Source organism: Meriones unguiculatus, chromosome 19 (assembly GCF_030254825.1).
Source record: "Meriones unguiculatus strain TT.TT164.6M chromosome 19, Bangor_MerUng_6.1, whole genome shotgun sequence".
In the NCBI taxonomy this organism is placed as follows: domain Eukaryota; kingdom Metazoa; phylum Chordata; class Mammalia; order Rodentia; family Muridae; genus Meriones; species Meriones unguiculatus.
This window is the reverse complement of record NC_083366.1, coordinates 63438932-63510845: the sequence shown is the minus strand read 5'-3', so window position 1 is coordinate 63510845 and position 71914 is coordinate 63438932. Positions and strand designations below refer to the sequence as shown.

The 71914-nt window shown below is 44.0% G+C and overlaps 1 protein-coding gene across 2 annotated transcripts; it reads left to right on the top strand.

Moving 5' to 3' along the window:
* Positions 1-36945: 36945 nt before the first annotated feature.
* Znf169 (zinc finger protein 169) lies at positions 36946-70279 on the top strand. 2 transcript variants are annotated; one of them, XM_021638188.2, is made up of 5 exons: positions 36946-37055; positions 41394-41478; positions 56544-56670; positions 57081-57176; positions 64649-70279. In XM_021638188.2, the coding sequence occupies exons 2-5, from the start codon at positions 41446-41448 to the stop codon at positions 66538-66540; spliced, it is 2148 nt and encodes a 715-aa protein (XP_021493863.1). In that variant the 5' UTR covers positions 36946-37055; positions 41394-41445; the 3' UTR covers positions 66541-70279. The 2 variants fall into 2 exon arrangements, with proteins under 2 accessions (XP_021493863.1, XP_021493862.1); XM_021638187.2 differs by having other exon boundaries at positions 36972-37141.
* Positions 70280-71914: the final 1635 nt, after the last annotated feature.

The following is a 71914-nucleotide window of genomic DNA, read 5'->3' as shown; positions in this document are numbered from 1 at the left end:
TATAATATCCTTAGACGCACTATTCTGAACTATGATTCAGATTCCTATCAAATGAAATCACAGTATGTTTGCAAGATAACAGGATGCATATATGGTAGTCTCCCTTTCTCTGTGGTTTTGCTTTCATTGGTTTCAGGGATCCATTGCCAACTGCAACCTAAAAATATTGAAGGAATAATTCCTAAAATAGTTCATAAGTTTTAAACTGGGCATCCCTCTGGGTCGCAGGAAGAAGGTGCAGGTTGGTGCATTCCATCCCTGGATGTGAACCATCCCTTTGCCCCTCGTATACATGCTCTGTACACTACCCGCCCTACCCCCGTTAGTCCCTTTGTAGCGGCTCAGCTATCAGAGCGGACTCTTACGGTGTTGCAGTACTTATGCTCAAATAACCTTGATTTACTCAGTGATGACCCCACATGAAGCTGCCAAGTACTTCCTTTAATCATCATTGTGAGATAATTCACCACCACCGCAAGAACGGGAAAGATGAGTACTGCAAGGTGCTTCGAGAGGATCTGACTTCTCGTTACTTGTACATATTGCTATAATTGTCTTACTTTATTGCTGTTGTTCATCTCATTGTGCTTGATTTATTAATTAAAACTTTATCATAGGTAAGTACGTGCAGAAAAAAAAAAAACATAGCACACAGAGTGGGGTACCATATCCAGCTTCAAGTGTCCACTGTGCATGGTAGGACGCATCTCCTTGCTGACAAATGGAAGTGCGCATTATTACCTAAGGGGAAGTGGTATGACAGAAGGGCAAAGAGATGAATTTACTAAAGGGCTTACTACACGCCCGCCTGCTGCCTGGTTCTGCGAATTCGCCAGCTCATTTATTATTTTTCAGATAAGAAACTGAAATGCAAGGGCTCACAGCTACTACGAGCCAAGACCCCTTCTGACTCTACATGGCCTGCCATGAGCGTACCCCTGCCCCTAGGCCTTCCCGTGTTAGGGAAGGCTTGATCTCTGGACTCTAGGGATGAACTGCAGACCACAAGTGCACTGGATCCGGCAGGACAAGGTTGGCTCTAGACAGTCCAGAGAGGAAGACCTCGTTTTCTGCGGATGTTTTTTAGACTTTTATTACATGGGGAATATCTGCTTTTTCATTCTGTTGAAGTATTCTTTCGGTGAATCTCTGCATTTGGCTGTAGCAGAAGTAGATCACAGTGACTCTAAAACGGGGGGTGTGTGTGTTCTGACTTAATGTCTCCGGGTAGCAAGTAGAAGGTGGCCGGCTTGGGGGACCCTGGTGCTCCCCTCCCTCCTGTCTGTGGGGCGTGCTGTCACGCCCCACAGGTTAGAAAGACTGCTGGCCCACCCAGGCCACAGGTCCGCAGGCTCTCTAGGTGGACAGAAAGGACCTGGGTCCACGCTTCTCCCCTCTAGAGGCGCTGCCAGCTTTTCAGTAGCGTTCCTAGAAGCTCCATCGCAGATGTCTGCGTCCGCTTCCATTGCACCCCTACTGCAAAGGAAACAGGAAATGAATGTCATATTTTTAGCTGCCCGCACTGCTGCCCCCAAAGAATCAGGGCTTGACAAATGGATCCTGGGCAGATGGCCAGCAGCGCCTGCATGCCTTGGGCCTCCCGTCCCAGAAGCAAGCGTGTGGCCTCCTGCTACCTCGCTGGACCGCTTTCCTAAGGAGCTACCCCCTTCCTGCTCCCTTCTCAGGAAACAGGAACCTTCCCTAGCCGGCCACCACCACCACCACACGTGCTGTGCTGGAGGTGCAGGCAAAATGGCTGCTTGTGGACATCCAGCGCCAAAGACTGGCCTGCAAGAGTGGAGGCTGCAGCGCTCCTCCTAGTTGGAGTGGCTCCAGCGGGGCCTCCTCCAGGCGTGGCGCCAGCCCTGCAGCCGGCGAGAAGGCTGCGCGGGAGCACCGGGACACTGTGCACTTTCTGCACTAGGACAAGGCTGATCTGAGGAGGCTCCTGGTGGGCATCCGCGCCGAGGCCACAAGTGTCAGACATCACTGACTATGTCCTGACAATGTCCCGATTGTGTGCAGGACCCAGTACCCGGGCCTGTCTCCAGGAGGGCAGCAGGCTGAGAGGGTGAGGGCGTGGGTGAAATGCACAGCGCTGCAGGAAGTTCTGTGCCTGTCGGTGCCCGGCTTCCTGCCAAAGTCGGAGGAAGCTTGCCCGACCCACCTTCTGCCTTCTCTACTGTATCCTCCACTAAGGTGCCCTCTGCATAGGGAAGTGGGCTCGACGCCATGGAGCCAATGGTGTGAAGTCCTGTCTCGGGCCCCAGAAGGTCAACAACTTTGATTATTTTGGCTGCAATCAGAAAGCAGCTACACTTCACTTCTCTGGAGGTAAAAAGATTGTTTCCGCACTGTCATTTCTCTCTCCCTAGGGTCTCCCAGCCGGTAACTGATACTTAAGAGTTCTTTAGCCCTGGCTGTCCTGGAGCTCGCTCTGTAGACCAGGCTGGCCTTGAAATCTACCTACCTCTGCCCAAGTTCTGGGACTAAAGGGGTGAGCCACCACCACCTGGCTGCTCGTTGCTTCTTAAGGAGGTTTCCTGGCCTGGTAGTGGTCTGGGGAGTTCTTGGGGCAACTAAGAGGTCTCTGATGACTTGCTGTGCAAACTTGAACTCAATGGAGTGACAGATACAAGAACTGTGGCAGCCACGCTTCCCTAGAAAGGAAGCCTTTGGCTAGCCCTAGTGGCCTGTTCTTCCTCCAATAACAACAATAATAACTGCAGCTTATTCACTGTTCTCTATGCACAGTCTTACGTGAAGGATTTTATTTAATTCTGGAAATAACTGGAAGAGCTGAGACATTTCTATCTTCTAGGAGCAAACTCTGAGGTCAGTGAATTTAAATGACTGACTTCAGATCACACAGTTATCTAGGTGGTGAACAACCTGCAAATCTACACCCACCTGGCCTAGGCCTGTGTTTTAGTCCCCCCACCCCCCCCCGCCAGAATCTCTACTTGAAAATGTCCCCTTAAAGAACACCGCCACAGTTATCCAGAGGAGTTCATGCTTTAATTTCAGTCTACTGGTTTCCAGTAAACATCTACTATATAATGGAAGGCTTTGTAAGTGCCCGTTACACACACACATTGCATTATGGCCTTGAACTCGAACAAGGATGGCTTGAAACTCATAATTCTCCTGCCTCCAGCTCCCAAGTGCTGGGATTATGGACGTGCACCATCTAGTTCAGCTTATGGGGTACTGAAATTGATTGATTCACATTACTGCTCAATATGTAAGCACTCTACCAACCATTTTTTTGGGGAACCCCATTACATACGAGTACATATGAGAGTACCTGAGGTCTAAGGAAATCAATGATATATCCAAAACTGCACAGTTAGTAGATGGTGGAAATGTGGGTTTTTAAGCTTATTCTATGCCCATTCTTATCCTAACTTCTTTACCATTGAGCATAAGTCACAGAAACGTCATGTAGTTCCTATAGAGAGAGGGAAATGCAATTGGCACTTATTGGGGAAATGGTGCTGTCATTAATCACAAAGGTGCAAGGAAAAAGACCAACCACCCAAATCATCATGGCCAAATTAATTAAGGCAAGCTTTTTTATTCGTGTACATGGACTGTCTCTCCCTAAGATCGAGGTTCAAAGGATCAGCATTGGATGTGAGACATTTTTATAGCTCAGGGTTAAGAGGTGTCCAAATGGAAAAAACTGGCAGGCAAAATAGGTGGGGTTACAAGAGCAAAATATAAGGTGGTCTTCATAAAAACCTTTTAGCACGAAGGTAGTGTTGCAAGATGGTCATCATAAGTTTTTGAAACAAAGGCATAGTTGTTTTCTGGAACAGGCTAAGTATGGAACCATTTGTAGTTAAGGTTACAGGTAGGGCATAGGCCAATCCTTGAGAAACTGATTTCATGATAAAGAGGAATGAACCTAGTTTGTCTTTACTGTAAGATGGCTTTAAGGCTAAGATGGAGGCAGGCTGGTTTATCACTGTGTCCTCAGGAATCCCAGGACGCAGGGCCTCAGCTTCTGTCACAACCCCTACTCTCAGCCTTTCATCTCTGCTTCTCCATGCCTGTGTGTTTGTGTGTCTCTCTGTGTGTGTGCAGCATGTGCACATGTGTATGTGTGTGTATGTGTGGGGGTCAGAGGTCAGTGTCAGGTGTCTTCACCTGATTTTTTGAGGCAAAGTCTCTCCCGGAACCTGATGCTCATTGATTCTGCTGGGCTGGCTGGCCAGCAATCCCAGGGATCCTTTGTCTATTCCTTCCTAGCACTAGTGCTAGGTGCACACTACCACTCTTGGCTTTTTATGTGTGCGCTGGGATTAACTGAACTAATGTCTCCATGCTTGAGTGACAAGCATTTTCCGTACTGAGCTTTCCCAGTCTCCTTGCTTCTCCACTCTTGCTTGTATCTCTTCTGCAGACAGGTCTCTTCTTATCTGTCATTGCAGCTTTGGGGATGATGAGGTCAGGGGGTCTTCTCTTAGTTCATTTTCACTATACTCTTAGGAAGAGGCTCTGATTGACCTCACTTAAGTGCTGCCTATTCACCTTGTGGTGAAAGTCAGTAATAATAGTTGAGACCAAAACCTCACAATCGAAATAGGTCAGGAGCCATCCCTGACCCCCACCTCAAGAGGAGGTTGTGTTCAAGTCCAGAGGACTCATCCAGTGACTTCAGGGACCAGGCTTGTGACAAACATGAAGCAGACTGACAAATAGCAGAGCTTATGCTGCACACACAGACAATATTGTCATGTTGGAATGCAGGCTGAGTGCAGAGATTCCTTTTTTTTTTTTTTTTGAGAAAACCATATTCATATATTTTCACATTAAATATGTTGATCCTTGCGAATGCTGTCAAACAACTTAAAGTAGATTTAAAACATTGCCTGAGAGTAACAAAGCACTTCTGTGAACTATGTGGGACCCTGGGCCATGTTTATAAACTGGTTCAGAAGGATAATGTGAGAAATTGATAACATGACTAACGTCCACCCCACCCCAAGGATGATCCTGGGAAGGGAAGTGTCCCACTCTGTGGTCTCTGCTTGTGAAATTTCTTTGTGTTGTGAGTCCTCAGGGAGCAACACTTGAGGCCTTTCAGGAGTCATGGGCACATGGAGTTGGTGAGGTTGTAGAAGACCCTGCCACATATCATTCTCATCTTAGCCATGCCATAACGGGGCCTAGGTCAACCACTAACGGAGAGCCAGTGTATTAGCCAGCGTTTACCGGAAAAGCAGAACCAGTGCCATATACAGTGCCTCCAACGCATAACCGTCTGACTTACAATACTGGTTTGTTGGGTCCAAACTTTATCACAGCCAAGGAGCATCTGTGTGTAAATGTGCGTGTGCATTACTGCCTCAGAGATTATGAGGTCTAAGAAGTCCTACAAATTTCTTGGAAAAGTTTTTCATTTATTCAGCATATATGAGTGCGTTTGGGTGGAGGTCAGAGGACAACTTGGCAGAGATTAGTTCTCTTTTACAGTGCAGATTCTGGGAACTGAATTTAGTCACAGGCCTTGGTGGCAAGTAAATTAATCTGCTGAGCTGCTGAGCCATCTAGCTGGGTGTGGCCCAGCTTTCCACATGGAAGCTGTAGACCTAGGAAAGCTGCTGCTGCTGGTGTAATCTGAGGGCCCAGGAGTCAGGAAGCAGAAAGAATCAACCACCCTGTCTCCCTGTACAATTTTGCTTTATTGAATGCCTGGATGGATTGAACAAGGCCCACTCACAGTGGAAAAGGCCATTTGTTTTCCCTCAGTTTACCAATTTAAATGATAATCTCTTCTAGAAACGTTCCTGTTGTGGGATGTTTTTCTTCCTGTCCCTTAGGTCTTGAAATAATGACTCATGATACTCCATTATTATTTTACAAATACTTGGGCCATACAGCTAGGCTCTTCTCTGACTAGCTCATAACTTAAAACAACCCATTTATACTAATTTACATTCTGCCATGTGGCTGGTTACTTGAACTCAGGCACCATGTGAAGATCCTCTTCACATCTTGCCAGCTGAGTCTCTTGCTCTATCCCAGAATTCCCTTCTGCCTGCCAGATGGTCCTACCTATTACTTGCCTCAGCCATAGGATATAGATTTTTTAATTGACAGGTGTTGCTGCATTTACACATTCTGACAGACATACCCAGAAATTATTAACAAGATATGATGGTGCATGGTGGCCCATACTGACACATTAAAGTGGCCCCGTCACACCCAGGGCAGACAGAATCTAACCTATGAAGAGTAGGGAGATCAAGAGGTAAACTGATCTTGAAGTCCTGTAGTGAATGTAGGGACAAAGGGGAAAAGAAGTCATAAAGGACGTCTTTGCAGGAAGGGCTGAAGCAGAGGCTGGAGGACATTTCTAGAAGCAGATATGCTTCTTACAAATACTGATTTGTTTGAGAAAGCTGGAATGGGAACTGTGAGGTTTCAAAGCTTCAAGGACACATGGCTGGCTACTCCAAGAACCTCAGTTGTAGGAGTTTGCTCATCTTCCATTTGAGTATGCGCCCAATTCTTTCTGGGCCCCATCGGGCAGGTTGCTTCTCTGTGGGCTATTCCCATTTTATAAGTCCCAATTCCCATAGTCTGGAATGCTCCTCAGAAAACTGAAGGACAATCTGCTATCTCCTAGGGCAGATACCACAAAATTCACTCATCCATCTCCAGTCACAAGATTATACTTAGGCATTTTGGGTGATTATATCCACCTACTAACTGGTTTCCTGTCATATATGTTTCTCACAGTATACCCTGAGGGTTGAAGGCCCCCATCCTTCCCATCCCAATAGCTCAAGTTCATTCCTCGACTCTAGCTTCTTGTTCACTTTGGCCTAAACTCACAGTCTTCCAAACTTCTTTGCCATTTACTTTGGCCAGAGAACATAATGGCTGACAGTCTGAGTTCAGTGAGCACAACACTTAAGTATACAGCGCTCTGTCCCTTGGCTGCATTGCAGACGAATGCACACGGTTTTTCTTGCTTTTTGTTTCTTAAACTGTGCACAAACCTATTAGAATTAAGTTGGAAAAACAAAAAACAAAAAGCCAACCAACCAAACAAAACCCTGGAGCACAGGTCTTGGGATTCCTGATTCCTAGTATGTAAAGTTTCAATAGAAACGGAGAAATACTTATGCGTTGATTCTAAAAATACAATTAGTAAGGCTGCTTTGGAAAATAAGTTTTGTCCCCCCAAATTCAATACATGGGATGGAAAAAATAACACAGCGAGAAAAGTTACTCCATAGGTAACACAAGTCCTTATGTGCCAGAGGGGTGAACGGAGGCCCACCGCAGCCTCCGCGGCTTGGGGGAGAGGGGAGACTCTGAGAAGGGACCCGACACCGCGCGTCCACGTGAAAACCGCCACGAACGCTCCAGCGCCTCCCGCCTTGCCGCCGGCCCGGCCAACAGCGGCCACGTGACGCGACTTGTCCATCACCGCGGAGGGCGGGGCTCGGAGGACGGTCCTCGCCATTCTCCCGGTTCTCCAGTAGGGAAAGAGGAGCCTGTCACGGTGGGCGGGTCGGATCCGCCCCCTCCGCCGCGGCCTCCCAGTGCGGGGCGACCAGGCGAGGCGAGAGGGTGAGGCGCACGTCCGTCAAGGCGCTCGGCCAATGGGCGCGCGCGCTGCCCGCGGCGCCCGCCCCCGCCTCGGATTCCCGGCGCGCGCGTAGCCTCCGCTCAGGCCGCCGAGGCGGCGCCCGCCCGCGCTTCCATCCGGGTTCTCGCGCGCTGCTCTCCGGGCGCGGCGGCGGAGGGCCGCGGTGGGAAAGGCCGGACCGTCCCCCGCGGCGGCAGCGGGAGGCCTTCTTCTCCGCGAGCCTCAGGTAGGCGCCGCGGGCGTAAGGGCCGGTGCGGGGCCGGCGCCATTTTCCCTCCCGCAGACCCGCCGCGGCAGCGGGCGGGCAGGAGGGAGGACTTGGGGGCTGGCGCGCCGCACCCCGGGAGCCGCGGGCTGCCCCGGCCGCCTCGGGCGGCGGGTGTCGCCGGGGCTGGCGGCGCGCCGGGGCTGCGGGGCGCGGGCGGGGGAGGGGTGCCGCGTGGCCGCTGGCCTGCCCCAGCCCCCTCCGCTTCCCGCCCAGCTCCTCGGCGACCGGGCGGGGGAGGGGGTCATTCTTCGCATTCCTCACCCCGCCCCTCCCCCCGCTTCAATCAAACTTGCGGCGGGCGGAAGTCCCGCCCCCGGGCCAGCGCCGGTTGGCCCGGGCTGCCTCCCGCCGTGGCGTGACTGGCTGCGGACGTAGCCGGGCCCCATGACGTCACTTCCGCCGTCAGGTTTGTGGGCCGGGGAGACCTTGGCTCTGGGGGTTGGGATGAAGGAAGGTAGGAAGTGCGGGGGGAGGGACGGGGCGGGAAGGCGCTGGCAGGGAGGGACGGAGAGCCAGCGCTGGCTGCTTGCCCCCGCTCCGCTCGGCCAACTGCGGCCTGAGGGCCTGGAGCAGCTGCCGGCGCTGGAGCTCCGCTGCGGCGGCCCGTCCTTGGCCAGGGGGAGGGGAGCGCGAGAGCCGGAGGAAACTGTATCCCCGGGGATGGGGCAGGAGATTTGCAGCTCGGGGGCACCGGAAGCGCCTCTGGCCTTTTGACTGGGAGGCTGCAAACTCTTGAACCGAGGGCCTCTCGGAAGGCTGGCTAGTAAACTTCCCGGCGCTCCTGAGTGGAGGCGGTGTGGTAACCTTGGTGTCCTTGGCCAGTGCTGCCCTTCGGTGATCCAAGTCGTTCGTGTGGGCTCCCTGTCAGGGGGTCGTGCGTATTGTAGTTCTCAACTTTGTGTGTAAAGAGTGTCGTTCTGAAAGGGCAAGGTGGGGGGAGGAAAAACTTCAGAAGCTGAGTTAAAAATCGAAGGCGATAATGACAGATTTAACTGTATTGAAAATGCTGCCACTTGTGCAGCCTGTTCTCGGTTAAAACGTCTTAGCGTTCTCATTTTCACTGCCTGACACTCTTGTGAAGAAAATTAAACGTCAAGTTAAACAGTTTTGTAAGGAAAATTAGTTTAATACAGACTTCTGCATTCTGGCTTTTCGGTATATTCGGTGTCAACTAAAGCAATAATTGGAAATTTTGAATAAAGTCTGAAAATATTTTTAAAGTTGTGTAAATGGGGTGTTTCACCCTTATGAGTAATTTTGCTGTAGAAATTGATAGTTTTGTAGTCTTGAAGCAGGCTTTGCCTTTCCCCACTATAAATTGAAGTTGGGCTGAATTTGAGACTCAATAATTTTTCAAGTTGGAAAAGTAGAGGAATGCAAAACATGCGGCTATAAAGAAAGTGGAGGGCGGTGGTGGCTCGCATCTTTAATCCCGCCCAACACTCGGGAGGCAGAGGCAGGTGGATCTAGAGTTGGGAGACCAGCCTGGTTTACAGAGTGAGTTCCAGGACAGCCAGGCTACATAGTGAAACCCTGACTCAAAAAAAGTGTAATTCGTTTCATAAAGAGTGAAGTATTGAAAATGGTCTTGCTGGAGTTGTTGCTCAGTGGTAGAAAGCTTGTCTTACATGCCTGATTGGTGGGTTGGGTTTCCAGTACTAATAAAATAGTTGCTCTTAATAGTTACTGCTGGGAACGTCCCCATAAACCTCCCCACTAAGGAAACTAATTGGTTTGGAGAATAACGCCCGGGATATCATGTTCTTTTATTTTAGTAACTGGAATTGTAGAACTCACAGTGTGGATTGGTGTTAACACAAATAAATCCAGGGCCATGGAGACAGCCAGTGGATAAATGCACTTATGCAGCCTCAGAGTGACCTGAGTTTGGATCCCGGGGACTCACCCACGTGGTGGAAGGAGAAAACTGACTCCAGCAAGTTGTCCTTTGATCTTCATGCTTGTGCAGACACAATACAAAATAATTGTTTAAAAAAATATATTTTTAAAAGACCACAAAGCTGGAGCTCAGTTGGTAGAGTGTCTGCCAACCATGCCTGGAGTCATGAGTCCATCCCCGGTACTCTGTAGTTAGGCCTGGTGGTACCTGCTTGTAATCCCAGCATTGTTATCCTCAGCTGCACAGAGGGTCCCAGGCCAGCCTGGTTTGTATAAGACCCTGTTTCAAAAGAAAGGGAACACCATACCAATGTTCCAAATCATGTCACTTATGTTTGATGATCAGAAACTTTAGAAAAATGATAAAAGCATGAAATAATGTGGTAATTCAGCATTTGTATTCCTGTAAAGTACCATTTTGTGAGTGGCAAAAAAGGTTAATGTCCACCTGAAGGGCATGTTTTCTCTTAACACTGGTCTCCAAGGAATATTAGAAACAGCTATTACTATTACTGTAGGTAATATTTTGTGACATTTGTCCACCCCATCCCCCATTAAAGAGTGCATGAGTGCACTCAAGGCTGGCATGTGTTTCAGTTGTAATAACTTTTCAATACCTTTAGAAACTTGTTTACACTATAAAGAATATTTTTTCAGAAAATATTTTCTTTTTTTTGCTTCATGTTACCTTGGGACTAGAGTAATTGGAGGGGGAACCTTACATGGTCTTTGCATGTGCGTTATGTAATCAATTAGGAGCGGGCTGACTGCATTAACTAGATAGAATGAGTCTTTTTGGTACCTAGTGAAATCTAGAGTATCTTACATTTACACCAGCAGTATATTTTAGTTGCAGTGTGGACCATTTTGGGCTCCTCAGGTGTCAGCTGTTCAGCATTGGTCATTGTTTCTTCATGAGTAATGCAGCTGTGATGAGTTGTTCGCTCCTTTTCAAAAATCAGGTTTGATAGCTAACTGGATATATTTGTCTTAAAGGTGGGCAAATGTTTTCTTCCTCTCTGCAGCCTTATTTCAGATAAAGCTTTTTCTACAAAGGGTACCCATTATTACTTTAGGAATATTTTAAGACATTTTAGATAACTTGCCTTAAATTGATAAGTATGGTGCATATGGTTTGGGAACATTTTGTTGTAACTAGTTACTCTTTTCTCTTTTGCCTGGGTATTTCGTGAAGATGAAGGTACATTGAAGTCCTGGGAAGGAAGGAATGACAGTCTACAACCCATTCTCATACCTTTTTTTTTTTCTTTTTATCTTTGTTTTGAGACAGAGCTCTATGCATCCCTACCTGGCCTGGAACTCAAGATTCTGCCTCTGCTTCCCAAACGCTTGGAATAAAGGCCGGTGCCACTATGCCAGCCCCATATCGTGTTTTCTTTTGGCTTGTGTGATTGGCCAGTGCCTAGAAAGAAACGTAGACAGAATTGTCTGTTAAGAATAGTTAATTTTAGCAAGTTGTGCAGTCTATATTAAGTGACTAGATTTAGGTTAAGGGTTATGTTCAGGGTTTTTGGGTGTAGAGAAGGAAGGTAGAAGATTTTAGAGTAGAGAAAAAAAAATCTCAGCCAAGTTGGAGTCACTGCCTTTCCCCTAAATGTTGCACTTATTTATGCTTTAGAGCAGAGTGTATTTAGGTGTGTGGGGGTAGTGTCGAACTTGCTTATCATCATGATCAGTTTATACTGAACACTTAAAAGGAACTAGCTCTGAGGATTGCCTTGGCATTGATTACCTTTTAAATAGTGTCTTTAAGTGTCTGCCATATGCCTAAGAAAGGAAATGGTCCTTTTGGGAAATGTGACCTAGTAAAATACTTTGCTATTTAAAAGTTAGCATGAACTTCAGGATTAGTGCAGTGTGCTTAATAAGTAAGTAGGCTAATAGAAATCTTGGAATTGGGTTAACTTTGATTAGAGAAATGAGAATCTAGAAAATGCCATCTTGTCAATTACTCAAATTACCATTGCTAGAAATACTGAAAATGCTTTATCAAAGAAGAGCAAAAATACCATTGGAGAGTTCGTTTAATAATGTTATAATATTGAGCAAGCAGCAACAGTTCATTCATATTCAGTTGAATATTTGATAGAGGGAAATTGTAAGTGGCTGGTATTTGAATTGTATATGATAAGCAAGTGAAACTGAAGGTGAGGCTAGAGGAAACTTCATTTTACTTCTAAGAAAGTTAGGCCCAAGTGAAATTTATACCAAAGAAAAGTAGCATTCTGAGCTCCTGTAGACACAGAATACCAAAAGCATAATGTGTTAGTACACTATCCAAGTGTTTCACAGTTGCTGGTTGTCATTATTTCTAAATGGAGTTAGATGGGTTTTCCAGGCTGTTTCTCTAACCTTTGGTTACTTCCTGTCAGCTTTTAGATTTTATTTTATTTTTTTATTTACTTGTATATAGTGTTCTGCCTTCATGTACACCTGCACTCCAGAAGAGGGCTCCACATCTCATCTTAGTTGGTTGTGAGCCACCATGGTTGTGGGAATTGAATTCAGGACCTTTGCAAGAGCAGCCAGTGCTCTTAACCTCTGGACTATCTCTCCAGCCTTAGATTTTAGTTTTTAATCAAGTGCTAAATAGAAGTTAAAGATTAGTGTTTGATTTGTGAACAGTATTATCTTTTGTATTTTGTATTTCTATGCCTGACATGTATGGACAGGTCAGAACTGTTTAGAATTACAGATACTGAGTGTGGCGGCTCACAGACCTGTCATCAATCTCAGCATTGGAAATGTGGATCAGGAGGATTATTGATGAATTTTGGGCCTGGCCTGGGATGCAAAGTAAGATTTGTTTCACACACAAAACAAAAAGAATATGGAAAAAAAAAATTACTTGTTAGGTTGGGAGAGATGGAGATAACTATTATTGGCTTGAAGAAAAAATATAAAATAAGCATGTCACACATCAAGATTGAAAAAAGAGTGCATCTTAAGGACTAAGTGTATTTCTTAATGCTAGAAATTTTTCAACGCTAGAACACTTGTTAGCATGTATGGAGTCCTGGGTTGCTTTTTTTTTCAGCATCATTTGTACATGTACACACCTTGAAAACCCTTAAAAGATTGTAACATGTTTGTTTTTTTGTGCAGTGTTGAAGATTGAACTCAGCATCTTTTTAACATGCTAGGCAAGCATTCTACCACTGAACTACATCCCCAGACATAAGCATGATTTAAATGAGGAATTTGGCTGGAGGTTGGTGTTGAACTTGGAACAGAGAGCAGTTTTCAGGCTTGGATGATTCTGGATGATTGGCCTTTTTTTTTTTAGCATTTATTTGTATGCTTGTGTGTACACATGCTCAAGATAGACCCTCTTTTGTCCTCCATTTACTTGGAGCTGGAGTTAGAGGTGGTTGTGAGTCACACAGTATGGGTGCTGTTCTGGAGGAACAGCAAATGGTCTTCAGCACTTAGCCATCTCTCCAGCCCTAGGTTTGACTTTTCTAGAGACAGTGATTATAAATGCATATCTTGGCATTGTGGAATTTCCAGCTCTGGTGTAATACGTTGGCGATCCTGTGCTGTTTCCTCCAATTTGGGGCAAGCAGTTAAGTGTAGTACCAACTCTTAGAAATGGTAGAAGTTTGCTGTGTTGTAAATATTTCCCTCTTTTCATAGTTGTAAATATTTCCCTCTTTTCATAGATAATACAACTAGGAAAACGAAGAGGCTAGAAAGGGTAAATTGTACAAGGTTTCAGTTTGAAGTGAATGATGAGAATTTTGGAACTTGTTTTCTGTATAACTTTCAAATGCTGCTCTGGTATGCAATTTTTGTGTTCACTTTTTTTGAGTAGATGTATGCTGAGGAATGAAGTTGCTAGGTCTTATGTTAAACTTTTTACTCATTTAAAAAGCAGTTCTGATCAACTTGGCATTGTTTTTGACACCAACAACCACTTCTCTAACTCTGTGAACACGAGTTGTGGTTAGCATAGGTGCCATAAGATTGCCTGTCCTATTTCAGAAGCTACTTAGAGTGTTAGGGTGCTACTCGAATGTAAACTCCGTGGCTGTAAATTCACAGGCTTCCCACAACTCAACTTTCTTAGGCTCAGGAATTTGCTAGAATGGTTCCTAGAACTCAGGAAAGATACGTTATAAACCATCACTGGTATGTTCGAAAGGGTATTTATAGTGAGGCCCAGTGATTTCCTGGAGCATATCAGTTCTTTCACTATGTGGATCCTGAGGATTGAACTTAAGAGCTTTGTCCTGGTGGTCAGAAGTCATTCTTGCCTGAGCATGTTTCTAGGCTGAAAGCTCTGCAACATGTCATTCCTTTTAAGGGTCTTCATTACTTAAAGGCATGGTTGGTTTACATCACTGGCCACTTTGTGATAACTTTCTTGTAGGTTGAGAAGTGGCTGAAAGTTCTGCCTCTGTAAGGCCTTGGCTTTTCTGGTGATAGCCCTCAACCTCTGGTCACCCATCATCTTTTTGGTATTAAATCACATTCATCACTTGGAAGATTGGGAGGGATTTAGGCACAATATTTCAGGATTGCTATCTTGAGACCAATACCTTCTTACATTTGTTATATTTGATGACACTTAAATTTTTACTAAATTATTAAATTTACAAGAAGCTTTCGCTATTTCACTATTCTTAACAGCAGTCTGTAAGATTCCAGTTTGGGTACATCATTGCTGGGATTTGTTAATACCTTAAATGTTTATTTGTGTGTGCGTGCTAACCATGGTGTGTGAAGGTCAGAGGATAGCTCATGGAAATCAGTTCTTCCTCCATGTGAATCCTGAGGACTGCACTTTGGTCTTTAGGCTTGCTGATAGGTCTTATTTCCTGAACATCTCTAGTTCTCATTTCCTTTTCATCAGTAGCTAATGTGAGATGAGATGTGGTTGTGTTTTGGATAGGTATTTTTCTAATGACTAATGAATGATATTTAAGATTTTTTTCATGTACTTATTGGGTATTTGTGTTTATGAGCCATATCTTTGCAATAATTACACTGTACTTTCATTAAGTTACTTAATGCTGTTAACTTCTGTACATGATAGTAGGAGATTCTTGGCAGGTTATTTCTGTGCTTCTAAGGTTGCTGTCCCAGCACTAGCAAAACAATTTTGAATATCTTGCCTGGCTTTTTGTTCTTGAGATGGGTTTAGTTTTGTAGCCTTGTTTGGCCTCAGATTTATGGGCCTCTTGCTCCAGCCTCCTTGGTACTCTGAAAATCTGTTGAACCTGTGTATGGCTTTATTTCTGAACTTTAAACTTTTATGACATTGAATTATATTATGATTATTATTATTGAATTATATTTTGCTTATATTTGTAATAATATGGGTATCTTTGCTACTAGATCACTACAAAATCTTCAGTGTTTAATATAGGGCCTTCTGAAATTTTTATGGTAGCTACTTAAGTATTGAAGCCTGTAAAATTGAAGACTATTATAGTTTAGACTAATTTGGGGTGTTGGGATTTTTATTGTAAGTTTGTGCTGGTCATGTTGCTTAGTTGAGAGTTAAATATCTTAGATTTTATGATTCCCATCTGTATGAAACCTGTTTATCTAAAGGAAAGGTCCTGATAGAAATATTGTCAGCTGTTTCTGTTCAGCTATTTTTGTTTTTCTGAGACCAGTAAGTGTTTGCTTGGTGGAATAAGCAGGCTTCTTTTAAACAAACATCATTTCTTTGCTCATAGGTGCATTTAGTAATGGGTTATGTATGACATAGAGCTTTTAGATTTTAAAGCCACTGGATATTGCAAGATTGGGTTCTTTTGTAATGTCTTGTTTATCATCAAGGAGTAAATAGATTTGATTTTTTTTTTTTAGCAGTTACAAGATGCTAAGACAGATAAGACAGGTTCTTTTTCTGAAAAACTTGACTTTGAAGGGTCTTAGGTTATAACTTTAGGTGTTCAAGATTATTTGCATATGTATCATTAATCTTGAGATCTTAAACACAACTCATTTATGTCTCATGAACACCTTTACCTGCTGGTTGAATATGATTTTATGTAGTATATTTAATGTGCCCATATTTTGGCTGTGATTTCACACATGTAGTCAGCTATAAACTTTTACATTTGGCTACCTCATATTAGTGCCCTGAAAACTTTTGGATTGGGGTCATTTAACCTTCAGTATGAGACAGTGGTAAGAATGTAACTTTTGGATGTTACACTGAATTAGGGGTTTGTAGCTCAAGTGTATCATATAATAAAATTATAACATAGCTAATGCATGTAACAGTGTTCAGTTAAACTTTATATTCAAGTTAAGAAATTAAAATCTAACCTTTTCTTTTCATTACACAGGGAACCAGGATTACAAAGGAGAACGGCTTCCTGTGGTGCTCTGCTGTGATTACTTTCAACAATCACCATGGATGTTCTCTTCACTGTGGGATGAGGTAGTAGGTTGTATAGTTTTAGGGTCACACCCACCACTGGGAGATAACTATACAATCTACTGTCTTTCCTAAGGTGATAGAAAAGTCTGCATTCTTGGGGTCTCATAGAAAACCAAGAACTAACTGCAGTGTTTTAAAGTGGAACTTGCCTTAAAATGTTTTTGCTTATGGTGTGCATGTCTTTTAGTGATTTTAGATGATAGAAATGGGCAAGTTTGTACTATGTTCTGTGTCAGTATAAATGAGGATTTAGTTTTAATTGATGGTGATAATTTAATGTTAACCTTTCTTGAAAGAGATTGATGTTTATTCCAGAAGAAAAAATTGCTCTGTCAGAGTGAGGTAGTAGATTGTATAGTTGTGGGGTAGTGATTTTACCCTGTTCAGGAGATAACTATACAATCTATTGCCTTCCCTGAGGAGTAGACTTGCTGCATTGTTTTTATCTAGAGGATATTATAGAACTTAGGTGAGTTCTGACCTTTTGTTTACAGTTCCATTTCCTTGCAGTACAATAAACATTGTTATAACATATTTAGCATTCATGTTTTAAGAAATAATCTCTGAACGGGAAAAGTAAGTATCTAGGACCAAGCCTTTTAGTTTCATTGTTCTATATTTCTGGTAAACATGTCCAGAGAAAGATGGCTCAGGTAAATGGACATACCAGCTGGAAGGACACTGCTGGACTAAATTGAAATCAGGTTGATTATTTTAATATACTTAATGCTGTAAGTATTAATACTACTTTATTGCTGTGTTGATTTGGACAGACAAAAGGAAAGAGGACCTCTCTAGCTTCTGTTTTGGTTTTGCTAAGACTCAGTTTCTCCCACAAAACAATCACCCAAAGCTTGGGACAAAGTTCATAACTGATAGCTTTTAAAAAATGAGAGGGATATTAGAAGAGGTGGCTTGAATGTTAGCATCATCGATGGGCTCATATTTCAACTTTTCCTAGTGGTTAAACTGTCTGACTGTTGGACCTTTTAAGGAAGACCAAAAACTCTAGGTGTTAAGTATTTGCTCTTCAGACTATTTGGAGTAAAGAATGGGGAAAGGCAGAATGGGGAAGGCAAGGGCAGTTACATCTATTATAACTACAGTACCATGTCGTAGTCAGTATGATCTTTACATCAACCAGATTTAAACTATTTAATCTGGCATAGGTGGACACTTCACAAGATTGGGTTTTGTTCTAAATTGGCCATATAAAACATTGAGGAACAGGGGGACACAGTTTGCTTAATACCAAAGAAAAGCAGAAATGCTTAAGATCCTTTTGGCTTAGTCTTTTAAAGTTGGCACTGCGTATAACCTACCTGTTGACTGTGTTGCAGGTAGCCGAGGAGTTTTGTGATTTTCTGCCCTTTATTATTATTATTCAGCACGAGTATCTACCAATTTGCAGTTTTGAAATGTGCTCTACTGAGGCCTGGAGACGTTTATTCATATTTTAATTATTAATTGCACAAGGACTAATATCCTATTACACCAAGTAGATGGAATTTGGAAAACTGGTGGTAATCTCTTAAAGCTGGTTTTGGCCAGTGATAAAAGTCTTGACCAGAATTTGCTTCTGTTAATTTAGGCATCAAAAATTGAAACAATTTCTGGGACTAATGTATATACTAATTATAAGTGAGAAGCATGTGTCCTGTAAATGGGAGCTTTAAGTGCATTTGTTTCAATTGTTTCAAATATAAGCAAGATTTTATATATAATGTAATTTTCTGGTTACCAAGAGGCCATGAGACTTGATAATTGAATTTTTGATAACTTTTAAATAAAGTATGCAGTGGATTAAGTGTTAGACTTTTTTTTTAATCTTATATAATTGGGTTAATTTTTAACTTTGTAACTTAGTTTTTGTTTGTTTGTTTGTTTTTATCAATGTGTTTTGGCTTTTGCCAAGATCATGTGGCCAAGAACTTTTAAGAACATCAGTGAAAGAATTCTGAGTGCTTGAATTTGAAACAATTCAGGCCTGATTTAACAGGTGTTTGAAGTACATCTGCCAAGTAGAAGACCAGCAAGAGTAAAATGGGTTCCTAGGAAGAGGTAGTAGGTTGCATAGTTTTAGGGCAGAGATTTTGCCCACAAGGAGTTAACTATACGACCTGCTGCCTTTCTTAGGGCCTTATTATACCAGCGTACAGTTTCCTTTCTACATTGGTTTGGTGTAAGCAAGAATTCTGCAGGAGGTTTTGTAAGTGGAAACATTGCAAGCATCCTGAAGACAGTGTTTGCATTAATGATTAGTAAACAGTGGCTACACCAGTATCAGCTACAGTCATCTAATGAGAATTTGAGATCTCCAGAGTAACCTTAGTTGCCTGTGTTTCTTATATTTGGAATCACAGGTTTTGGGAAGCAGAGTTTTCATATTCATCTTTTACTTAGTTTTTTTTTTTTTTTTTCCTGTGACATGAGAACATCAGCTATTCCTATATTATGTTGGAAAGAAAGCATTTAACAAGATTATTGGAATATTTGCCTTTAACACTGTAAATATGTAAAATTTGTGTGTTTTCTGTGGTGTGGGAGGTAATTTATTAAGTGGCTCAGTACAGCATGCAGCTTGACAATACAAGTGAAAGTGGTTGCTAGGGTAGTGGAATAACATTTTCAATAAAAGTATGACATACTTAAAAACTTGTGTTTTTCTATTTTGTGCTGAGTCTACCTCACCCAATATTATAGCATAGGCTGGTTTTGAACCTGAGATTCTTCTGTTCTACTTCTCAAATGTTAGAATTACAAGTGTGTGCCACTGCACCTGACACAATTATTTTTTAAAGATCTATTGACTTTACTAGTGACTACTACATTCACAAATACATTACTGAGGCTAGTTCAATATTCAGTGTTTCCTATTTTGTAAATACTTGTGTAGCTGTTATATGTGTTATTACAAATTTGGTTACATTTGCTTACACCTTTGAGTCTGAGCTTGCACAAGCAAACACTGCCTTATAAATACTGTTCCCTCTTCCTTTCCTCAGTCTGTTTGAAACATTTACGAAGTAAGGAATGATGCCAAGTCTGGGATCCCAGGGTAATTTTACTAACAGTAATGTGTTCTATGAAAACTTGGGGTAAGGTTGAATGGTGTCTTAATTTGCATTCTATTGCTATAATAGACCATGATCATACTTGAGGAGGAAAGGGTTTATTTCAGCTTAAAACTGATGATACTCCACTGAGTAAAATCAGCAGGAACCTGAAAGCAAGAACTGAGACAGTGTATAGAATAGGTCTCCATGGTTTGCTCAGGCTGCTCTCTATACAACCCAGGATAGCTTCCCCAGCGGTGGTACCCCCTAAAATGGGGTGGGCGTGGTCCTCCCTAGTCAGTTTAATGCCTCAGAGTTTCCTGCAGACTAATTTGTAGCTTTTTCCTCATTGAGGCTGCCTCTGCCAAGATACCTTGTGTCAAGTTGAAACAATTGGGAATTCAGGGTATACATATAAACAGGATCTGATTATAATGAGATCAATGAGATGGAATTGTGAGGGTTTTTTGTTTTAAGTTCAGGAGAAACGTTTTAATGGTGATGGTAATTGCAGCTATTTTGTGACATGGTGTAGGTTGGTCAGTAAAGGTAGTCTAGGCTTAGGCAGCAAGCAGAACCTTGATGTCTAGCATTTGCTGCTCTCATTAGCTGTCTTGGAAGTCTCTCTGGAGGACAGCCTGGTCTTGAACTTAAGGTTCACCTGCCTGCCTCTGCCAAGTATTGGAATTAAAGATGGGCTGTCTGTCTTATTCCAATGTTAAATTTTTTGTGTATGTGAGAGAAATTTACTACCCTACAATAAGTTTTGTGAAGAGGAAATTCAATGTCTGTGGTTTAGGGGAATCGTGAAAGTTTTCTCAACCCTGAGGGAATAGTGAAGACAACAGGCTCTCAGGAAAAGGCTTTGTGGTTTACCTAGAAATAAAATAGGTGCCTGCTGGTTGTGGTAAGTATGTGAGCAAGAGCACAGCATGCGTTGGGTAGAGCCTGTACCCCATTTACCTGGCAGCCAGACTAGGATAAAAAAGGATCAGATGTTTGTAGTGCTAGCCTTTGAAAATTTGGGTCACCTTAAGTTGATTCCTAATGTGTTAAAGCAAGATAATCAGGTGCACAGGCAAATTGGTAAGCAGTGAACTCAAAGGTACATGGGAGCAGAGCAAGGTGACCCCTGAGATAAGGTAGTCGAGAAACTAACTTCCCCATAGGAACATAACTTTTAAAAGAACAATTTTAGAAGAGTTAACCCAGGTCTGACTACCTTCGCTGCTATTAACATCCTAAATCCTCAGCAGGCTTCCCAGATTTTGCAGAATTACTTGAGGGGAATGAGTTAGGTTTAGACCAAAAACTTGAAACCACTACTGGGTCAAGCATCACTGCCCTGTCTACAGAGGACACCACAGATGGCCTCTACAGTCGGGATGGCTAAGGGACTTTCCTCACCTCAGGAAAAAGAATATGGCTTTACCTTGAGACACGGTGCCTATGTTCCATGAATCCTTCGTTACAGTATCCAGAGTTCCTGTACCCAGGCCAGTCCTCTGCAGGCAGCTTCCTATCCTAAGAGCTGTACACACCACACAGTAGTGATAAACTCATGTTTGAAACTTAGCTGTAGCTGGAGCCTGTTGTTTTACTGTGGCCATGAGACTGATGCTGTCGTATGATGCTATCATTGGGAGCCAAGAGACTTAAAACCCATAACCTGTTCCCAACTTAGTATGAATGGGATTGTTGAGGTGTGTGTATCTTTGGGAAATGGAAGTGAGCACAAGACCAGGACCCAAGTGAAAGCATTAGGTGCATCCCAGTGTCTTGCCCCAGATAGTATGGTGACCCAAAGCCCAGCTACTTGGATCTGTTTTACAGCTTGCATTGCTGTGCCTGGTTGTGTCATTCCTTGGTTATGAGTATGCCACAGGACCAGGCATTTGCTACTTTTGCGCTGGTGTTGGCCTTCATGCTGTTGGTGGCCATGGGTTTCCTTCCTAGACTCATTCCCTGACAGCACAAGATTAATTACTTTGGAGGAAAAATAGTTAAACTGGGGCTAATCCCTCTACCTAATGCCCAGAGAAGGGATATCAATAATACCTAACCACAGGTGAATGACTGTAACCTATAACCACTCATTGGCTTCCACTAGCCTCTCAGAGGCTTGGTGTGGTGAGGTGGTGTCAGTTGTTCAGGTGGTTCGGGCATCTGCATGTTTCTGTAACTGCTCATTGAAACAGGAGCTTCAGGTGGTCTTTAGCGGGGAATCAGCGTCAGACAGGACTGCAGACAACTGAAGGTGCCAACTGGTGCTGAAATGGCACAAGTGACTACAAATTTAGAATAATAGCCTCCCTTTTTGGGGGGGTAATTGGCACAAATGAAGATGTTAAAATGGAAATAAAAGCCACAGACTTTGAATGCCTATATACATCAGGAACTTTCTGGAATGGTTTTGATAAGGAATAAAATGGGCATCAGAAAATGGCCATTTAGCAACTGATAAATGAGCTCTCAATTTTAAAGGGAAGTAAATGAGCTTCAGGATATCCATATACATAAGTATTAGAGAAATAGATCAACTAAAATAACAGGGGAACTCTTAGTAATCTGCATCACCCAGACCCAAACTCACCAGAGAATAGTGTTAAAACATTCTAAACCAAGCAACACGTTTACAAAATATGCCATTCAAAAGCTGCTGAGCACATGTTTGTCATTAGAGCATGATCCAGAGTAGATTTCATGGTAGTCCACAAGACGGATGACCAGCAAATTTTCTTGAAAAGTTGAAATCTTGTTCTTTGTCAACTATAGTGAAATAAAACCAGAAATAACATGTTAGTATACAAGCACATGGCGATTACAGAATTTATACTGTGACCAATAGATAAGAATATTACAATTTTAAATTTCTTGAAACAAAAATGGGAACCACATACTAAAGTACTGCTGAAAGGGAATTTAGAGTGACAGTATTTACATCATGAGAACAGGAAGATCTCAACTTACTGTTACACTTAAAGGAACTAAAGGAGAACAAACCAGTCTCCAGATCAGTGAGAGGAAAGAAATATTAGAGCAGAAATAAATGAAAACCTAGTTTTAACAAAAAAGCAAATTAGCAAATTGGGGTTGAGGAAAAGACACAATAATACTCAGAATCAGGTGTAGAAATGGAGAGATGGCTCCTAAGCTTTTTTTCCAAAGGTCCTGCTTTCAATTCACAGCAACTGCTTGGTGGCTTACAACCATCTATAATGAGATCTGGTGCCCTCTTCTGGCGTGCAGGCAGAACACTGTATAAATAAAATTTTAAAAATAATGTAGAGATAATTGTGAACAGCTCTACATAGTTGATAACTTAGAAGAAGTGAACAGAGTTTCTGAGACTGAATGATGTAGAAAACTTAAGCAGACCAAAGAGCAATAAATTAGTAAAAGGTTCCCACTAAAGAAAAGCCTTCACTCCTGAAATATATTAAGCATTTAAAGGAAAACAAACTCATTTGTTTCAAAAGCATATGAAGAGGAAAAAGGCCTTCCAAGTTCATTCTCCAGTGCCAGTATTATCCATAGAGTAAAACCATACAAAGGCTGTGGGCTGGAGAGATGACTCGGTGGTTAAGAGCATTGTCTGCTCTTCCAAAGGACCTGGGTTCAATTCCTAGCACCCACATGGCAGCTCACAGCTGTCTATAATGCCAATTCCAAAGGATCCGACACCTTCACGCTAATGCACATAAAAAACATATTTAAAAAAACTAAACAAAGGCACAAGTCATTGACCAATATGCTTATAAACAGATGGAGAACTCAGTACAACTAGAAAGCCAAATCCAAAAGCACATTAAATGGTTTTCCACCACAACCAAGTAGAAATCATTCCAGGGATTCAGGATGGTTTAACAATGCAAATCAGTATGACAAAGCACATTAATGAAAGACAAAAAACATATGATTATTTTGATACATTCAGAAATGGCATTTGACTTTGAAGATAAAGAACAGGACAAGAGTCCACTTTTACCACCTTTATTGAAAATGCAGTACTTCTAGCCAGAACACTGAAGCAAGAAGAACATCTGAATGGAAAAGGAGGAAGTAAAATTGTTACTACTGGAAGATGACAAATATAGATAGAAATCCCCAAAGATTCTGTTAAAGGAAAAAACAGAAAAACTGATAGCACTGCTAGATGCTAATAGTGAATTGTCTGCAACTAAGGTTTGTAGGTCTAATACCTACAAAAATATCTAGAAATGCATTTAATTGAAGCATGGGCACTTAGAGTAAAACACATTTCAGTGATGGGAAGAGCACACAGTATGTCTTATTTTCCTACTGCTGTGATAAAGCACTGTGACCAAGGCAACTTACGGAAGAAGAGGTGAGCCAGGACCTTCATGGTAGGGAGCATGGTAGCAGGCCGGCATGGTGCTGGTGCAGTAGCTCAGAGTTGTTGAGGGCTGGCATGGTGAGACAGTTAACTGGGAGTGGCATAAGCTTTTGAAACCTCAGAACCTACCCCTGTGACACACCTCCAAAGTGGCTGCACTGTGGCTATAGCACTCCCTGCTGTTCCACCTTTGTGTTCCCTCAGCAGGCACTTCTAGGAAGGAGTGTGCATTTTTCAGAAGCCCGTTTTGCTCAGAATTCAAAGTACAACTATGAGGTACAAGGATATACATTATAAACGTACGAGGTACAAGATTGTATTATATAGGAGACTCAGGAATATATATATATATATTTAACCCTAAAGAATATATATTTATATATAATATATAATATAATATGTTCTTTAGGGTTAAATGAGCCTTCATGTCTGCCAGGGTTGAGTCCACTCACTGTTGCTTTGCTCAATCTAACAAAATATCTAAGTAAATGAATATGCATCTGTGATCCCAGTTCTTGGAGGCTGAGGAAGGAGAATTTTAAATTTGAGACTAGCTTGGTCTGGGTGATGTATATAGTGAGATCCTGTCTTACAGAAGTAAAATTCTACCACACACGGTAGAATTTGTGTGTGTGTGTGTGTGTGTGTGTGTGTGTACACATTTAGGGTTAGATACCCCTAAAGTTGAAAAGTTTGCGAGGGAAAGGGGCGGCAACATTTAACACATACTCTCCTGGAGAAGTCTTGAAATGCTTCAGTCTGACCGATCTATCAAGGACCGCTGCTGCCTATTACTGTTTTGGGGACCTTGAGCTGGCTCATCTGGAATAGACCGCAGCTGCTATCGTTAGAGCCTGTTTCAGGGCCTTGAGCTGGCCCACCTATTGTTCTCCATGTCCTCTCCCTTGGGCGCTAAGCTCTTGCCTAACAGAACAGATGACCACTGGTTTAAATTTCCCATGGCGCTGGAGGCATAACGGAAGATACTTCTCTTCCTCTCCTATAGGGCCTCAATGTGGTGGGCAGAGTAAGAAACAGAGGTACAGACATAGTTATAGCCTACTCTTGACCCCTGGGTGGTTCCTTCCCTTCTCCATTCCTGTTTCCTCATCCCCTCCCCGTCCCCAAAACAGGGCCTTCGCTATGTAGCTCAGGCTGTCCTAGAACTCATGATGTAGATCAGGCTGCCTCTGATTTCCAAGTGCTGGGATAAAAGGCGCGTGCCAGTTCACCCAGCTCTGTTCCATCAGTGTAATTGCACTGACTGGAGAAGCGAGAGAAACAGGTGAAGTCCCGCTCAGTAGCTGCTGAGAGCCGCAGCCTCTTGACCCAGCAGAAAGAAGGAGCAGCCGGGATGGCCAGACACCCCTGGCTGCTCTCAGGACCTTGCTGTGACTACTTCTTTGGGCTGGCTCTCCTGTGGTGGTGAGGTAGTTCTATGGCACCCTCAAGCCTGTCATTTTGGACAGAGACAGGAACATCGCCTTTTGGCTCCATGTAGATACTGCTGTGAGGGTTTACAGACGGTCTTGTGAAACACTGTCCACTAGAGATACAATAATGTTAGCCACGCGTGTACATTTACTTTTGTGAAAAGTACACAGAAAGCAGTGAAAATAATTTCAACTGTATATATAGAACATTAATTTCCACATATAATCACTACTAAGCACTAATTAGATGTAGTAAGGTCTTCTTTCATACTCAGGTTTCAAAATACCATGCGCTTTATGTGGAAAGCAACCTTAATTCGGAATAGCCCCACTTCAAGCGCTCACCTTGGCCATTTATGTGGCTGAAGGGTTCCTTTTTGGATAGATGTAGTTTTGGATTTGACTTCCTGAGGACAGAGCCTTGCTGCCATCTGGTGGTAGTTTAGTCAAATAGCATCCAAGCGCCACTGTCCGCCTGGTCCTTGCCCCTCTCGGAAACTTCCTTCCTGTGCTCGTGCCCTTTTAACCTAAAATTAAGACGAAAGGTGCGACTTCTCAGAAACAAAAGTATTTGCAGTTTTCCGAGACTTGCCTGTGAGAAGGCTGTAGGAATGAGGAGGCATTCTATAGATGCAGAGTAAGAGAACACGAGATCTGCATGGAGCCAGGCTCTCAGGGAACCCCATCTCCAGGGAGGCCACAAACACCCGAAAGTTTTCTGTCCTAACTGATGCATTCCTTCGTGTGACCCGAGTGTCTCTCCTAGGCCCAGCCCCTAACCGCTCAGCTTCCCGTTAGTGAGGAATCACAAGCAGAGCCGTGGTAACTCAGTGAATATTGTCTGTATGGTGGAAATCTATTTGTAGAATAGTGGTGTGTGCGCGCATGCGTGTGTGCACGGGTACATGTACTTGTGCATCCACTCATGGAGCCACGGAAGCTCAGTGTCCCGTTCTGTCCCTCCTCTGTCTTCTTTCTTTAAAACAGGATTTCTCAGTGACACTGGAACTACGCTGCCAGCCTGCAGCCTCTCAGCCTGAGCGAGGGCTCTAGGCAAGTGCGGCCATACGCAGATTTTCACCTGGATGCTGTGAATTTGAACTCAGGCCCTCGTGCTCGGTGGCAAGTGCTCTGACCCAACACTGATCTATCTCTCCAGCTTCATAGAACAGCTTCACGATTAGATTTGTAAATGGATTTGTTGGGCCCAAGGGTATGTGCATCTGTAATTTTTTGAAATAAAAAATCAGTTTTATTTAGATATAATCCACATACAATAAATCTGCTGTTTTAAGTGTACAATTTGATGAATTTTGGCATACAGTTATATAACCACCACCACAATCATGATACCATTTCCATCACTCTCAGAAATTCCCTATGGCCTTCAGCAGTTAACTTTTTTATTCCCTTTCCTTTCTCTGGCAAGTACTTACATTCTCTTTCTGTCTGTCTGTCTCTTCCTCTATTCCTTTTTCCCTCCCTTCCTTCTTTCCTTCCTTCCTTCCTTCCTTTCTTCTAATTGAGACAGGGTCTTACTCTGTAGCCCTGGATGGCACGGTCCTCCCTTGGTGTAGCAGGCTGGCCTCAAACTCCCAGAGATCCTCTGCCTCCTGAGTGCTGGGGTAAAGGCCTTCACTACCCCACTTGGCCTTGTGAGGGAGTCTCTTCATTTCATTAGCTGATGTGAGTGAGACCGTTCCCTGGACAGGGGAATCCCTGTCCAGGCTGTACCACATGGAGAAACAGAGTTAGCCCTAGTTTTGTATTCATTTTTCGCCATTTTTTTCTTTTTTCCTTCCTTCCTTCCTTCCTTCCTTCCTTCCTTCCTTCCTTCCTTCCTTCCTTCCTTCCTTCCTTCTTTCTTTCTTTCTTTTTGAGACAGGGTTTCTCTGTGTAGCCTTGGCTGTCCTCGACTTGCTTTGTAGAGCAGGTTGTGCCTCAAACTCACAGAGATCCGCCTGCCCCTGCTTCTGCTTCTGTTGGGATTACAGGTGCACACCACTGGACCCAGCATCCTTCTCCATTTCTAATTGTGCAACGTGACCAGCTACTTGAAGTTCCGGCTCATGATTTCTTACCGTGAGGGTCTGTGAGCTGAGATAAACGCTTTCCCTTTTCAGTTCCTTTTGTCAGGGTAATTTGTCACAGGAAGAGAAAAGAAATGAAGGTGGAGTCACATGCCAGTAGGGGATTATCAGAGTAGCTAGGGAGGCAAGGTTGGCCACAGATGGTGCTGAGAGGGATTTCAGAATTTTTAAACCAGGATGTAACAAATTGTGACCTTATCTTTAAAACATGGGAGTTGTTATAACATTTTGATCGGTTTGTGGTCTTAGAACTTGTAGTGATCTGAATGAAAATGGCCCCCACAGGCCTATAGCGAGTAGCACTATTAGGAGGTGTGGCCTTGTTGAGTAAGTGTGTCACTGGGTGGGGTGGGCTTTGAGTCAAGCCCAGTTCACTCTCTCCCTGGTACCCGAGGATCCGGATGTAGAAATTTCAGCTACTTCTCCAGCATCACACCTGCTTGTGTGCCCACACGCTTTCCACCACCATGACAACGTAAGCCATACCTAATTACATGTTTTCCTTTATAAGAGTTATGAGAGTTCTGTGAAGTAAAACATATTGGACAGCCATTAGACTGGACCGAACACCCGCAGTCAGCTTCTGTATGATGAAACCAAAATGTACCCAGTCATGCCAAAGTTCTGCTTCACCAGCCCAAAGCCAAGGTATTTGTTTGACCTTTGAGAAATAAGGAGAGACTTTGTCACAGAAATCTTTCTGGAATAAACACTCGGACACCAATGATAGTGGAAGGGAGCTGTCACTGGCAAGGATGCTCTGGAAAGGCTTTGGCCCTACGTCCAGCTGGCATTTTCATTTTATACTCCAACCCCACAAGGTGGGGTGATCGGGCAGGTGAGATTTTAGGGAAGCTGTGTGGTAGTCAGCTTTTGTCTTTAAAGCCATATGTTATAGTTGACAGAAGTCAGCTTTTGTGATACATTGTTAAGGGTAACAGTCATTGTGTTTTGGCTGCTTTTCCAGGCTGTTCTGTTCCAGTGACAAAGTGAAGTCCTGTTTGGGAGTGAGCAGTGGTTTAGTAAATCTAGTAAATCCAGTAACTGCCCTTTTCTAGCTCTGCTTCAACATGGCAGCTGCTCTCTACCAGGCTGGTTTTATCAGGCTTATAGAAGTCCCTTCTGCTTTACCTCTCAGAAGGAACATTACTGACATTAATCAACTTTTTGACTTCTGCTGATTCCTGGTTCCTGTTAAAGCTGCCTTATAAGAAAACTGACAGACTGTTATGCCCAGTTTAACATGTCTCTATTTTTAGATGAAATGCTACCTGGCTTGTGAATTGCAAATAAAGGCAAATTAGATTATTTGACTGTACTTATTTTGAAAATTTGCCTTTTAAAACAGTAGATGGTCTATTTGAACAAATTTGTGTTAAGTTCTTTGTTGTTGCTGTTGGTTTTGTTTCTTAACTATGCAGTTTATCTGTTTTACAAATCATGTTGCATTTTACAAATGGTTTCCTTTTTTTTTATGTCACTCTTTTAAATTTGGTGTAGAAAATACAGTGTGATAAATTAATATATCACAGTAACAGTCCTAAGAGGCCAAGGCAGGAAGATCAAAAGTCCAAACCCAGTCTGTGCTACATTGCATAAACATGTCTCAAAAACCAAGGGAACAGTGACAAATGGGGTGGCGTGATCAGTGTTGGGAAGGGCTAGAGCAGGGACATGGCTGTGTTCACTACAATGCTGGCTTTTCACTTGGGCTTGATGTTTAATTAAAAGCAAGTCAAAAGCTTGGTATGTCAGCCTTATTTCCATTCCCCTTTTTTTGTCATAAAGTTTGGGTCAGATTCCTGCTCAACTGTGCTTGTGTATATATTAGTCATTTAAGGAACATTCATCCAGAGCCGAGTGCCCTTCTTCTTTAAGGGTTAAGATACCAAGATAAGAGTAAGGCTCTTTGCAAGGATTACCAACTGCCAGCTCTTATGACACCCGGTTCCAAACCCTTTGGAGTGCTGCAGAGAGAATCCTTTTCGCATTGCCTTACCCTTGTAGAACACTGGAGGCTTGCAGGCAGATAGCCCCATGAGGGACTGTCCCCCTCTCCTCCATGCATAAGCACTCACTGATTCCAAGAAAATGCTACCTTTCTATGGTTAAGGTGTGTGTGATCAACCATTTTATGGAGACTGCCTGACTATGAGTCCTTCTTGTCCCCTTCTGTATGAAATTTTGGAGCTTGTGTTAACACTTCTGAAGATATCTTTCCAATATAGATTTATTTACTATATTCCGTTCTTTTTTTCATAATTACCCTTCCCATTTAATTCCTGGGATCCTGGCCAGATCTCATATCTTGGGATCTGACTTGAGATAAAAGCTGGGCTAAGACTGTTAGTAAGATACACATGGTGGCACATGCCTGTAACCCTAGCCCTTGAGAGGTGGAGGTTGGAGGATCACAAGTTCCAGGCCAGCCTGTTCATGATAGTAAAACCTCTCAAAAAAGGAAAAAAGACCACTAAGAGAGGCGGAAGTAGGATATCCATTTAGGAAGTAATAGTTTTGCACCTTTACCCTATTTATGATCCTACGGTATAAAGTGAATTATAAATAATATCTAAGTATAAAAATCAAATCCAAGAACACATCAAAAAATCATCCACCATGATCAAGTAGGCTTTCTCCCAGAGATGTAGGGATGTTTCAAAAATACCAAAATCAGTCAGTGTAATCCAACATATAAACAAACTGAAAGAAAACACACGCGCACACACACACACACACACACACACACACACACACACGCATGCACAAACGCACGCATGCACGCGCACACACACACGATCATCTCATTAGATGCAGAAAAGGCTTGTGACAAAATTCAACATGCCTCTGTGATAAAAGTCCTGGAGAAATTTGGGATACAAGGAGCATACCTCAACATTATAAAGGTAATCTACAACAAGCCGATAGCCAACATCAAATTAAATGGAGAAAAACTCAAAGCAATTCCACTAAAATCAGGAACAAGACAAGGTTGCCCACTCTCTCCATACCTATTCAATATAGTACCTGATGTTTTAGCTAGTGCAATAAGGCAACTGAAGGAGATCAAGAGGGATACAAACTGGAAAGGAAGACGTAAAGCATCATTATTTGCAGATAAATGACTCTAAAAATTTCACCAGGGAACTCCCACAGCTGATAAACTTGGCAAAATAGCTGGAAACAAGATTAACTAAAAAAAAAAAAAAAAAAAAAAATTAGTAGCCTTCCTATATACAAATGACAAAAAGACTGAGAAAGAAATCAGGGGAACAACACCTTTAACCACAACCCCAAATAATATAAACTATCTTGGGGTAACTCTAAGCAAGCAAATGAAGAACTTGTCTGATAAAAATCCCAAGTCCTTAAAGAAAAAAATTGAAAAAAGATATCAGAAGATGGAAAGATCTCCCATGTTCATGGATCAGTAGGATTAATACAGTAAAAATTGCCATCTTTCCAAAAGTAACCTATAGATTTAATGCAATCCCCATTAAAATTCCAACATGATTCTTTACAGACCTCGAAAGGACAATTTTCAACTTCATAAGTACAAACAAACAAAACCTAGGATAGCTGAAGCAATCTTGAACAACAAAAGAACTTCTGGAAGTATCATCATCCCTGATTTCAAGCTGTACTAGAGTTATCGGAATAAAAAACCATATGGTATTGGCATAAAAACAGACTTGTTGACCAATGGAATTGAACTGAAGACTCAGACATAAAGCCACACACCTGATTTTTGATAAAGAAGCCAGAAATACACACTGGAAAACTGCATCTTCAACAAAATGGTGCTGATCAAACTGGATGTCTGCATGTAAAATGCAAATAGAACCATATTTATCACCCTTCACAAAACTCAAGTTCAAGTGAATCAAAGAGCTCAACATAAAGCCAGACATACTGCACCTGGTAGAAGAGAAAATGGGGAATAATCTTCACAGTGGCACTTGTGTTCAGCTTCCTGAATAGAACACTGATCGTGCAGGCACTAAGATCAACAGTTAGTAAACGGGACCTCATGAAACTAGAAAGCTCTGTAAGGCAAAGGACACCGTCAATCAGACAGAGCAGCAGCCCCCAGAGTGAGGAAAGATTTTTATCACCTCCACATCCGATAGAAGACTAACACCCCAAATAGATAAAGAACTCAAGAAACTTAAATATAAAAAAAATCTCAAATAATCCAATTGAAAATGTGGTACAGAGCTAAACTGAGAATTCTCAATAGAGGAATCTCAAATGGGTGAGAAACACTTAAAGAAATGTTTAACATCCTTAGCCACCAGGGAAATAGAAATCAAAATTACTTTGAGATTCCATCTTACACCTGTCAGAATGGGCAAAATGATAACACAAGTGACAGCTCATGCTGGTGAGGATGTGGGGCAGGGGGAACAGTCCTCCATTTCCAGTGGGAGTGCAAACTTTTACAGCCACTGTGGAAGTCAGTATGGCAGTTCCTCAGAAAGTTGGGAATTGACCCACCACATGACCCAGCTGTACCACTCTTGTGCAAAGGATGTGCCGTCCTGTCACAAGGACAAATGCTCAGCCATGTTCATTGAGGCTTTGTTCATAATAGCCAGAAACTGGAAACAATCTAGATGCCCCTTAACAGAAGAAGAGAAAAAGAAACTGTGGTATTTTTACACAATGGAGTATGATTCATCTGTTAAAAAAAAAATGACATCATGAACATTTTAGGCTAATGGATGAACTAGGAAAATAAATCAACTTGAGTGAGGTAACCCAAACCCAGAAAGATAAATATGCATGCATTCACTTGTAAGTAGATATTATCTTTAAGTAAATGATAACCAAGCTACATAACTTGTAGATCCTGAGACATCAGGAAAATAGGAAGGGTCTGGGGGAGACACATGGATCTCCCTGGGAGAGGGAAAAGAATAGCTTTTATGGGTGGGGAACACGGAGAAGTTGAGCTGGGTGACTACATGGAGCCTTCATCCCTATGTTGTTCTAGTCTCTTTGGTGAGGGAAGGTGCTTACTCTACAGGCTACCAAAATAAAACAAACAAACAAAACGTGGAAACCAACCAAGCCACAAAACCTTAGAAATTCAATTTGTCCTGTCCTGCCTGCAAAATATGCCACCAAATGATGGCACAGAGCTTGTGGGAGTTGCCAACCAATTTCTGCTTTGGCTTAAGGCTCATTCTACAAGAAGGAACCTGACACTGTGTAACCAAGAGCCAGAGACTAGAATATCCCAGAGACCCAGGGTCAACTCAAACACTGTCTAAAAAAAAAGTATAAAACAATCCCTAATAATATTCTGCTATACTCATATGGCATAGTCATATATGCTGGAAATGGCGAGAGTCATGAAGCCAGCACAGCTGCTTGACACAGCTCCAGCAAAGCTGAACAGAATAATATATTGCTACTGCTATATTATTCTAAATCTAACTTCTTGGTTTTGGTCTCCGTGTGTTGCATCGTTGGGGACTTTCTGCATTATGATTCATTTTCTGTCTTTTTCTGAGAAAGTTATATCTAAGTCTTTTTAGGGAAATCCCAAGATTAACTTTATCTGTCTACTATTGAAAGTCTTCTTCACGCCCTGGAGATCATTAAGCATAGATAAGCACACAGCTAGAAGAGGTCCAAGAGTCTTCTTGGGGTATCTGCCCCTGAGCTAACTTGAACAGTATAATTAGTGCAGGGTAACAAACTGTCTGAAAAGGAGGATAGGTTATAGATTCAAGGTCTCCTTTTATTATATGCTTAGAGCTTTTGGAAAACGTACTTTAAGGATGGAGGGTCAAACAGGGTACACCCCTGGAGGAACAGAGCTCAGTAAATAAGACAGATGGACTAAAATAAACTTTCCCACGCTATAGTGTAGATGATGACACATATAGCAAAAGAACTTGGGTATTAGTATTTGTTAGTCATAAAAAGACCGGTTCAGACGGTTTCTGTTTGTCTGGAGTGCTCTCCTAGTACAAACGCAGCCAGCCTAAAAGCAGGCTGTCATATAATAAATGTGTTTGCATCGGAGAAGACACTCTTTAGATTCTTTACATTGGAGCCATGGGGATGATAATAAGGATAAGATCTGTTCTGTTTGCAGTTTCTAATTGTGACTGAACTTATAACCCTGTAATGAAAAATCAAACACATAATCTGTACTTCATAGCTGTGGGGGTTTGTCTGGTGCTATGAAATCTAATGCTAAATACTGTCCACCCCTCCCCCAAATCTGGTTGCAGTACATCCTCATGTACGCTGGTCTTAGCTGTGTAAACTTTGCTCTGCCTAATTTGAATGTTAATTGGTTAATAAAATGAATCCTGTAACTGGGCAGAGGAGAAGTAGGTGGAGTTGAGGTTCTTGGGGTTGGGGTCTGAGAGGGATCACTAGGTGAGGAGGAGAGAGAGGTAGCAGAAGATGTAGCAGGAGGAGAAGTGAGGGAGAAGGAAGTGGGGCGACTTTTAGGATCAGACTGGCCTTGATTTTAAGATCCTCCCACTTCCGCTTCCGCAGCGCTTTAACTTCTCCGGATGGACTGTTTACATATATCGTTTGGCTTTCTTTGATTTTGGAGATTTGAATGCTTTTTTCACGTTTATTTATTTATTTATCTAATAATTTGCACTAATATTGACTCAATGGATACTTATAGTTTAGATTATGACCCAGTTTATTTATTTATTTATTTTTAACAAATTGTTACAGACTTGGGTGCTGTGAGGTTTCTGAGTTGGTTCCTGGATCCTTTCGAACAATCTCATCAGTTTGTTTTTGAACTCTTCCAGCTTTTTGGTACTCTGAGATAATCTAAGCTCATACTGTGTACTCCCTGCATATCCCACAGGGAGCTCTGAATCCTCCAGTAGAGAACGGCCTAGGAACCAGATGTGGGAAGATGTGCTCACTGCTGCTATAACTGTCTTTGGATTCTTTCAGACGACAGAGCTAGGAAACGCATATGAGCATTCTAAGCTGCAGGCACCAGCTACCTATGTATCGGTACCCACCTGCATCTTTACTAGAATAAACCAGAATGCATGATGCTGGGCCTCTTCCTACTGTTACCACATCCTGACTGCGTCTTTCCTCGATTCTTATCAGCCACCTTCCTCTTCAACGGTGGAAAAGTCTAGTTTCCACTGTCTGTAGTCCTGTTGGAACAAGGCCCAAGAATGGAGCCACGTGAGAATCCTGAGTGTTTGTGAGAAAAACAAAATGGAACGGAACAAACTAACAAAGAAAAACAAACAAAACCCAAGAGTTTTAAGACCTCAGTTTCTACAAAACACCGAGTTGTTGTTGGAATGTGTTTCTATGCTCTCCGCATTGGTGGCGGATGGGAGTTTATTTCAGGTTACTCATTGTTTCTCATTAGTGCTCGCCTGTGTTACTCAATTAAATGTTTATATGTGCTGGGCACGGTGGTGCACGCCTGTAATCCCAGCACTCTGGGAGGCAGAGGCAGGCGGATCTCTGTGAGTCTAGGACAGCCAAGGCTGCACAGAGAAACCCTGTCTCAAAAAAAAAAAAAAAAAAAAAAAAAGAAAAGTTTATATGCCCCTATGGGAAAACATGTTTTTACCACATGTGGCTTGTCCTCAGCTTGATTGCAGAACAACTTTACTCAGGTGACTTTTTTCTTGATCCTCAGTATAAATTGGCTGATGCTATGATTGAAGTTGGCTATTGCATGCAACTTTGTTTAGTCCGCCTCAGTTTTTGGCTCCATTCTCCCAGGTCCCACCTTCTCTGGAGTGGTGGACAGCATACTTTTTTTTTTTCTGTCTCAGTATGCACACTCCTTTGAGAAACATTTTTTGAACTGAAAGGCATTATAGCAATTTCAGGACAGAAACTTCTTAGGCGTCTTAACAGATTGAAAAGAAAATCAGATGACCTTGGATAACAGCTTCTGGAGGTGTTCTGGACTTATGGACGGACACCCGGGCTCCTCTGATGGCTTCCAAATGCTGGCTTCATTCTGGGCTCACCCCCTTTACCTCTCTTTTTCTTTTTGCATGTGTTTGTCAGGTGTTTTCTTCCATCACTCTAAATCATATAGATTGCATGGTGCCACACACCTTTAACTCCAACACTTGGGAGGCAGGAGCAGATGGATCTTGGTGAGTCTGCAGTCAGCCTGGCCGACGTGGTGAGTTTCCTGGACAGCCAAGGGATGCAGAGAGACCCCTGTCTCAAAATACAATACAAAACAACAACAACAAAATTGAAACAGGGTGTTGAGCACCCAAACCTAAATCTTCCTGCTTGAGTGCCACGCACATTATCCAAGGAGCCGGTCACCAGCTCCCCAAGAGCTGGTTACTTACTCTCCTCTGACCAGTGTTTTGCCCGCATGAAGTCATCAGGTGCATGCCCTGTCTGCAGAGGCCGGAAGAGGGTGTCTGATTCCTGGGAACTGCAATCACAAGCAGTTGTGAGCCACCACGTCGACGCTGGAAACGGAACCTCCACAAGAACAGCAAGTGCTCCTAACTGCTGAGCTATCTCTCCAGCTCCTCCCCCTATTTGTTAATTTTATTTTTATTGATTTTATTTTTCCTTCATCTGAGCACCATAATCCTATTTTTCTTGTGGGACATCTTTTGGTTGAAAAATTTGACCCTTCAAAGTTTTGTCTTACTGAGTGTGACGTAGGTGTGTGTTCTGAGTACTCTCGAACGTTTACAAATAAAATGAGGTTGCTTGTAAACAATTCGACCTTTTTCTAGGCTTGGTTTTGAGCTTTCTTAGCTGAAACAGGAAAGGCTCTGAGGCCCACATTTGTTTTACTGTGGAGGTGAAACCATTTCCAGATATTATGTAAAACTCTGAAGGCTTCATTGTTTCACAGCGTAAGCCTTGTCGCTCACCCGCTGTGTTCCCGCTAACATTTCCCCCGTGGTCTTCTCCTGGACGGGCAGCTTTGTGTCCCCTGCTGTCCGTATTCAATGGATGGGTGAAGAAGGGGAGCCAGTGCCCATCTCTGGGTTTCTTTGTCGTTTGAACTCAGGCTGCTTTGGTTCCCCCAGGACTCCCTTCTGTGTTCTGGGAACAGAAAATGTTCGCCACCAGGGAAGTTCCCTGCTCACTCCACTTTTTATCCGTATCACTGGTTTGCCTTCACTGTTTCGATGTAGTGTTTCCACATCTGCACTTTGTCCCTTTAAAGCCTGACTTACATGGAAGACTGAATCTGGTCCCTGTGAATTCTGATATTTGTTACTTCACTTTAAGAAGCAAATACTCACGTCAAATTCCCAGAAATACAATTCAAAATTCAAGATCAATTAATTTCAGTTCCACTCAAATTCCTGTTTGCAAAGGATTTGTCTTTCTGTTACAACCAACAAATGATTTTTGTATGAGTAAAGTAATTTTAAACATTACAGCTTTAAATGTCTTCAAACTTAGCTTGCCCTCGTCTTCTTGTAATCATTACAAAAATCAGAATTGTTTTCAAGAATTTTTGGCATTTAAAAAAAAGTGCATCCATACATGCTACAGTTTAAAACACACCATGTCATTTAAAACAGATGTGTAAAGAAGAAAACTGAGTTGCCAGGATGAAGGCATCTAGATAACACATCTTTCTAAAATAATTGATCAGTGAGCCTCCTTAAAAAAATACCTGATGATTATTTCGGTTTGGCTTTTCTAATTTTTCAGTTTCTCCCAGACCCTACCCTGTCGTCCTGCAGGGGTAGGGAGACCCCTCCAGTCGTCCGAAGCTTCAGATTACAGCCTCGGAGTCAGTACGGGGCGTCCTGCTGCATGCAGCATTCTGGGTATTGTAGTTCCCCCACGTCTAGAGCTGCGTGGGTAGTGAAATGCGCGCGCGTCATCCCGGCCGGTGTACTTCCGCATCCTGCAGTCGTCACCTGAGCGAGTACACGGTCCTCCTGCGGGTCTGGTGAGCGAGTGTGCGGACCACCCCGGCTCCTGCAGATCTCTCCAGGCGGAGAAGATTCCAGAGAGCTGGCGCGGGCCACCCACAAGGTTCAGGCGGCAGGGGCTGCTCCATCCTGGATGCGTGGAGTCTTTGGGAGCGGAATCAGATGCGCTGCCCATCTCAGAGGGGGGTCTCGGTGAAGACCCTCGGGTGGGGAGGGGGCCATGTGGGAATGTGATTTGGGGTCCAGTGCCGTGTCCTAGACAAGGTGCAGGTTAGCCTGGCCCGAGACCTGCTTCCCAGGCTACGCTGTGGGGGTGTGATCCCTGGGTTTATGCGCTGTCAGGGAGACTGGATCTGGGGCACCCAGATGTCATCCTTCTACTCCCACCCGCCACTGAGACTGCGAGGTGAGGGGTGGGAGCCGTCCTCCACAGGAACTCCTGAGTTGGTGAGGACGGGAGCCTCGGGTAATAGTCTCAGGAGAGTTTACTCAACAGGACCTGTGTTCATGCAGGAGCCTTGCCTTGGGGGAAAAACATACAAAATTGTCCCATTGAAGGGACCAACAAAGACCAGGAGACTGGGGTCAACCGTGAAGTTTGGAGCCCTGGTGTGTGCCAAGGCTTGTGTGTGTGTATGAGCGGAGTGTGTGCGGGGGAGAGGGAGGGAGAGAGGGGGCTGGGGATGTTGGCCTTTGTCCATGCTGTGGGCTTCTGACCTTGTGTGGCTCCCTTGAGCTTTGGGACCTTCCGAGAGCCTGGAGTGCTGTGGAGGAAAGGGACATTTCCCTCATGTCCAAGGGCTTGTCCGCTGACTCGCTGAATTTCTGGAGGTGTGGCCAGGTCTTTTTCTTCTTTTTAGGTCTTTGAGTGATTCATACAACTCATTATGATCGTATTTACCACCCAAAAATCTTCCCAGATCCTCCTGCTTTTTCTACCCAGTCATCTCTGTGTTTAAAAAAACAAAAACAAACAACAACAACAACAACAACAACAAAAACCCATTACGACTAATATGTGCTGCCCAAATATTCTTGGGCATTTCACTGTATTGATTGGCTTACCGTAGGCTATACTCTTAGAGAAAACTGTCCTCTTCTCTCCCAGGAGCTCATTGTTGCTTGCACAGGTCTTGGGCATGGTGTTTTAATTGCTGTGAGTTCCTACGTACAGCTGCCCTACTGTGGTCCTAATACATTGTTTCTTTGTAGTCGCCACCACCTCTGCCCCTTTCTGGTATCTGGTAGCTCTTCCTCAGTGATTCCTGAGCCTTGGCTGGGGATTTGTAGATATATGTTCCTATTAGGGCTGAACTGGCGGCAGTTTCTTACTCTCTGCACCAAGCCAGCTGTGGTCTCGGTGGTAATCATTATGCAAACAGAGGTGTCTCAAATGAGGATGGAGATGCATTAACCTGTGGGTAAACCAATACATCGTTAGGGATTGGTTTAATTATACTATATCCATTTAGTAGAATAATGGTGGTAGGGTCCCCTCCACGAGCTATTCCTTGTCTAGACAGGTTCTGCCACCAGCAGAGTTGTAACACGCTACACACTTGAGAGGGCTGCCAGTAGAAACTGTCTCACCTGGTTTATTCCAAAATTCCTTTTTATAGTCGGGTGGGGCAAAGCACCTCAGTACAATGAAGGGATTCATTGAGAAGTCAAAGTTGTTTACCTCGACCACCTGTCTGTGGTCCAAAGGTTTCATCTTGTGGAGTGATGCTTATATCCAATCAGAAAGTGGTTGGTTATTCCGTAATGTTTTTGTCACTATTGCACCAGGGGACATATCTGCATATTGCTATGCCAGTCATTATTGTAGTTTACAGGGTCATAGTGAGGTACAATTGATGACTACCTTTTCACTCTGGTAGCCTGCGCAGCACCTTTCAACAGTTGAAAGCTAGTCAGAAGAAATAAAGCTTCCAGGTCAGTGTCAGCTTGAGCTCTTCATGTTCTGTTACTCAACTATGTGGTGTCTTCAGCAACAGGGTCTTACTGTCACGTCTTGGAGGGTAGCCAAGAGCAGTGGCCATAGCCTAGAATGTTTGGAGAAGCGCTTTGGGCCCCACTGACTGTTAACTCCCAAAGACGTAGCCCAGTCCTTGCAATGGACTTTTAGTGTTAGTCTCTGGTGCCTGGTGGGGATATTGTTACAGGAAAACTACATTGTAACTTTTTCTTTCTCTACCATTGAGACTTCAATGGTAGTAGGTTTTCAAATGCTTTTTTCAAAAAGGTGTTCAGTGTTTTTATCCCCCTCTCAAGACTTATGACTTATTTCTCTCTTTCTTGTTTTTTTTTTTTTTTTTTTTTTTTTTTGTGTGTGTGTGTGTAGCCTTGGCTGTCCTAGATTTGCTTTGTAGATCAGGCTAGCCTTGAACTCACAAAGATCCACCTACCTCTCCACGTTCTGGGATTACAGGTATGTGCCACTGCACCCACTGTGCCCTCTGAGCCCGGCTTCAGGACTTACTTTTCACTTTGACGGTATGAAAACATTGTAGTCATTCCAAGAAGTGTAACAGCTCAAAGGTTCCATGGGCTCATAGATTTGTCACCTGTAAATGAGTAAATGGTCCTGTACTCAGTCTTCACCTCAGAGTGTGCATTTCTTTGGAATTGGCTCTTTTCTAGAGGCCCAAGCCAGAGCCTGCTTGTGGGTCCAGATGTTCTTGCATCCCTCAAGGCCTGGGTCAGTTCTGGTTTGTCTCTTCACTGAGTCACTTTGAACAGGGTTGTTGTAGAATGTTATCCTTGAGCATAGGCGTCACCATCTTCATCAGGACAGTTCCGATCTCTTGAAATAGAGTTCGTTTGACTCATTGTGTGGATGGGTTTCTGAGTTTGCTCCTCTGTTGTCATGATTAACTGCTGTCACTGCATCGTGAGCTCTGGCAGTGTTTAGTTCTGCTCTTCAGGATTGGATGAACTCTTTTGTGTCCTTTGTCTTTTAATATGAATATTGAACTTTAAAAATATCTATAAAGTAATTGCCCAAGAGTTTGATTGGGCATGTGTTTCATCTATGGCCCAGGTTGGGGAGAACTGACGCCTTAACAGTGCTGAGTTTTTCTACGTATTATATGGTATATGTCTTCATTTATTCAGATCTTTCCTCTCTTTCAGCAGAGTTTTGTCCTTTTCCTTGTAGCCATCTCATAATTAAAAACTTACACTTAGTATTTCTTTGTTTGGATGTTATAGTAAGTGTTGTACTGTTTTAATCACAAATTCCAGTGGTTCACTGCTAATGTATAGGAAAATAATATTTTACTATTAACTTTGTATCTACTAGTTGAAACGACTTGCTTTAGGGTTTTTTTTTTTTTTTTGCTGGTTACGTGGATTTTTCTTCACAGTCATGCCATCTGTAGAACAAATCTGAGTTCTTTCTTTCATTGAGTACTTATAATACGCCTCTCTAAGGTTCACATGATACGTTTGATTGACATGTCTTTTAAGTACTTTTTTATTCCTTGAAAGTGTCCCTCCCTGTATATTTTATACTTTTGTTTGTGGAGGGCCTCATATTTAACAATAACTATAAATATCAATTCATCATTCAGAACCTTTGATTTTTTTAATAATGACTGTCATTTTCCTCTACCCCAAATGTCATAATCACACCTAATAATACTTAGAATTTTCTGACATTGTCTCATGCCCCTCTTATATTTAACTTCCCCATATAGTCTCCTTTTCTCGTTTATGTATGTAAGCCAGGATCTAATACAGGTCGCACACATCATGTGAGGAATGGTGTTTTTCTTGTCTTTAATTATGAGAAGCGCTCCTTCTATTCCTTCTTCAGACAATCTGTTTACGAAATTGACTTTCTATGGAGTGGGGTGAATGTTGCAGATGACCTAATTTCCAAGTGAAATTTCAAATCTTGGGATCCTCATCTTGGATTTGTGGGTGGGTATAGCCAGGCCACATGAGATCAGGCCTCCGTTCGCTCAGCTTCTGTTGTCCCCAGGTCTATAATTGGCAGTTCTCGTTCCTTCTTCTTTGGGCTTCCTGGACCCTGCTCTTTAGCCTCCAGCAGGTCTGGATGTTTTCAGGGTGCTGGGGAGCTTTATTTCTGTGTGAGGGCTTGCCCTGTGGGCGCTCTGAGTTTTATTCAGCTGTTGGAGGATGGAGGCTCCGTTACTCAGCTGGAGACGGGGTTTGATGGACTGGTGCAGATCTGTGGGTTCTCTTTACTGGTTAAGAATGGGCTGCGGGGGTGCTCTCCGCCACCCTGCCCACCTCACCTCTATCATGTCCCTATTTTCTACTGGGGAGGGGGGCACTGGGACTTGAAGGGCCTTCCTGAGTGCCCTCACTTTTCTTTTCTTCCTCAGATTGCACTCTGAAAATAGACTCCGTCAGGGGGATTATTCTGGTGCGTGGGAAATGGCCCCCGGGCTCCTGACAACCAGGGACAAGGTGAGTCCTGACATTTCCCATATCCCTTTGCCCTTTTCCTGTCTGCAGTCTTCCTTTTGGGTTCTAGGCAGGGCCTGCCCCCCGATCTGGGAGGTCTAACTGATCTTACCTGGAGCTTTCTATAAAATTTGTTTAGTCAGGACAAAAGCGTTCACCATGAATTTAACTGTGACCATCACATGGCTAACATAAAAACACAGGATACCCAGGCTCATGGACCTGGTGATCTTCAAGGCCTAAAAGGTATAGAAAGAGGCTGTGTGTGTGTGTGTGTGTGTGTGTGTGTGTGTGTGTGTATGTTTGCACATGAGGGTGTGGAAGCCAGGAGTCAGCCTTGGGTTGACATTCATTTTGAACCTTTGAGACAGCCTCTCACTGGAACCTGGAGCTTACTGATTAGGCCAGGCTAATGAGCTCCAGGGGTGGCTCTGCCTCCGGGCGCTGGCATTTCAGGTGGCCTTTTGCATGAGTGCCGGGGGATCAGGCTCAAGTGCTTTTGGTATCAAGGCACGTGCTCTACCAACAGCTTGCCTTTTTGGATGGCCTTTGATGGATTTGGTAAACTGGGGAGTTAGGGGAGCCATTCCTACAGGAGGGCTAGCCCTGCTCAGATCTAGTGACTGCAGGCTGTCCTTGTCTATGCTGCAGACTTACCCTAGCCCAGGGCCTTTGACACATCGGTTTCTCTGTGTGGAGGAGAGAAAGATGCCGTCCTTGCTGTCTGTATGCGGCACACAGATGGCTTCGGTTTTTCAGCCGTTACGCTGTGTGTTTGAGTTTTCCTAAATCCACGAGATCCTTGACTGAAGCCAGGGCGATGTCCTGAAAAGCCCGTTTTAACTCGAATGTACCGTAAGAAAGTGGATTCAGTGCACACGGTGGCACCAAACATAGAAAGTTAGACTTAGAGGGCATAGTAGAGCACCGGTTACTTACCCTCACGATCACGTGACTCACTAGGAACCGCCCCTTGTTGCACTGTACGCAGGGAATACTGTGTGTCGTGTGCTCAGGAAGAAATCACAGCCCAGAGTCGGGCTACTTCCTACAGAATGAGTGCACACAACCTTCAGACTACTGTGGAGTTAAGAGTGTACGTTGGAGCCGGGGGGTGGTGGTGGCGTGCGCCTTCAGTTCCAGTGCTTGGGAGGCAGAGGCAGGCGGATCTCTGAGTTCGAGGCCAGCCTGGTCTACAAAGTGAGTTCCAGAGAAACCTCATCTTGAAAAACCAAAAAACCAAACCAACCAAACAAACAAACAAAAAAGAGTATACGTTGGACCATTTTAAGTTGAGGAACCATTATCCATGCTTAAAAAATTGGAAGATGATGCTTAAAAGTCTGGATTGGGCTGGGGTAATAGGTCAGCTGATAATTTTTTTTTTTTAATATAAGTTTGAGGACCTGAGTTTGAGTCTGCAGAATCCATATTTAAAAAAAAAAATTGTGGTCTGCAGCTCACATTCTAGGGCAGCTGGAGCTACACAGCAACTCTGCCTCGGAACAAGCAAGCTCTCTGGGGAGCTGGGGTCTGCTTTCTAACACTCACCCTGGTTGGTTCGCTGCCCCCTGTAACTCCAGCTCTAGGGACTCTGACTCCCTCTTCTGGCCACCCTGGGGCAGCTGCATGCATGTTCATACACATATGTATTAGACATGCATATACATACAAAAAGTGAGGGGATGGCAAGGTAGCTCAGTGGGTAAAGGCGCCTGCTGCCCGTGACCGTAGTTTGATCCTGAGAGTCACAAGGTGGGAGGGGAGAACCAGTTCCTGCAAGTTGTCCTCCGACCTGCACACATATGCCGTGGCATACGTGTCTCCCCCAACACACATACACACAAGCATTCAGGGGTGGTGGTGCGTGCCGGCAGTCCCACTGCTGGGCTGGCAGAGACAGCAGCCTCTCTCACCTAATGAGTCTCAGGCCAGTGACAGGCCTTGTCTCCTAAAACACGCTGGACAACACTTGAGAAATGACAGCCAAGGTTTCTCTCTGGCTGCCGTATGCATGCACACGCACCCTCGTCACCTGACCCTCGTGCACACACACGGCATGTGTGAACCAACCTGCTTCTTTGACAACAAATCATTCCACATCGACCAGACAAGCTAACGCCTTGATATAGCTCAGTAAAGCTAATACTCATCAAGCAGTGGAGCACCCAGCTGCTAAGGAGAGCACTTTGTGCGTATTCCGTTAGTTATACAAGTGTTTCTGGCCATTTTTGCTGGTTGAGTTTTGCTCTGTGCTGTAAATACATCAAGCCCTGAATGTTTTGAGAGAAGATCTGGATGTTATCCTTTTTCTGGGGTCATATGGTAAGTATTTACATAGTCCTGGATAAGTTGATAATTATTGGTTTTGATATAATCAGAAGGAAACTGAAAGCTGTGTGCTCCTCATTTGTCAGATCTTTTATACTGTTGTAGAGAATGTTTGTTTGACGCAGACTTTCACCATGTAGCTCTGGCTGGCCTGGAACTAACTATGTGGACCAGGCTGGTCTAAAGTTCACAGACCTCCGGCGGCCTCTGCCTCCCAAGTCCTGGGATCGAAGGGCTGTGCCGCCACGCCTTGCTGTTTTTAAACAAAATCCCAAACGTTTGATTTTTACCAATAAAGACTCAGGAGCCAGATGCTGGGTGAAAGCCTGCCAGCTCAGAGAGGCAGAGAAAGCACCTTTCTACTCAGCTGATGTCCCAGAGGAAAAAGCCCCCTCTCCTTCTCCACTGTCTTAAAAACCCTACAAACTGGATGTCCCTCCTTTCTGTTTCCTGTGTGTCTCTCTATCTGTCCTCTGGACTTCCTCTCTCTCTCTATGGGTTTTTCTTATGTTTACTCCCTGTTAGCTTGTTGCTGGTTGCACCTCTTGACCTATGGTTGAATTTATTTAATCCTGTTTACGGAAAGCTCTTGGATTAGAAGTGTGTGCTAGGGCTGAGCCATACCACAACTAGAAACAGGTTTTCTAGCATATAATCTTGGGGTTCATGGTGTGATCAAATATAATTCAACAACACCTGGCTCCTAGAAAAACATTCTTGATTAATGGTGGTTTTTAAAGTTATATGTTGTAAACGGTGGTGTATATTTTCTAATAATTATCTTTTAGTCATGCTGCTGTTAGTCCTAACAGCTGTATGCCCAAATCACCACACAGAGACTGGGTTTATTTATTTAACCTAGAACGCAATGCTGGGCAATAGTTACTCCATCCTAAACCTCCAAGCCCTAATAGTTTCCTAACATTTAGATTTCCCACATTATACTTGCTTTTTGTGAAATGTTAGGTCTGGTTCATGCTCCCTGTCCTCCAAGATCTCTCCTCCAGCTCCGTCTGCAAGCTCCCTCGTGCCCTTTCTCCTCCTACTCATTTCCTGTCCTCTGGCTCCTCCCAGCTCAACATTGTGTCTAGTTGCTTTATTTGGAAGTTTACACCAAGTTGAGACAAGATGTTTGGGATTGAAACCAGTGAAATCAGCATTTGAATGAACAAGGGTAAGGTGTACACATTTGAAATATATAGGCTGAAATAACTCGGCAGTTTTTTCTGTAACCCAGTGCCTCTCCGCAGCTGTTGTTTGTTTGTTATTAACATTTAAGAAATTTAAGGTCAATAAAGCATTATGTAATCTATCTCTGGGGGCTTTAATACCCCTCTCTGTTTGTTAAGCATGTCCCTTAAAGTACGATTGGATCTTTCAATGACTGCTTGACCAGTAGGACTGTGAGATATTCCTGTTACATGTTTTATCTTGTAATATGTAAAAAAATCCTTCCATTTTATTAGAGATGTACGCTGTAGCATTATCAGGATTAATTTGTTTAGGTATGCCCATAATTGCCATCACTTCTAATAAATGGGTAATAACCGAATCAGCCTTTTCAGAACTTAAGGCTGTTGCCCATCGAAACCCTGAATATGTTCTATAGTATGGTGCACATATTTCAGTTTACCAAACTCTGTAAGATAAAACATGTCCATTTGCCAAATCTCATTTCTTTGGTTACCTTTAGGGTTATTTCCTGCAGGTAGTGGAGTTTGGCTTTATAAAGAACAAGTGGGGCATTTTCTCACAATTTCTTTGGCTTGTTGCCAAGTGATAGAAAACTCTCTTTTTAAACCTTTGCTGTTAACATGGTGTTTTTTATGAAATTCTGAGGCCTCTAACACGCTTTCTATCAATAGTTGATCAATTTCATCATTGCCCTGTGCTAGAGGACCTGGTAAACCTGTATGAGATCTGACATGTATTATATACAAGGGATTATTTCTATTTCTGATTACTTGTTGTAACTGAAGGAACAGTGAAGTTAAGTCTGAATTATACTGAATTAGGTCAGCAGTTTCTATATGGACAACTCTTTCTGCATATTGAGAGTCAGGGACTATATTAAGAGATTCCTGAAAATCTGATAACACCAAGAGAATCACATATAATTCTGATTTTTGAACTGAATCATAAGGACTCTCCACCACTTTACTCTGATTTTTCTGACTCATAACCTGCCCTTTTTGATTTATTGGCATCTGTATAAAACTCCAGAAATTGGAGTTCCTTTTACTATATGAGGGAGAATCCAATTGGTTCTTTTTATAAACTGAAGTCACTTGCTTTTTGGGTATCTGTTGTTGATTTCTCCCAAAAATTCACAATAAGCTCTTTGCCAATATTCGTTGTCTGCCCATAATGACACAATCTCAGCATTGTAAAGGGCACCACAATTTCAGCTGGATCTATTCCAGCCAGTTGATGAAGTCTCATTTTTCCTTTTAGGATCAATTCAGAAACCTTTTCTATATACATTTTTAGTTTTTTTATTTTGTTTGTGTGCCAAAAATATCTATTCTAAAATACAGTCCTCCCTCTGCATAAGAATTCCTGTGGGAGAATGAGTGGAGGGCAAAATAACCAAAATACAGGCCCTCTTTGGATCAATACGGTCTATACATGCATCTTGTAATTTCCTTTCTACCAGAGCCAATTCCTTTTCAGCTTCAGCTGATAACGTTCTTGGACTATTTAAGTCCTTATCACTCTGTAAGGTTTGAAATAAGTTACTTAGCTCTTGAGTAGCTAAACCAAGGGTAGGCTGTAGCCAGTTAATATTTCCCAGCAATTTTTGAAAATCATTAAGAGTTCTTAACTGTTTTTTTCTAATTTGTACGTTTTGTGGTCAAATTTTCTGTAGACCTATTTTGTATCCTAGGTAATTAATAGAATCTCCTCTTTGTATTTTTTCAGGAGCAATCTGTAATCCCCAACAAGGCAAAGTTCTATTTATTTCATCAAAAATATTTTCTAATGTTTTCGTATCTGAATCAGCTAATAAGATATCATCCATATAGTGGTAAATTATGGATTGAGAAAACTGCTTACAAATTACCTCCAACGGTTGTTGTACAAAATATTGGCACAAAGTAGGACTGTTTAACATCCCCTGTGGTAAGACCCTCCAGTGATATCTCTTTATTGGACAGCTTCTATTCAAAGTGGGTACTGAGAAAGCAAACCTTTCCCTATCATGTTCATGTAAAGGAATTGTGAAAAAGCAATCCTTTAAATCAATGACTATAATAGGCCATTCTTTAGGTAACAAGGAAGGCAATGGGATTCCGGATTGTAACAATCCCATTGGCTGAATAATTTTGTTAATTGCTCTTAGATCTGTTAACATCTTCCATTTGTCAGATTTCTTTTTGATGACAAATACCGGGGAATTCCAAGGGCTGTTGGACTCCTCTATATGTTGAGCCTCCAGCTGTTCCAGGACTAGCTGTTCTAGTGCCAGTAATTTTTCTTTACTCATAGACCATTGTTCAGTCCAAATAGGCTGGTTTGCCAACTACCTTAGTGGTAAGGCTGTGGGAATTTTATTAGCAGTGGCTTCCCAACAGGAAGTTGAAAAGACGGCCTCTGCTGTATTTTGTTTATGGACAGCCTGGACAGTCTGTAACTGTTTTTGATGACATTTTTAAATAAATTTAGCTTCTTTATCAGGAGTATTACCTGTTTTTTGGCTTGTCTCAGAACTTGGGGGGATGTTAATCTGGGTCTTCCATTGTTGTAACAGATCTCTTCCCCATAAGTTTATGGCTATCTCAGCCATGTATGGTCTCAATTTTCCTATTTGACCTTCTGGTCCTGTACATTTAAGCCATCTTAACACTTTGTTTCACTTTAGATAAAGTTCCAACTCCTTGGAATTGAATATCCACCTCTTGAAGTGGCCAATTTGGGGGCCAGGATTTAGGAGTAATAATTGTGACATCAGCCCCAGTATCTACCATGCCTTCAATTTCAATAGTATTTAAAATTATCTGTAACTTTGGCCTTTGATTATTTATAGAGGTTTGCCAATATATTTGTTTTTTGTTCTCTTCCTGGTTTTTTGATTCATCTATAGAATCTGCTTTGGCCTCGCTGTCCAAGTTTTTAATGTTTATTCTCAGAGCAGTGGTATTTAATTTTCTTGTGGAGGAGTATTCCTGTCCTGTTCTGGGGCCTCTGAGAGGCCCCCTTGGGCATTTTTTGATAAAGGATTACCCCACTTATGTGACTGCTCTACAGTCACTAGGCCAATGGCGACCCTTGCCACATCTTCTGCATATTCTAGGAAGCATAGGCTCCCTTCTTGAATTATTTTGGTTTTCCTGGTAATTTCTTTTGTAGTAATCTCGCCCATCACAATTACAACATTTCCCAAGGTCTTTTGGGGTAGCTTCTATCAAGGTCAAATTGGGTGAATGAGGTCTGATGTCAGTCATATTTCTAATCCATTCATCTATTGGAGTAGATCTTGCTCTTAATGGCCTTATTGCCTCTTTGCATTCAGTATTAGCATTTTCAAAAGCTAAAGATTCTATTAGTGCTTTTTTAGGTAGTGGATCTGATATACTTCTATCCACAGCTGAAGTCAATCTTTGCAAAAAGTTAGTAAATGTTTCACTTGGACCTTGTATGACCTGGGAGAATGGCTCAAGCCTTTTTCCTGATTCCTCAACTTTGTCCCAAGCATTTAAGACTGCTAGGCAACATAATGCTAAGGTTTCTTCATTATATACAGCTTGTATCTCTGTGTATCTCTACTTTTGATTGACCAGGAAGTCAGCATTTGTTTTACAAATGGTGAATACATTCCAAAATTAGTAACATTTTCCTTAAATTTTCTCAGATCTAGCACTTCCACAGGGCGCCATTCAGCTTCATGATAATTCAGTGGATGATCATCATCTGCTAGTCTGTGCTGTATACTGACTGGATAAGCCAACGTTTGTTTTCTAACCACCTTTGGTAGGCTTTCTTTATTTTATTTTATTTTATTTTATTTTTTTTGCCTCTACCTGAGTATTTTCTTTACTTAGTATTCTAAACTCTTCTCTTAAGGTCTGCAACCCATATTTCATACCTATCTCCCTATTGTTTTGTTCAATAATCTCTTGAATCTCTCGTTTTATGCCTCTCTTCCAACTTTCAAATTTTTCTTTATATTGTTCTAGTTGTTCTTTGTGCTGTTCCAGTATCTTTTCTAAAACCTCTGCCGTATCTTCCTGTTGTTTATTCTGTTCTACATGTTTTTGTATTTCTTGTTTTATGTCCTGTTTACAACCTTCATTTTTTCTTTTATATTGTTCTAGTATCTTTTCTAAAGCCTTTGCCTTCAGAAGACATACAAGGCTAATGCAACGATTAAAGTTAAATTGAGGACTATGAATGTAAGCATAGTCACAATTTCTAGACTTTCTTTATTTCAGTCTTAAAACCATAGAATAGATTATCAGCCAAGCTCCAAGAAGTCTGTTTTATTGTCTCTTCCATCCTGTTAGACTGTAGTGGCACCTAGTTTTGTTAAGTCTGAGGTCTGCCCACAGTAGGCTGCCTTTTGCTCTAAGGCCTGTTTAAGACTCTTTCTTAAAGAGACAGTAATTAACCTGGGAGTTTTTAGGTTTTAAGTTTGGGTTTTATCACTGGGAGCTTATTCCCCCCTCCAAATTATATTTAAGTATGATTTAAAAGGTGTGGATTTTTAGATTAGTTGGGCGCCATTTGTTGTAAACGGTGGTGTATATTTACTGATAATTATCTTTTTGTCATGCTGCTGTTAGTCCTAAACAGCTGTATACCCAAATCACCACACAGAGACTGGGTTTATTTAGTTAACCTAGAACACAATGCTGGGCAATAGTTACTCCATCCTAAACCTCCAAGCCCTAATAGTTTCCTACCATTCAGATTTCCCATTATACTTGCTTTTTGTGAAATCTTAGGTCTGGTTCATGCTCCACGTCCTCTAAGATCTCTCCTCCAGCTCCGTCTCCAAGCTCCCTCATGCCCTTTCTCCTCCCACTCATTTCCTGCCCTCTAGCTCCTCCCACTCATTTCCTTTCTCTGGCTCCTCCCAGCTCAACATTGTGTCTAGTTGCTTTATTTGGAAGTTTACACCAAGGTGAAACAAGATGTTCAGGATTGAAACCAGAGAGTAGGGGGGAGAAATCAGCATTTGAACAAGGGTAAGGTGTACACATTTTAAAAGAACATTATGCCAACAGTTGTATTTTCAGTTATTATATTGTGTATCAAATCTGAATTGCATAGAACTATCTGACATATATATTATGTACAGGATACTTGTTAATTAGAAATCAATTAACAGCCCGTCATTGAAACTTAACCTTTTTGAAAGTCTGCTGCAAGCCGTTCTATGTTTTATAAAAAATAATAACCACACTTCAGGCTCCAGTACTGCAAAGTTCCCCATTTGATTAGAAGACCCATCACTGGAACTTTGAATGTAAAAAATGGGGGCTGGAGAGACTGCTCGCTGGTTAAAAGCACTTGTCCCTCTTGCAGAAGACCCAGCAGGTTCCAGCGGAGTCCTTCCTCCTCTTCTAAACTTTGCACCAGTCATGCATGTGATGCATAGAAAACACATATGGGCCAAACACTCATAGACACGAAAATAAAGTAAATATACCTTTTGAAATGTATTTGGATATGCTCTATATACTGTAAAGTTCACCCATAAGAAATAATGCATTTCAGCGGACCTTAGCTTACTGTCAACTTACTGCACTAAACTGTACAACATTCACTGCCATAATGTTTGCATCACTTCCGAAGAACTCCTGCATTCACAGGAGTGACTCTACCCCATACTGTCTTCTCCGAACTCCTGCTAGCCACTGTGGTGGTTTTCATGAGAACAGCCCTCATAGGCTCATGTGTTGGAATGCTTAGTCATTAGGGGGTGGTGCTACTTGACACAGGTTAGGGGTGTGGCCTTGTTGGAGGAGGTGTGGCCTTCCTGGGGGATGTGTGTCCCTGGGGTAGGACTTTGAGGTCAAATGCTCGAGCCAGGCCCAGTCTTTATTCCTGCTGTCTGCTGATTTGGATGGAGAGCTCTCAGCCACCTCTCCAGCACCATGTCTGTCTGTGTGCTGCCATGCCTCCAGTCTTGATCATAATGGACTAAAGTGTAGGCCACCCCCAAAGAAATGTTTTCCTTATTAAGAGTTGCCATGGTCATGGTATCTCTCCACAGCAGTAGAACAATAACTAAGCCAATTGCTAACATGCTTTGTGCTGTGTGGATTTACTTGTGGACATTTCATATACCTAGAATGATTCAGTAAAAAAGAATGTGTAATAAAAATATCGTAGGCGGGAAAGCCAGGTCTCAGTCTTTTCCAGCAAGCAACCAGTGAGCTGACAGAACAATGTCTGTAGAATGATAGGGTCTCGTCAAAACAGGAAGATGCTGTTGAGGGAGAGAGCTGGTGTTCAGTGCTGTGATATTTTCAGCTGCCTACCTACCCTTGGGTTGTCTCCTACTAAGTGACCACAAGGAAACTCAGCACAAAGAGCTAAGGGAACCCCAGACATGGAGTCGAGAGAATGAAGTATACAATGTTTCAACAAAAAAAATTCAGTAAAGAAAAATTATAAAAAGAAACAATACAGGAATTATGGAGCTGTAAAAGGTGATAACTGGAGTGAAAATTTCAGCAAAGGAGTTCAACAGATCGGGTAGACATACTGAAGACTGAAGACAGGCCAATTGTATCCATTCAAAAGAGCAAACAAAGAATACAAGACAGAGTAATAAATAAAACCGGAGCTGGGCACTATCCGGTGTACTCATGTACTGTACGCAGCGGGAATGGAAGGTCCATGGAGGAGGTGAAGAAATGACATCTAGAAAGCCTGTGAGGAAAGATCTGTACACATAAGGGTTGGGCTTATCACCAGACGAGATGAACATTACAAAAATCCATACGATTGTAATAACCAAAGACAGAACTTTGGAAGCCATTAAATGGGGAGTGATCCCTCTTCCACAAGAGATCGTCAGTGTGAGTAAGCTGATCTCTAATCTGAAGCCGACACCAGGTGGTCAGCCACCACATTGCTAAGGAAGAGTAAAATAATTGTCTCTTCACTTGAAACCTGATCCAGTTAAAAGCGTGAAATACTTTTCTGTAGTCTAAATGTTTGACCCAAGATTCACATGTTGAATCAAGATAGGATCTTTAGGAGGAGAGTACGTCATGGGGGGGGTCGGTCAGGACTCTCACAGAAGAATGATTCAATAAAGGGCTTAAAGGGAACTAACTTTACCAGTAACTTCTTGTTTTCTGTCTCCTCTTCCCTATGAGGATGGTATTGTCTGTGGAGGATAAGTCAGTGTCTTAGACTGAGCCTGGCATAGACAGCACTTTTAGTTGGCCTCTAGCACCGTGAGAAAAAAAATTTCAGGCATTTTGTTAGAGCCTTTTGAATCGAGGAACATTCCCACAGCCAAAAAGATGGTTAGAGTTGGTAAAGTAATGAAATAATGGGCAGTGTATACAATCAACACACAAACTCCAGTTCAGTCTCTGTGTCTTAACACCTGATCTGTCTGAATGAGAAAAAAAAATTCCTTTAAAAAGGTACTGAAAAAAAATCTTGGTAATAAATTTAACCCAGGAAGCCAAAACATTTCTGGAAATGAAAACGTTTCTGGGAAAAAGAAAAGAAATTAGAAGAGCTCAAGAAATAGAAAGGCTGTTTGTTTACAGGCATGGCGCCCTGAATGTGCTCCATCCCAGACTGACTGGGGAGGCTCAGCTGGTCCTGAGAGGGGAGGAGGGCTTTCCATGTGTGAGGGTAGATGGCAGCACCACCTCTGACGATCCAGGTTCAACTCAATTTGTATCAGTGCCAGTCTCTTTTTTGTAGAATTCTTTTTTTTACTGCACATTTTTAAATTAAATTTTTATCTTTTTAATATTAATTACAGTTTATTTACTTTGTATCCCAGCTGTAGCTCCTTCCCTCATTCCATCCCAATCCCACCCTCCCTTCCTCATCTCCTCCCTGCCCCTCCTGATAGGGGAGGCCCTCCTCCCCTTCCATCTGACCCTAGCTTCTCAGGTCTCTCAGGACTGGCTGCAGTGTCCTCCTCTGTGGCCTAGCAAGGCTGCTCTTCCCTCTGGGGTAGGGAGGTCAAAGAGCCAGACACTGAGTTCATGTGAGAGACAGTCCCTGTTCCCCTTACTAGGGAAACCACTTGGATACTGAGCTGCCATGGACTCCATCCAAGCAGGGGTTCTAGGTTATATCCATGCATGGTCTTTGGTTGGAGAATCAGTCTTAGAAAAGACCCCTGTGCCCAGATATATTTAGTCCTTGTGGAGCTCCTGTCCTCTCCAGATCTTACTAACTCCCCTATCTTTCATGATTCCCTACACTCTGCCCAAGGTCTCAGCACCTGCTTTGATACACTGCTGGGTAGATAGAGCCTTTCAGAGGCCCTCTGTGGTAGATTCCTGTCCTGTTACTTGTTTCCTCCTACTTCCAATGTCCATCCCATTTGTCTTTCTAAGCGAGGACTGGTCATCTTACCCCGGGACCTCCTTGTTTAGCCTTTTTGGGTGTACTTTTTTTTTTTTTTTTTTTTTTAGAATTCTACCACACATTAAAAGACAGCCTCACTGCTGCACCGTACCCCAAACACTGGACGAGGAGGGAACACCTTTAAACTCCCCTTTATGGGACAGGTATTATCTGGATACCCAAACCAGACACATGCAGTTCAAAAGAAGGTTAAAGACTATCATATCATTGAATCCTACACCTGACACTGCTTGTTAGGCTGTGAGGTTGATACGTGCTGTCGTACTAGCCTTTACCATTTTTACTGTTTTAAACCAACAATTCAGTGCCCTCAGGTACCTTCACAGTGTTGGGGAGCCATCGCCTCCGTCCTTCAGATAAATAAAGAACAGCGTTTCTCCTTTCATGATTGGCATACTTCGCTTGCTGTAATGTTTTCAAGGCATATTCTAAAACACACAAACCACAATTTCCTTTGAACGTCTGTGTGTGCTACAGTTCATCATTCGCCATCGGTTTTTGGCCACCTGGGGTTGTTTCCTCCTTTATCGGCTGGGAACAGTGCTGTTACAAACGTTGTTCTGCAGTGCTCTGGGTTTGTGCTTTTGGAGTTTTTGGAGGCTGTGCACATGCAGATGGAATTGCTCTCGAGGTGCCGTCAACCATCTTTATAGAAATGTTGTCATCTGTGTTCCCACCAGTAGCGTGCAAAGTGCAGAGTTTCACTTTCTCTGCACTTTGATGGCTTGTCCTCGGTTTTTTATAAAGGCTATCTTGATGTTTACACGTTAATGGCGAAAAGCTGAATTCATTCTTTTTTAAGATTGAGGACAAGCAGAGAATGTCTGTTTCCTACATTCACTCAATGTAATGCTATGAGTCTTAGCAAGAGCAAAAAAGCAGGGAAAAAGGGGTGGAAACATACATATGATTAACTACAAACTAAAATTGTTCTTATTTTCTTTTTCAGTTATTATTACAATTTATTCACTTTGTATCCTGGCTGTAGCCCCCTCCCTCTTCTTCTCCTAGTCCCACCCACCCTCCCTCTTCTTCCCCTATGTCTCTCCCCCAGTCCACTGATAGGGGAGGTCCTCTTCTCATTCCCTCTGACTCTAGCCTATCCAGTCTCATCAGGACAGGATGCTTGTCTTCCTCTGTGGCATGGCAAGGCTGCACCACACAAGGAGAGGCGATCAAAGAGCCAGCCACTGAGTTCATGTCAGAGATAGCCCCTGTTCTCCTTGCTAGGGAACCCACTGGAAATTGAGCAGCCTATGAGGTTCATCTGAGCAGGGGGGTCTAGGTCCTCTCCATACATGGTCCTTAGTTAGAGTATTGGTCTCTGCAGGACCCCCTGTGCCCAGGTATTTTGACTCTATTGCTCTCCTTGTGGAGCTCCTGTCATATCCAGGTCTTTCTGTCTCCCCATTCTTCCATAAGATTCCCTGCACTCTGCCCAAAGTTTGGCTATGAGTCTCAGCATCTGTTTGAATACCTTGATGGGTAGAGTCTTTCAGAGTCCCTCTGTGGAAGGCTCCTGTCCTGTTCCTTGTCTTCTACTTCGATGCTTATCCTGTTTGCCCTTCTGAATGAGGATTAAGCATCTTTCCTAGGGTCCTCCTTGTTGTTTAGTTTCTTTAGGATTATAGATTTTAGTATGTTTATCCTATATTACATGGCTAATATCCATTTATAAATGAATACATATCATATGTGTCTTTCTGCCTCTGGGTTACTTCACTCAGGATGATTTTTTTCTGGTTCCATTCATTGGCCTGCAAATTTCATGATTTCCGTGTTTTTAATTGAGTAGTATTCCATTGTGTAAATGTACCACAATTTCTGTATCCATGTCACATGACAGTCCCCGTAGAAAATCTCAGGGAACTTAGCAGAAAATCTTCTTAGGGCTTGTGAGTGAGTTTGGACAGGTTGTACACAAACAGCCATATCACAGATCATGTATCTTGTAGCAGTGGATATGCATCCAAAGTACAGGCCATTAAAATCACACACACAACGCAGACAGAAGCCCAGAAGTGTAATGCAATAGACATACTTGTAGGATCATAATGCTGGGAACTACATTTTGTTGAAGAAATCATAGTACACATATCCATATGGTAAGGGCTGGGAGATGTGACATAGTAAAGAGGTTGGTGTTCACCAGTAGAAACACGTGGCGTGTTGAGCAGGTTTGTGTCAACTTGACACTAGCAAGCTTTCATTGTCTGGGAGGAGGAAACCTTGATTGAGAAAGTGGCTCCGTGGGATTGGGGTGTGGGCAGCCTGTTTAACATTTTTTGGTTAGTGATTGATGGAGAGGGCTAAGCCCATTGTGGGTGGAGCCATCCCAGGGCTGGTGGTCCTCGGTTCTATAGGAAAGCAGGCTAAGCAAGCCCTGAGGAGCAAGCCAGTGAGCAGCACTTCCCCATGGCCTCTGCCTCAGCTTCTGCCTCAGGTTTCTGCCCTGTTTGAGCTCCTGTCCTGGCTTCCTTCAGTGAGGGACTACAGTGTGGAAGTGTAAGCCCAATAAACTCTTTCCTACTCAACTTGCTTTTTGGTCATGGTGTTTTATTGCACAAAGAAAACCTAACTAAGACAATGGCAAACAGAAATTCTGCTAAAGTTATAACAGTTTTTGTGGTTGTTTATAAGTACATACAAGATTACTCTGAAAATTGTATAAGACCCAAAAAGGTTTTTAAAAATAGCTACGTAATTTTGTAAGTGAAGTTTAACGGCCCAGTGGTGTGTATCTAATCCCATCTACTCAGGAAGCTGTGGTAGGACAGTCTGGAGTTGAGCCAACATCAGCATCACAGCAAGAACCACTTCAAATAAAGAAAAATAAAAAAGTAACGTGGACAGATTCAGTCTTCTTGATTTCAAGCCCTGGTATATAGCTGCAACAATTAAAGGTGTGGGTTTTGAAGGTCTTGCATGTAGATCAACAGAGCAAAATAGGAAGCCCAGCATTTCTGGGTTCTGTGTATCGAGCTGTCATCCATCTATGGATGTTGTCTTCAGCGTACACAGGTAGGGTTGAGGGTTCAAAGCAGGACCTGTAAATGTCATGCTGTTGTACCGGCTCATCCCGTTCTTCCTGCCTTGGTTCTGAACTGGTTACTGGTTTTAGCTCAGCTGCTTTGATGAGCAGGAATGTGTTTTCGTTGCAGGCATTAATGGCCTTCCATGATGTGGCTGTGGCCTTCAGCCAGATGGAATGGGAACTGTTGAGTCCAGCTCAGAGGACCCTGTACAGGGAGGTGATGCTGGAGAACTACAGCCACCTGGTGGCCCTGGGTAAGGTGGCTGTGTCAGGCCTTGGAGTCTACCTGTGGGCGTCGTGTCTGTAGTGGCCAGCGTGCCCGGTTCTTCAGAATGTGCATGTTTGGTAGTGAAGTTGTGTGTGTGTGCGCGTGTCCGTGTGCATGTGCGTACACATTCAATGACTGACGGCGTGTTTCGAGGCTTCTTTCTAGGCTTCACCCTTCAAATATGGGGGGAACTTTATTTACTCAAGCACAGGGCATGATTACCCTGCTCCCGAGCCAGGATTCCTTGCCCTGACTTTTTCTCAGTATTCTGATATCCTTTTCCATCTCTGTACTTCCCTTCCGGGTGTGTGACGCTTCCGGCATTGGCCTGGAGCTTTCTTGTAGCCTCTTAAGCCACTAGCCCAAGGTCACCTTGGTTTTGTTTCTTGTCCATAGGAATTGTGTTTTCCAAACCGAAACTCATCACACAGCTGGAGCAAGGGGCGGAACCCTGGAGAGATGGCAGTGGATGCCTTTTGGACCTTTGTCTAGGTAAGTGGAGGACTGGGCAGATGAGGATGCAAGGCAGTGAGGAGCTCAGCAGGCAAGGAAGCCTCTTCCCCCATCCCCCCAGGCTCCAGGTAGGGCTGTGCAGCGCTGCCTCCTCCTCCCACCCCCTCATGCTTGCCAGGAGGGGCCACCTCTGGAGGTCTATTTCTCTGCTTGGCTCCAGCGGCACATTGAGGATCTCCTCCTCTGGTGCCCTTGCCAGTCTCGCTTTTGATCTTCAGAACAGTGCCTGCCCTTGGAGACAGACTAGCCTGCTCCTGCTGAACTCTCCTCAGTTTCTGTCCGTGACCCAGAAACTGCTGTACATCACACCCACCTTGTACATTCACATAGCTTTGTTTTCTTAGTGATGGCTTAGGTAGGATTACAGCAAAAGAACTGTAGTACCCTGGCAGCCCTGTGGGCGAGGAGTGCATTGTCCACCAGGGGGCAGGCTTGCTGCTTCCGGGACAGTCCTGTTTCCCTGCTTCCTTCCCTGGTTACTTTCCGTGACCACCAGTTGCCATTGTATCTTGCCCCGTGCGTCCCTCAGCACAGCACGTTCTTTTTTGCATGTTTTTAAACTCATCTGCTCCTGCTATGCACTCCCTAATTCCTGGCAGTTAAATCATGCTACTCTGTATTTGTATAAACACTGGAAGAACTCAAGACCCAGAGCTAGGACTGAAGTAGCTGTCCATACACATGTGCATCCATACTGCCTGAAGCAGGCAGGAACATGAGCTCCAGTGGCAGCGTGGGAATTCTTTTGACACATCCTTACCAACAGTTGATGCTGTCTGACCCCATTTCCCCATCTTTTTTGGAATCTCATCGGGGTATAGGTGGGTAAAATTTATATTCTCTCATGTGATCTGTGTCTTTTCCATTAATTTATTTTTGCTTTTAATGGCATTTGAAAAGGGTTTTTGAAACAGGCGCTGTGTAGCACCGGCTGGCCTGGGACTCCCTCTGTAGACCAGGTAACTTTGCCTGCAGAGAGCTCTGCCTGCCTCTGCCTCCTGAGAGCTGAGATGAGATTAAAGGTGTGTGCCACCACACTCTTATTTTTATTTTTGTTTTGCTTCTAAATAAACACCCTTAAGGAAACTCACACCCTTCCTGAGGAGCTATCAACTACCTCCTTTCTAACCCATTTCCCTAATATATTCATTTGAATTTTACTAGAATTTGTGTAAATTGATTCATATAGGATCTAACTGCCTTCTACACTTAGTATAATTACTTTGAATTTTATCTATGTGGTGTACACCAATAATTCATTTTTTATTGGTAAGTAGAATTACCTCATATTGATATATCCTGATTTATTTACTGAGTGTATCTGGACATAAAGAGGATGTGTATTTCTTTAAAATGACATTGAAATAAGGACCAGATTCTCTTGCCATGAAAGCCAATCAGGACAGAATAAAAATATCACCCATCATACCAAGAGCCAGGAAATTACAACCTGAAGATGACAGTGACATTCAGCTGATGAAGTGGCAGGAGTGTGTAGGGAAATCAGAGATTAGGTGGATGCATGGCGTGAATTTAGCACTTGGCTGAGGTAGAAGAATGGCAAGAATCGCAGCCTGGGTTACAGAGTGAGTTCAGGGCCAACCTGAACAACTGGAGACCTTCAAAATGAAAGGGGCACAGTTCACGGTTAAAGTGCTGGCCTTGAATGCACAAGGCCTCAGGTACCATCCCTAATTCTGAATAATTAAGCATTCTAAGGATTTTCCACCTTTTACAATGTACTCTTGAAATAAAAAGAGTATAAAAATATCAGCAAAGAAATATTTTACACAAAAGATAACATCTGCAGTTGCTGAAATATACAATAGAAAGTGTGAACTCCCTGGAGGGGCTTAGCTATGGAGTTAGAACGACAGATGGACTCAGTGAACTTGTCGTATATTTTAAGACAGGGTCTCACTCTGTAGCCCTCTGTGGCCTTGATCTGACTTGTCTAGATCCACTTGTCTGCCTCCTGCGTGGCAGGATTGAATATACACACCTCTACATCCAAGTGGAATCAGTGAACTTGATTCCAGAACAGTAAAATGTCATAAAAATGAACAAAGAGAGGAAATAGACTGAAAAAAGAATGGCTTCAGAGACTTCTGGGATAAAAACAAGAAGAGAGCCCTTGTGTCATCAGAATCCAAAAAGGATACTGAAAAATATTTGAGAAAACCATGGTTGAATACTTACTGAAATATATAAACATATAGATACAAAAAGCCATAGTAACATTAAATAAGCATACATGCATAAACACTGAGACACATGATAAATACAGTTTTGGAAACTAAAATAGAAAAAAAATCTGGAAGGTTTCAGGGGAGGAAAATGTCTTGGCTATAGAGGATTTGAACAAATAAGGTCAAGGAGGACATGGCAGGAATTTTCTTCAAGTGCCGAAAGGATTGTAAATTCTACACCTAGCAAAACTATCTCAATACTATTGAGACATAAAAGGAAAATGATTCATTGCTGTTCAAAGAAATAAAGAATTTGTGACACATGGCATGTTAAACTCTAGGTAAGGAAATTCTTCAAAAAGAAGGACATGGTGAAAGAAGTAATCCTGCTCTCATCCCTAACACCAAAGATCAAACCCAAAATCACAACGACTACAAAAAAAAAAAAAAACCCATTTAAAAAAAAAGAGAAGTCCTGGAGCCTGAGCATTAGAAAGAAGAAAAAACTTAAGAGTACAAATATGGCACCACAATAGAATGTCCTTTTCTTTTAAAGTTTTTTGCAGCTATACTGATGATTAAATCGTAAGTTTTTACCTTACTACAATTTCTTTAAAAAGTATGATAAATGAGAGTACAGAAGATAATGAAACCTAAACAAGGGTAACATTTTCTCTACTTCAGGTGGTAAAATGTTGATAGGTATACTGGGGCAGCTTCCCTCTCTGGGCTTTTCTTTGAGCCTTGTGTGTTAGGGTTAGGATATTTCTATTCTACCATTGACAGAAGGGGGGGGATAGACACCAAGCAAAACACAAACTAGGAAGGCAAATGGTTATGGCTCAGATAATTCTCTTGGGCTTGCTCTGCCCTCAGGCTCACAGGGGCAATGGCCAGGTCCCCCATCAACTTGTGTCAGGGGTTCCATTCCTAGAATTCTGCCAAGCCCCATCCCATGCCATCAGCCAGGGGTCAGATGCCTTCTCAGAACTACTGTGGTACCTTTCCCTTTGAAACCAGTGTGGAGATCTGCTTGTCTAGTTTGTGGACTATCTCTGTGGTGGAAATGACACTGGTTTGATTTGGGGGCCATTCTCTACTTTTTTTTTTGAAGCACAGTGCATGTTTACATCAAAATAGCTCCGCTAAAAATGAACTAGTAAAGAACCAAATTAGTAAATGAATTGAACAGACAGTTGTCAGAAGAAGAAAAACAAGTGAGCAGTAGATGTGTGAAGAAGTACGCAACATCTTTAGCCATCAGGGAGTTGCAAATTAAAGTTGCATTTGGTTCCATTCCAGTTCAGAAAGTTGTTTTCTACATTTCCCATCAATCTCCATCAGATTGGTTATTATCAGAAAAAAAAAACACAATACAAAACAAAACAGCATAGATGCTAGTGAGGATGTGGGGAAAAGGATCCCCCTATGTACTGCCAATGAGAATATAAACAAATGCAGCCTCTACAGAAATCAGTATGTCAGGTCCTCAAGAAACTAGAAATAGAACTATTGTATGACTCAGCTGTATCACTCCTAGGTATATACCAAAGGGATTTGCAGATTGAGGAAGGTGACTGAGAATCATTGTTAAACAAAATAAGCCAGAGTGCTCGCACTCGCGCGCGCACACATGCACACACACACTGTCTCTCCTCTCTGTGTGTCACACACACGTCATAAAACTTAATGGGATCAATTGTAAAGTGGAGGAGACACTTAAGGGAAGAGGGAAATGGAGAAAGTAACGGAACATACGTAATAAGAAAGCAGAAGTTGGAAGGAAGAACCAGCTAAAGGGAGTGTAGGGAAGATGGTGGGGGAGGAAGTGAGGGGGTGTCATGACATACATACATGAAGGTGCCATGATGAAAAAGCCTCATTTACAAAATCCATAATATTAAAAAACCAGGTTCTTCTGACAAGAGCTTTAGACTCCAGGAAGTACAGCAGCCTTTCTCCGCTTTATCCTATTTTCCTGTTCTCATTTGGTCCACCTGGCAGTGTTTTTGGGCTGGGATCCCGTGTCTGTGGCAGGCTTCTGCCATTGTGGGTGGCGATATGGTGCACAAAAGGCTGGCTAGTGATGCTCAGTGTTTTCTTCAGAACAAGCCTTGTCTTTCCATTCTGCATAAGCTGAAAAGATTCCTTTTAACAATTCAATTAATTTCTTGCATCTTACACTAAAGTGGTAAGGACGATCCAAGCTGCAGCTGTAATGCTTTGCTCAGGAAATTTCTCAGCTAAATATTTCACTGTGCATTAAGTGTACTCTTCCACAAAAAACCGGAACACAGTTCAGAAAGTTGTTTTCCACATTTCCCATCAACACTTCCCCTAGGCCCATTTTAGTGTATCCTCGCCTCTGTCACCCAGTTCTGAAGCAGTGCCACATTTTTCCATGTGACAGAAATATTTACTTATTGGTATCAAAAATCTATATTTCTTCAGAAAGACAGCACAAGTTCCAGAAGGATGGAGGTGTTCCCAGGGAATTGGCTCACACAGTGAAGGAGTCTGACAGTCAGGATTTGCAGTCAGCCAGCTGCAGCTCTGCAAGGAGCGAAGCAGCTCAGAGAACTGTGGGCCAGGACTTGTGCTCAAGTTGGGAAAGTGGGAAACTATTTCAAGTAGGAAGGCACTCAGGAGCAGAATTCTCTTGTTGGGAATTTAGTCCTCTTCAGACCTGTGCATGATGGGATGAGAGTCACTCATTTATTGTGTATACAGTGTTCTGCCTGCACGCCAGAAGAGGGCACATGATCTCATTATAGATGGTGTCAGCCAGCACGTGGTCCTGGGAATTGAACTCAGGACCTTTGGAAGAACAGCCAGTGCTCTTAACCTCTGAGCAGTCTCTCCAGCTGAGTCACTCGTGTCACAGAAGGCAAGCCCTGTCACTTTCACTTTGCCACATGGCTACACTGCCAAGCGAACTATGAGGGCAGACAGCCTTATCAGGAGCCACGCCTCCCGTAAGGGCGACGTGGCTGTGTTTAGGGCAGTTTAACACCAGACTCTCAACAATTCCCCTGCTGCTGAAGACACACAGAAAGATGAACAGTGGACATGACTAGTATTTATTGTTATGGGTTCAGGAATAGGTGTACACTGACCACTCACACTAGATTGATGGAAGTTTAATGAACACTGAACAGAGAACTGACAGGTTAGGGCCACATCTGGTCTTGGGAGACGGTGAAGCCAGTCTGTCTTTAAGACAGGTTTTTTATTTTTTATTTTTAAAAACGAAAAACCATAGCCAGCTAAGGTCATCACCAGGTGTAGGAAGTGAGATAGGGGGCCAGCATTACATTATTTTGACCAGTTAAAACATTTTCAAGTACATTGTATCTAGATAGCTAGATAAAACATTTCAAGCTGATTGGCTAGGATATAGGTTTGGGGACTTTCCAGTTCCCCATCATTTCAGAAGAAAGGAATATAGCAGGCTGTTGTGGTCTTAACTCTAACAGAACACGTATTTACCTTTGAATCAAGCAGAACATGCATTTACATCTATTGTTTTATTCTAAGCAGCAAGTATTGAACTATTGAATTGTACTCCCGTCTCAGGCTCATAGGGCCTGAGAACCTGAACTTAATTTCACCTTATGATCAAAATGGAGACTTAAAAACAAAATGGCTTCTGTTATGCCAAAGGCAAAAGTAGGTCTTAACAAGAGAATGTTAACAGAGGAGCTACAGTTACGCTGAGTACTAAAGGTCTCAAGAGAGGGTCTGTAGAGTTTAAGCAGCTTAACAGGTTACAACATTAGGACCAAGTGGGAATATTGGTAAGACGAGGCAGGGGAACCTTTTCTTCCTTTGAAGTCTCAGGCAAGTAGTCAGCAGTATATTCTTAAAGCTGTTAAAAACTCCAGAATTACAGAAACTGTGTGTTGTTCCATGCTAAACATTGAACCCAGGGCCTTGTGTGTATCAAACGTGCCCTGCTGGGCAGCTATAAATAGCTGATAGCCGGGAATGCAAACAACTGCCAGGAGTTACGTTAATACGGACAAACTAGCTTAATGAGTTAGTGAGCCGAGTTAGAACACTTCCCGAGGAGATGCTGCCCACTTCTGGAGGCCAGACCTGGGTACCAAGGCTGAAAGTCAACTTTCACAGTTCAAGGCCTCAAGGAACAGCATTAGTAATTGCCACGGAGAGCCTGTTCAGCCAGCAGAGACACCCAGAGAGGCAGCTCACTGAGCAGTTTTCTTGAGAGAGAACAGAGGAGCTTTGGGGTTAGGCGGGAAGCTTCATGGCAGTTACTATTACTAAATGCCTCAGTGTTTTCAGATCAGGGCAAGTGAATCACGGGTGTAATCGGGCTCAGCAAACGTCTCTGGTTAAAGGTTCACAGTGTGTTTTAGACTGTGTGATGTATTCCTGTCTGGTGTGGAAGGAGATTCAGGTGGTGCGTTAATAACTGACCGTGGTCCAACAGCCCATAAACCAGTTGGCAGCCCTGTTCTTGCAAGTGGTTCACAAACGTCTTGCTTTGTATTTGTCGAGAAGGAGCAGGTGGGTCTGGAGAGGCTGGACATCGAGTGCTCAGTCGGAGCTCATCAGATTTTTTTATAATCAGCTCCAAGTAGATAGGGACCAATTGTCGTGGAGCAGGTGTACTGACTTGTCTCCCAGGCTGGTCCTGTTACCAGGGGGAAACGCTTGTCCTTCAGGACTTGAAGAAAATCCAAGGGAGGCTTGGAGTAATTAGGCCGCCAGCGCCAGATTCCTTTAAGGCTCCTAAGCCGAGGCCATGGCGCCTTTTCTGAGTGAGAGAACATTCAGCTTAATATCACATATGGATCTCTAACACTGGCTTACACCGCCTCTCCCGCTGGAGGAAACCTTTAGGCAGACAACTTGAGACATGGCCCCTTTCTTTCACAGCAGAGGAAATCACTGGAGGAACTTGTGGTAACTCACTAAGAGCAAGTGTTTTTGGACGCTCATGCTGTTAGCAAGCTTGATTGCGGCAGTTTACAGAGCGGGCGTCGCCCTTGAAGCTTTTCCGTGTTCTAGTTTTCCTGACGTTCAGAACTGAGCTAAGGCTGCTTGCAGCCATCTGGAGTACAGGTCTGTAAAGCGGGCGTTTGCCGTGCGCGTCGGTGGAGCACAGGCCTGTAAAGGGGGCGTTTGCCGTGCGCGTCCGTGGAGCACAGGCCTGTAGAGGGGGCGTTTGCTGTGTGTGTCCGTGCGCTCGTTGTTGGGGAACCTCTGCGATTCTGACCAGTGCTCTCTCTCCGGCAGAACCCAGGATGGAATTAGAGGCCCATGTCCCCTGCCCGATACCCTTTGCCAGTCCGGAAGTCCTCCGAGCGTGTGTGCCGAGCGGACAGCCCCCTCACGCCTGCCCTGGCCCACCGGCAGGCAGCAGGCTGCAGTCGGAAGCTGCGGGCTGCCCCCACGGCGGAGGAGACGAGGAGGGAGACAGCGGCGACGCCCTCCTGCAGAGGGCGAGCCCCAGCCCGTGCCGCGGCCACGCAGCCTGCTGGGCGGAGGGCAGCGGGACGCGGACGAACCCCGGCCTGGCGCAGGCAGGGCTCCCCGACAGGGCGGGCGCGGTGTGGCGGGGACCCGGGGAGCCCCAGCCCGGAGCGCTCCTCCACGGAGCCTTCCCGCTGGCCCCGGCCTTTCCTGACTTCGGTCGGGGCTTCTGCCAGGGGTCGGAGGTCACGCCGCCGCAGCCGCCGCCCGGGGCGGAGAAGCCTTACTCGTGCTCCGAGTGCGGGCACCAGTTCGCCCACAAGGCCTCGCTCACCGTGCACCAGAGGAAGCACTCGGGGGAGAAGCCGCACGTGTGCGAGCAGTGCGGGCGGGGCTTCATGTACGTGTCGTCGCTCAACAGCCACAAGAAGGTCGTCCACTCCGGGGAGCGGCCGCTGGCGTGCGCCGAGTGCGGCCGCGGCTTCCGCCAGCAGATCGACCTCCTGCTCCACCAGCGCACCCACCTGGACCAGAAGCCGTTCGCCTGCCCCGAGTGCGGCCGCGGCTTCTGCCGGAAGGCCTCGCTCATCCAGCACCGCTGGAGCGCGCACTCGGGCGAGAACCCCTTCCTGTGCCCCGTGTGCGGCCGCGGCTTCCGGCTGCTGTCCAGGCTCCTCACCCACCAGGTCACGCACTCGGGCGAGAAGCCCTACGTCTGCCCCGACTGCGGGAAGCGCTTCGGCCAGAGGGGCACGCTCATCCGGCACCAGAAGACGCACACCGGGGAGAAGCCGCATGTGTGCCGCCAGTGCGGCTGGGGCTTCACGCAGAAGGTCAACCTCGTCCGGCACCAGCGGGTCCACGCCGAGGTGAGGCCCTACCTGTGCCCCGAGTGCGGGCGCGCCTTCGAGTTCAAGTCCCTCCTCACCAGGCACCGGAAGACGCACACCGGGGAGAAGCCCTACGTGTGCGCCCAGTGCGGCCGCGGCTTCAGCCAGAAGTTCAACCTCCTCGGCCACCAGAGGGTGCACGCGGGGGAGCTGCCTTTCCTGTGCCCCGAGTGCGGGCGCGCCTTCCTGAAGAAGGCCACGCTCGTCCGGCACCAGCGGACCCACGCGGGCTGGGAGAAGCCCTACCGGTGCGCCGAGTGCGGGCGCGCCTTCGAGTTCAAGTCCCTCCTCACCAGGCACCAGAAGACGCACACCGGGGAGAGGCCGCACGTGTGCGCCCAGTGCGGCCGGGCGTTCAGCCAGAAGTTCAACCTCATCGGCCACCAGAAGACGCACACGGGGGAGAAGCCCTACGCGTGTCCGCAGTGCGGCCAGAGTTTCAGGCAGAAGTTCAACCTCCTTCGGCACCAGAGGATCCACACCGGGGAGAAGCCGTTCCTGTGCGCCGAGTGCGGGCACGCCTTCGGGAAGAAGGTCTCTCTCCTCCGGCACCAGAGGACCCACGGGGAGGAGAAGCCCTACCGGTGCCCGGAGTGCGGGCGCGCCTTCGAGTTCAAGTCCCTCCTCCTCAGACACCAGAAGACGCACACGGGGGAGAAGCCCTACGTGTGCGCCCAGTGTGGGAAGGCGTTCAGCCAGAAGTTCAACCTCATCGGGCACCAGAGGAGCCACACGGGGGAGAAGCCCTACCCGTGCCCCCAGTGCGGGCGCGCCTTTGGTTTTAAGTCACTTCTCACCAGGCACCAGAGGACACACTCCAAGTAGGAGCCTCCTGTGGACATCCTGTGAGGTTAGGGGCTGCATGGGGTGTCACCTCTGGCTAGAGGACTCGGGCCAGTCTGTAGGGAAGCCATGTTTTAACTCTGCCCTCTTTAGACTTGCTCTGGGAAGGAGTCCGCAGCGTGCAGGGATTGTGGGGGTGGCGTTAGCCGGAAGTTTGACCTCCGCAGACATCAACTCCGAGCAGGAGAAGTGTTTGGCTGGCCTGTTGTCTTCCTTTCCCCAGGAGCGTAAGGCTGGCAGAAATCACTAGTGACTGTTCCGCTTTCCTGAAATGGAGTAGGGGGAATATCCTTGTTTGTTCACGAAATCATTGGTTTATGGTTTACTTTCTTCAGTTAGCAGTATGTGTTAGTTCTCCAAAGCTCCCTAACAAAATACTGCAAAACAAAACAAACAAAACGAAAACTTACTTTGCCACATATGTGGAGCCTGGGAGTCATTTGTCAGGCTGGCTCAGGTGTGGGCCACGCCTCTCCACAGCTGTTGGAGGCCTTCCTGCTTCGCCTTGTTGGCACAGGACCCTCTCTCCTGTACAAGCTTCTCTAACTTTGATTACTTTTTAAATGTAATTTTAAAGATCTAATCACTTTTTGCTCAATAATTCCCTGAACTTATCTCTGCCCTCATGTTTTGTTAGTTGCAGCAAGAGCAAGTAAGGCCACGCTTTGATAATCTGTAGGGCTCTCATCTGAGTATTTTGTACTTATATTTCTTAAAATACCCCCTTTTGGGGCCATCAAGATGGTTCAGCAGATAAAGGCATGTGCCACAGAAGCCTGGGTACCTGAGTTTGATTCCTGGAATCCACACAGAAGGAGAGAACCAGCTCCACCTCCATACACGCTGTGGCCTGTGTACTCGCTAGTGACCATAAACACTTCATCCTGTAATACACGAGCATCCAATTCAGCCAAGTTCCTTGCCACTGTGTGGCAAGGATTCTGTACCCAGTCTTTTTCCACCCTTCATCCTCCCCCCAGCCCCTATCACCAGCTGGGAAAGAAGGCTAGAGGGAAGGAGGGAGGAAGGAAGAGAGAGATCCATTTCTAATTTGTTTCTTCTTTGAGCACGACTGCTAACAAACTACAACCAACTCCACCTAGCTTCGCCCTAGCATTATGTACCCTCTGAAAAAGTCCCAGAATTCCGTATGTCAAACAATTGAAGAAAGTATCTGCAGCTGGCAAAACCACGCTTCTGCTAGAGCACGAGGCAAATTATAGTCACCTGCTGCGAAGCAGCTCATATCGACACACCTGGGATGCAAACGAAAACATTTTTAGAATATTTCTGTATTTTTAAAAAGAAACCGAAATTTTAGAACTCTTACTGTAGGATACCGGTTTTTAAGTCAGGTGTACCTGATTCCTGTCGGAGACCTTGTCAGAATTACTTCACACATGCACCTCAAATGGATTCTAGCCTCCACATACATAATTCCAAGCCATGAACACATTTTTAGGTTTGTTATGACAATATCTCACTCTTGGTTCTAAAATCCGTATTAGCTAGGGTTACCATAGCACTTTCCCCGTTACTTCTCTTCTCTTTCCCCATTCTTGCCCCCAACCCCATCCCTTCCTACCTTCATTTTTTTCAGACAGGGTCTCATGTAGCCCAGGAAGGCCTTGAGCTGACCATGTAGCCAAGATTGGCGTCAAACCCCATGCTGGGTTTACACGTATGTGCAACAATGCCCAACCTTTCCAGTCTTACAAGGACACTTCATATTAGATTAGGCCCAGACCTTCCACATTTCTGAACCTCTTTAAATGTTCTACCTCCAAACACAATCACATCATCGCAGCTTTAACACACGAACCGAGCTTGGAGTGGGACATGGTTCAACACAACAGTATTCTCCCTCCGTTCCCAAAGTTGTGACTAGCCATCAGCTCCGGCCATTCCCTTCCTCCACAGTGGTAGAGATGTCAGGAACCACTAGTAAATGCTCTGCTTTTCTGATGGGGAGGGAGGAGAGTTGCATTTCCTCCCCCATCATGAGGTACTCGATGTGTGCTTTTTACATGGCAGCCCTCTGTACTTCATACTCTTTAAATAAACTGGTTCTCTGCAAAGCTGCTCACCCAGCTCTAGACTGCACTGTGATCTACTGTGGAGTATTCCCTGGCATTGAACTTCTTGGGAGCCATGGAGCATTTACACTGCACATTCATTCTGGGTCCTGTCTCTTTAAAGTGAGTAATGTCTTGAACCTCACTTTCTTGAAAGGTTCTCCAGTGTGGCTGTCCTGGAACTCACTACATGGACCACGCTGGCCTTGAATTTGGAGATTTGCCTGTCTCTGATGCCCTAGTATTGGGATTAAAGGCCTGTGCCACCACTGCCCAGCCAGGCATTTGTTCTTATCCTGTGTGCATCCCGAAGGCTCATCTCATTTAGTTGTGCCCGCATGCCAGTGGTCCAGCCTGAGGAGTCACACCCTTCAGTCCCAAACTTCCGTAGTCCTCCAGCCAGGAGTGAGGCATCAGAGGCTACCAACCTTTTACATCTAGCCCCAGGCAATACTTCTCAAGTCCCTTTTCTCTAATCTTCAGAGTCAAAGGTCCTTAATCCTGAAAAGTACACACTCTAGGTTTGGCCCCAGCCTGGTCCCCATGACGTCACATTCACCATAGGATTGGTCAGGACTTGGAACGTTTCCTGGCTCAGGTGAGGTTTCCCCAGAATGAAACCAAACGATTTCAGTGAAGAGTCAGAGCCTGGGGAGGATGGATGGAAGAATGGTAAATGGGTATCACTGGCCCTGCCATGCACCTGGGGATGTCCAGGCTTGCTTGGTATCCTGGCCAGCCTGACGGGGGGCTAGGAATATCTGGGGATGGGACCTTACTTCGGAGCCTCTTTGCCTCATCTTCTCAAGTGGCCTGGACTGAAAGTGACGTGTGTATGTGGTGTGGAATCGGTTCACATCAAAAGTTTTAAATTTCATTTTCCAAGTGGACACCAACATATGTATCTACCATTTACCTCAGTAGTTTGATCAAATCTACCTCTCGTTCCCTTTCATCTAATTCCTCCTCTCTCCAGCAAGCTTTTCCTTTCCAACTTGATGTGCTTTCTGTCTTAAAAGAAAATTTAATAACCATGCTTCTAGTTGCTTTTCTGTTGCTGTGATAAAACACCACAACCAGAGGGAACCTAAGCACGAGAGAGTTCATGTTGAGTGACGTCTCCAGAGGGATGAAGAGTCTGTGATGGTGGGCTGGAGGCTTGCTAACGAGGCAGCATGGCGGCTGGGCGGGACGCCGAGAGCTCGTGCTTTGCTGTGAGCGCGAGGTGTAGGGCACAGCACTCTTAAAAGCTCACCCCAGGAACCTCCCAACCTTCCTGAACAGCACTGCCAAGTGGGGACCCAATGTTCAAACGCCTGAGAGTCTGGGGTACAGCTTCTCATTCAAATCACCACACCCCTTCCCCAGCCATGCTGGGGAGCTTTGGCTGGTGATGTTCAAAGTCTTGTGCATCCGGTTGCACGGCTGGGCGTTCACGTGTGCAGCTGTACTGTCTGGCACAAACACTGTTTTGCTCCAGAGCCTCCCTCTGGCTCTTATAATCTCTCTGCCCCTCCCCCAACCCCTTTTTGTGGGCCTTTATATTAATTTCCAAGTACGGCAAAAAGAGGATTCTCAGATGAGGGCTGAGAAGTGCACGAATACGATACGTAGGTATAAAAATAAGAAATCTGGGGCTGAAAGTTTACTACTCAGCAGTCTGACAGTATAGTAGTTTCTGCCACAGGGCCAATGACTTAGCCAATGGCGTGCTTTTGGCACCAACCACGGGCTCCATCTGTGGAGCGGGCTTCACCTCCAAGCAGAAAGTAGCCGGTTGCTTCCATAACATTCGTGCCACAGGTGCATGATTGAGCGTGTCTTGCTGGGTCAGTCACTGTTGTAGCTTGCAGGGCTCACGCCTAGCTAAGATGGTTGATGATTTTTTTCCTCCCCCGATAGTGTACATAGAACTTTCTAGCATTCTGAAAGCTCTCCAGGAGGGATGGGATTTTCATATTGTTACCAGCTCAATTTCTCCATGTCTGTGGCACAGGCAGATGGTGGTTCGAGCAATAGGATTTTACTATCAAGTTCTGAATAGCTCAGAACAATGGCACCTGCTGTAACCTTTTTGAGGGAGTGGTGTCTAATCCTCATTGACCAACAACTTCAGGTAAGCCATACCTGGCACTAAACTTTTTGATAGCCAGTGGTATGTGGGAGAGGCATTGTCACCTGTTAGAGGGTGACTCCCTTTACCCCCCTGCCCTTTATATATGCGTGTGTATATGCCTCAGGACGCCTCTGAAGTACAAGTTTCCATGTGGCACTCTTTAGCATTAGTTATCCTTCATCAAACTCCCTTATCTACACAGCTCTGGTTTTCCAAGATTTATTTGTGTGTGTGTGTGTGTGTGTGTGTGTGTGTGTGTATGTGTGCAGATGCCTGTGGAGGCCTGAAGAGGGCATTGGATCCCCTGAAGTGGAGTTAAAAATGCAAGAGTTTTTGTTTTTCTTCTTTTTTGTTTTGTTTTTGTCCACTCACTGAAAATGGTGATACATAAATTAAAAACAGAAAAAAACAAAATCCGACCTTGTGTTTCTTTTTTAATACAGCACCCCTAGATAAATACGAAACTACGCAGGCTTGGTGACGCAAGCATAACAAGACTTTTAGTTGGGATAGTAGGAAACACACGTGAAATAAACAGTAGGGTTCTGTAGAGAGGGTCACACAACTACAGCAACTCAGCTTTGGGAGCAAACAAACAAACAAACAAACACCAAAATATATATTCTTTAGTATGAACCATGTCTGAACTGGAATTCAATAAACCTGGCTCCTGACACCTTCAAAGCACAAAATGGTTTTTTGTTTGCTTGCTTTTGTTTTTGCAGTGCCGGAGATGTAAGCCAGGATCTCGTCGCGTATGTTGGCAAACGGTTCCACAGTTGAGCTACAACCCCAGCACCCAAAATAACTGTTATTAACTGGATCCTGTGGTAATAATTGTCACAAGGGCATCATGCTCCCCAGTTGGTTGGTTACTCCAATTTTGGTAACATTGGATTAAGACAAAATATTTAGGAGTAATATTAATACAGGGTAGGCCAGTAAGAAACCCCTACACACCATAACATTGAAAGTAACAAAGAGCTCAACAAAGGAAAGGGTATCCGCCTTCTTGGTTAGAATATCTCAGTGTAATGGAAACGCCTCACAAACTGCAATTCACAATATTCAATCTGACAAGAATTCCAATGAGGGTTTGTGTGTTGATACAGACTACAAATTAACCTCATAATTCATATGGGAAGACTTAACAGGCAATGTAAAA

Excerpts from the sequence above, each read along its gene's own strand:
- Znf169 (XM_021638188.2), top strand. The coding sequence starts at position 41,446 with ATGGCCCCCGGGCTCCTGACAACCAGGGACAAG. Across the intron at positions 56,671-57,080 it reads CAGCCACCTGGTGGCCCTGG|GAATTGTGTTTTCCAAACCG; the intron begins GTAAGGTGGCTG and ends TCTTGTCCATAG. Across the intron at positions 57,177-64,648 it reads CCTTTTGGACCTTTGTCTAG|AACCCAGGATGGAATTAGAG; the intron begins GTAAGTGGAGGA and ends TCTCTCCGGCAG.